Below are 72,089 nucleotides of genomic sequence, written 5' to 3'. Positions count from 1 at the left end.
GACTTGAGACTTGTATATGACGGAAAGTCTTTGGGGAATTAGGAGATGAGCGACTGTTTTTGACGTACTCTTGACCTGAGCCACCTGCTCCTGCTCTTGTAAACAAATTGTCTAAATGGCTATTCCAGTTCAGTCTCTGCTCAATCAATATTAGTGAAGGTAATGCCTTTCAATGACAAGCGCTGAGAGTTGGATTATGTCTTGTTAGAGAAAATGTCTTGCATTTTGTGTTCGAATTCTCTTCTATTTTGCAGCCAGTATAATCGAGTAACAACATCCAGAAAGCCAGGATTTTATCTCCATGACTGACTACTTTAGCCACACTTGATATGCTTTGTCTAACTCGGGGCACAGACTTTTCGCAAGCAGATCAAAATACAGTTGAGAAAATAATTTAGTTACTCTGGAAATAGTTGTATGCAGAGACTTACACTTACCAGGGACGGCAACAATAGCGAGGACAGGGTAATAAATCGGCGCAATTGCCTCGAGTGCATAATAGATCCGCACTGATAATGGTGCCCCGCAGGATTCATGAGACTTCAGGTGAACATTCCCATTCCGCCCCATTCCTGAAAAATCCCAATCTGTTTCCAGCTGCCGATCCACTGGTTCACCGTTCCACCGAACTGTTCCCAGAGTCTGATCCATCCTTGAACTGTCCCTCTCTGCTCTCCCCAGATCCATTCTTCCCCTTTCCGTCTTTCCGGATCCGCGGATCTCTCTCAGTGCCGGAGGATCTGCTCTCACTGACACTGCACCACATCACTGAAGGAAACCCTTATAAATTATTAAAGCGACACAGTCCGATGACACAATGAGACCCCGTGGATGGTGACGTAATTGAAACCAGATGAACTAACAGTTGTAGTTAACCCTTGCACACTCAGTGAAAAGGAGCAGCAGGACATAGTTGAGTGAACAGCGCTTAAACAGTGGGAAGTCTGGAGCAGCTGTGCAACGTATGTGAAATTACAGCAGGGCTTATACGGTCGGACTTTATTCAGACAACTGTAGCTACAGTTAGAATATGACAGACGGGGTATACACAAGTATGTGATTCTCTTTCTTATGTCACACGGACTTACAGCTGTCTACGAGGCACAAGTCAGGAGTGTGTTGGCAGTTGTCCAGATCTGTACAGTTCTGGCAACTTTCAAACAGTTCAACTGAAATACGACGATGTTTAATTTTCACTCCACTTGCCACACTCATCATCAACTCGTCCACCGGCATTGCACCGTGGATGCAATGTATTCCATCCACATAATGCAATGCAAGCACTTGCCCAGATTCCCTGACGCCACTCCCAGAGCCGCGGCCACTTCCACGGCAGGAGAAAGGCAGCGTTACTGTACGAGTTACAGTGTTCTCTTCGTCGAAGGAAACACGCTGACTTCAAATTCGACTAAACTTCGGTGTAACGTAGATTCCCAAGCGCACAAATAAAAAGAAAGTTCAACGCCTCGGTAATTTCATTCCTCCAAAATCTGTTTGCAACTGACACCTCCATGTCAATGAAATATCTCAGTGTATAAATAGCTTCAAATGATATTCACCTTTAAAAGGCTTCAGAAACATCCAACTCAGAACCAGGGGGCGCCTTGAAATAAATATTACCTCAGACGCAATATAATCATCCACATGGCAGAAAAGCCGTTTACACTTTGTGAGTCTGGACCCAGAACACGTTAAATTGTTCTGCGTCTCTTTACCACCACCTTCCAAAGCCGCTGTCGCACAGGACCATCCCAGTCCGGAGTTCATCTGATCAGAAGTGATGTCTGTGCGGAGTTGTACGTTCTTCTGGTGATTGGGTCAATTTGCTCCGGTGCTACAGTTTCCCGCGCATCCCAAAATGGAGAGGAATTGTGAATTTCCTGGTGAATTGGCGACTATAAATTGCACATCGTTTGCAGTCATGTTTTAGAATCGGGGTAGCCGTGGCTTTGTTGAGACCATGGGGAGAATCAAATGGGTCAGTATGCTATGAGTATAATAATGGGCAATTAGCTCTGCGCGGACTTGGTGAGCCGAATGCCCTCTTTCCCGCTGTCTCTTCTAGACTGGCTGGAGGAATCAGGTAAGCTGCTGCTGATCCAGTGGAAATGTCCTGCAATGTTCGCTTTATAACCTCCTGTGGATTGTACTTTATCAGCATGTGTCCAATTGAATTGCCGATTTCTCCAGTATTTCCCCACCGCTGACCAGAGACAACTTGACCAGTGATTCCTCAGCCTTTGCTTCCCCCCCCCTCACTGAAGAACATTATGACCACATCTGACTTCCAGTCGCCTGACCTCACACCTGCAAATGAAGGTCATGGACATCCAACTGTCGGAGGTGCTCTGTTTCCTCTCTTCTCTTTATTCAGAACCAGGAAGTTATTTTATTTCGGTCTGGAATTATCTACTTTTAAAGCTGTCAGGACACAATGCAGGGACACTCTCTATATTTACTACCCTTAACGACTGATCATTTGATCATCTACATACGCTAGGAATTTCACACAATCCCTTCCCCCTCATCATAGAACAATGTGTTAGCCTCCAAAAGCAAATTACTCCATATGACATACCACGTATTTGTGTTAACTGTCGTTCGGGCACTCGTCTCCTTTACCACTGCCCTAACTCCCCGCGTTAACGGAAGCTCACTCAGCCAAATAACTAGACTAAAACCACATGGCAACTCCAGGTGTTGATCAGTTCTGAATCTTACGAGAACACGGCGGGAATCCGTGCCCTCTGGTTGCCAAACGGTGGTTGCTGAGTGTGCTTAAATCCATCCCAATGGATTCCCTTGTGTTGTTATGAAATGGATGGTCTGACCAGTGATTCAACAAAACCTTGTACTGCAGGTATTAGTTCTGAACAGAGTTTTTTTTAATGCGTCCTTCCGTCGCAGTGTCCCCAGACTCTCGTGGTTGCTATTAACAGCAGAGGAGTGTGCGATTCATCACACGTCGAATGTATCGGCATTCCTCATCTACTCTCGCTTCTTTGCGATAATTGAACAGATTATTCCTCGCTCTTCCATTTGCCTTCACCAGCCCTGCTTCCGTCCGCTCGCCATATCCTTGCCGTGTCAGAAGCATCCCCATCTTGCACTGTCTCATCAATAAACGGAGCGTGGCTCTCTGCCTCCATAATTATTTCTCACCTCTTTTTATAATACTGAATGGCCAACAAAAATCAGATTATTTCCACTCGTTTTACAACACACGAAAATCCAGCTCTAACTCACTGCACGCCCTTCCAAAGATTTTTATTTCAACTTCCCTTTCGCTACACACAGTTTTCGTAATATAGTTTACTAATTTTGAAACTAAGCTACATGTTTTTTTCCGGAAAACTGTGTCTGATCTTCAATCATCCCTATCAGTTTTTTTCTCTCTGTTTAAGCTGGGTCGCTTCTCAGTAAGTATTTTTATTATTACCTCTTGCTCCATAAGTCAATCGTCAGTGTTTGCCCAATCACCAACGGTTCATTCCTCAGCCTAGTGTAGCACGCTGCCTTCTCCCGAAACGTATTCTCCAGTTCCAGAGTTTCCTTCTTTACACTGTATGTTCATACAACAATTATTCCTATCCTTGACGTTATCACTTTCCGATGTTCAAGCACCAATTGTTTGCTGTTGTCTGCAGAATAACAGCCACAGAGTTGTAATCCACTATTTACTTTTGGTTTGCCGTTTCCTTCGGTTCTGCGGTGTCTATGACAAAGGTAGACGCAGTTTCAATGCCACACACCCATTCCAGTCCCAACTGTAATATCCCCACCGGAAAAGCTGCCGCAACTCACCTTCCACTTTCCTCATATCGCCATTTGCCTGCAGTTCTCTACGCCAAATGCAGATACGATCCGATAGCGCCAGACCGAGTGCAGAGGAGAGTCGCCAGGATGTTGGTTGGGGTGGATAGTTTCAGTTGAGAAGACAAACTGCAGAAACTAGCTCTGTTCTCTCTGGATAGGAGGGGTTAATAGGGGACATAACTGAGATATATAATGTTAATAGGGCTATAGGGTAGACGGCAGGAAACCTACCACAATATCAGACACAGTGAAAAGAAGAAGACATTGATTGAGAATATGGCGGAAGAGATTTAGAAGGGAGCTGAGGGGACCTTCACCCACAGAGTGGCACCTGGAATTGGTTGATGTTGGGTCGCGAAGACCAGTTGATAAGTCTCCAGATGAGCGCTTGAATCACGTAGAAGTATATGGACCAAGCGCAGGACCATGGGGTTCGTATGGATGGATGCCAACAAATCGTCGTGGCCTGTTTACATGCTGTACATCGCTGTGATTCTACGACTCTCTAATCACCTGCTTAACATTTTACGCCGCTTCCTGCGTTGCCTTGTTTTGCACGTTTCAGCTTTGACTGGCATGAAACCTATTTGGGTGGGTGAAAGTCCGAAAGGTGCAAAGCGCCAAACAGAAGTCGTTTCAAAAGTTTCATGAAACTAAGACAGACTGACACTAAAGCAGGGCAAGATCCTCCATGTACTAATTTCCACAATATCATCAGAAACTACAAAGGATTATGTGACGTGGTATCATAAGATAGCATACGTTACAATTTATAATAAAATATTATGTACTGTTGCATGGAATTTTGTACTCCAATAATTTCGTGGTGCAGAGCATTTACATCTACCCTACTATTACTTCAATTTAGAAGTAATTATTTGGAAGTCTCATCATGGATGCAACTCAACTGATTGCTGTTCTCCGACCGGACACGTTCAGCTGGTGTGTGCCAAAATTGAAAATTTTCCTGTAAGTCCCAATTCTATTAGACAGAAGAGTTAGACGGATGAGACGGATTAGACGCATTGGACGGATTAGACGGATTTCTGTGATTTATACGGGATGGGGGGGGGGTGTAGAAGAGGAGGAGCGGTGGCGTTACTGGTCAGGGATACCATTGCAGCTGCAGAAACGGTGGATAATGTAGCAGGATCCTCACCAGAGTCGGTAAGGGTGGAAGTTAGGAACAAGTAAGTAACAGATACTCTCCTGGACGTATTCTACGGTTCTGTGGCAGCAGCAAGGATATTGCAGAGCAGATAGGGCGGCAGATTTTAAAAAGTTACAAAACAACAGGTTTGTTATCATGGGAGACTACAACTACCCAAATATTGTTTGGCACTTGCTTAGCACTTAAGGTAGACGGGGCAGAGTTTGTTTAGTGTGTCCAGGACGGATTCCTGTCACAGTGTGTTGATAGGCCGACTGGAGGGAATGCCATATCATATCTAGTATTAGGTAATACACCGGGTCAGTTAACAGATCTCTCAGTGGGTGAGCAGTTGGGGGACAGTGACCACCGCTCCCTAACATTTAGCCTTGTCATGGACAAGACGAGGTGCAAAGAGGACAAGTAAATATTTAATTAGGGAATGTCAAATTATGAGGCTATGAGGCTAGAACTTGCGAGTGTGAATTAGGATGACATTTTTGAAGGCAAATGTACTATGGAGATGTGGTTGTTGTTCAGGGATATCTTGCAAGATGTTAGGGATAAATTTGTCATGGTGAGGCAGAGAAAGAATGGCAGGGAGAAGGAACCATGGCTGACAAGTGAGGTGGAACATTTGGTTAGGAGGAAGAACGCAACATACACAAGGTTTAGGCAGCAAGTATCATTTAGGTCTCTTGAGGAATATACGAAGGGGCTGAGGAGAGCAAGAAGGGGACATGAAAAGGCCTTGGCGAGTAGGGTTAAGTAAAATCCCAAGGCATTTTTCACTTACGTGAAGAGCAGAAGGATGACGGGAGTAAGGTCAGGATCGATTCGTGATAAAAGTTGGAAGATGTGCCTGGAAGCCGTGGAGGTGGGTGAGGTCCTCAATGAATACTTCCCTTCGGTATTCACCAAGGACAAGGGCCTTGATATGGCTAAGGACAGTGTTGGTAAGGTTAATGCTCCAGAACATGGTGATAGCAAGAGAGAGGATGCGTTGGAGCTGTTATAAAATATTAGGACAGATAAGTCCCCGGGGCCTGACGGAATATTCGCCAGGCTGCTCCGCGAGGCGTGGGGGGGGGCGAAGGGTCATGGGGAAGATTTCTGAGCTTATGGCTAGGATCTTGTTCTCGTTGTCCACGGGAATGGTACCGGAAGCTTGTAGTGTGGCAAATGTCGCCCCCTTATTCAAAAAGGGTATCAGGGATAGTCCAGGGAATTATAGACCAGCGAGCCTTACGTCTGTGGTGGGCAAACTGTTGGAAAAGATTCTTAGAGATAGGATATATGAGCATTTAGAGGATCATGCTCTGATAAGGGACAGCCAACATGGCTTTGTTCAGGGCAGATCATGTCTCACAAGCCTGATAGTGTTCTTTGAGGAGGTGACCATGAAGATTGATGAGGGTAGTGCAGTAAATGAGGTCTACATTGAGTTTAGTAAGTCATTTGGCAAGGTTTTATATGTTCGGTATTTTTAGGTCAGACGGCATGGGATCCAGGTAATCCTAGGCGTGTGGATTCGGAAATGGCTTGCCTGTAGTAGGCAGAGGGTTGTGGTGGAGGGAGTGCATTCAGTTTGGAGGGCTGTGACTAGCGGTGTCCCACAAGGTCGGTTCTAGAACCTCTGCTTTTCGTGATTTTTATTAATGATTTGGATGAGGGGGTAGAAGGGTGGGTTGGTAAGCTGCAGACGATACAAAGGTTGGTGGTGTAGTGAATGATGTAGAGGATTGTCGAATATTGCAGAGGTACATTGATAGGATGCAGAGCTGCGCTGAGAAGTGGAGGATGGAGTTCAATCTGGAGAAGTGTGACGTGGTACACTTTGGAAGGACAAACTCCAAGGCAGAGTACAAAGTTAATGGCAGGATTCTTGATAGTGTGGAGAAGCAGAGGGATCTGGGGGTCCATGGCCACAGATCGCTGTAAGTTGCCTCACAGGACGATAGAGGAGTTAAGAAAGCTTATGGGATGTTAGCTTTTATAAGTCGATGGATCCTGTTTAAGAGCCGCTAGGTAATGATGCAGCTCTACAAAACTCTGGTTAGACCACACTTAGAATACTGTGTCCAGTTCTGGTCGCCTCATTATAGGAAAGATGTGGAAGCGTTGGAAAGGTGCAGAGGCGATTTACCAGGATGATGCCTGGATTAGAGAGTATGCATTATGAGGAGAGACTAATAGAACTTGGGCTTTACTCTTTGGAGAGAAGGAGGATGAGAGGAGATGATAGAGGTATACAAAATGGTAGGAGGAATAGATAGAGTGGACAGCCAGCGCCCCTTTCACTGGGCACAAAAGGGCATGATTTAAAGTAATGAATGGGAAGTTCAAGGGAGATATCATAGGAAAGTATTTTACCCAGAGAATGATTGGGGTATGGTGTGCGCTGCCTGTTGCGGTGGTGGAGGCAGGTACATTGGTCAGATTCAAGAAATCACTAGATAAACATATGGAGGAATTTAAAATAGAGGGATATGTGGGAGGAAGGAGTTAGATAGTCTTCGGCGAAGTTTAAAGTTCGGCACAACATTGTGGGCCGAAGGGCCTGCATTGTGCTGTACCGTTCTATGTTCTATGAGTCAAACCTCTCGCTTTGTTTTAATCTATTTTCTACCCAAGTCGTCCTTTATAAGACTATGTCTCCTAAACCAATTTGTGCAAGGCCTCTTGTACCATCGATTTTCATGGAAGACTTTTGGTGGTGAAAATATCTGAGATTATCTGAACCTGTTGAAGTTGTCATTGATCTGCAGACTACAGTGTCGGAGAACATCGAAAACGTACATTCTGATTTTTGGTTCACCTTGTTTGGGAAAGTCCGGCAATAAAAAAACAAAAGCACCTGCACTCCACAACCAGCTTCTTAGAAATTTACTATCCATTTCTGGTCAGTGCTGATGAATCAAGCATCAGATATACGTTTTCCTGAAGTTGCCCCCTACACTCTTGTGTCGCTTGAGGTGCAAGTATTTTTCAGCCTTATTTGCATTCAATTCCTCAGCATCAACAGCTTTCGGGGTAGAACCTTCATACAGTTGAAATACTCTGAGAGAAGAAGTTCGCCGTCATTGAATATAGAATACAGAACAGTACATCATAGTCGCAGGTCCTTCGGCCCACGATATTGTGTCGATCAAATTAAACTGGCAATTAAAAGCCTAAGTAAGCTGTCCCCTTCTGCCTACACGCCCACATCTCTCTATTCTCTGTATTTTCATGAGCCTATATAAAAGGCGAACGTATTTTCTTCCAATACCACCCCTGGAAGCGTACTACAAGCACCCACAGTCTTGTGAAAATAACTGGCCCGCATGTCTCCGTTGATTTTACACCCTCACCATAAATGCATGCCCTCTGGTATTTAGATACTTCGCAATGGTAGTGTAAAATATACCAGCTGCCTCCTGTTACGGATTAGGTTACTATTTGGTGAATGTCCCTTTAAGACATGGTACAGGAGTGTGTGTGTGTGTGTGTGTGTGTGTGTGTGTGTGTGTGTGTGTGTGTGTGTGTGTGTGTGGGTGGGTGGGTGGGTGTCTTTATCACAATAAAACAGAGAGTACTTGCTATTGTGGGATTGCACTCTTAACAACATCGCAATCTTCGTATCGTCTGCGAGTTTACAAACCTTAACGGATCCACGTTTTTACCTTTCGATCTTTATCTGTATCTCTATCTCTTCCTCTATCTCTATAGCCGCATAAAGATACTGTATAAGCAATAGGAGCAGCAGGAGTGCATCTGGCCCATCAAGCTTGCTCTGCCATTCAATAAGTTCATAGCTGATCTGTTCGTGGACTGCACCCACATGCCTTTCCCCCATAACCATTTAATTCCCCTGTTATGTAAAAATCTGTCTGTCTGTGCCTTATATCCATTTAATAGGGCAGCCTGTACTATTTCCTTTGGCAGAGAATTCCACAGATTCACGGCTCTCTGGAGAAGAAAAAGTAGTTTCTCCTTATCTCTGTCCTAAATCTATTTCCCTGAATCTTGAAGCTGTGTCTCCTCGTTCTAGTCTCTGCCATTAACGCAAACAACATTCCTGCCTCCACTCATCTATCCCTTTCATTACTATATGTGTTTCTGTATGATCCCCCATCATTCTTCTGAATTACAGCAAGTATAGCCACAGGCAACTCAATCTCTCCTCTACGGCGGGTTGTGGAGCGAGCTGAATTAAATATACCAGAAGCACTCAGCAGGTCCTGCAGCATCTCTGCAGGGGGAAAAGTCAATGGTTCAGATTGTAGAACAGGAAAAGAGAGTAATGTCCGGTAATTGCAACAGAGGAGGCTGGAGGAGGGATGGGAAGAACAAAGTCAATGTCCCCGGTCGGTTGACACATTTGCTTTTTTGCGCTTCCATCTGTTGTTAATAGCCAGGACCTGGGACACGCCCAACAGGTCAGGCTGCATTAGGACAGAAGGGAAAATGAGCTAAAACAACATATCCATGATGGGCAGCAATGTCTCGCAATGAACTGATAGAAAGTGTGATTTACCTACATTTGGAGACTTTGATATCGAGTTTTGAAGGTTGCAAATTTTCCAGACGAGAGAAAAGCTCTTAATCTTTCCCTTTGCATTGGGGTTCATTGTAACAGTGCAGTGGACAACCGACAGAAAGATCGGTGTGGAACGGTGAATTCAAATAGCAAGCGATTAGACACTTCAGGTCATGACTGTGGAATGAATACAGATTATCTGCAGATTTAATCTGCGTTTAGTGTCTCCAATAGACTGAAGGACACATTGCGAACAGAGAAATCACTAGACCAGATTGAAATACGTCCAGGTGAATCGCTTCTTCTCCTGCAAAAGACGTTTGCGTCCCTCGATGTAGCAAAGGACAAAGCGAACGGATAGGTGATGCAAATAATATGGTTGTTGCGGTAGTGCCATGACATTGTGAGTGGAATGACGGCAGGACCGACTTTTTTGAGATTGTTGCAGCAAATTAACAAAGTCCAAGAATACAAAAGGTGGCAAGGTCTAGTGCTAGAGTAGAGGAGTGGACATCTTACAAGAACCATCACCAAGAGACAAATAAGTTAATAATGTGGGAGGGAATGATGGTGGAAAAATCGCAAGTGTAACATATCAAAACAAACACGGGGGAGTATAAAATAAAGAAGGAGCTCAGATAAGTGTAGGGTTCCGGGGGAGTGAGACCGGGGAATTAATAACTGGAAACAGGAACTGACAATCCATGAGTAATCAATACCTCTTATCGGGGGATATTGCCAATTTTCCAAATGATATGGGCTGCTTTGTGGAAGATTTTGTAAAAATGGTGCAGGGAAGGGCATTGGTGCACTTTATTGGTACCATTAGCTTGCGCTCGAGAGTTTTAAAGGAAATGGCTGCAGAGGAAGTGGAGCCATTGTTGATATCTGTTAAAACTCACCGAGTTCCCCGATAAAGAAGGCTGCAAATATGACTGCATTGTTCAAAGAGGGAGAAAATCAAAGAAGAGTTAACTGAAGGTCTGTTAGCTTAGTCTCTACTGTTGGCAAAATACTGCAAACTCTTATTAAGGAAGAATAAACTCGTCATTTAGAGATGTTTAATGCAATAAAGCCAAGTCAATATGGTTTTATGAAAAGTGAATCGTGTTTGACAAATTTCTCAGAGCTCGGGGAATTCATGGAGTCGAACCTGCAGATGTGACAAACTTAGATTTCCAGAAGTCTTTTGACAAAGGCTGGTGTACAAGGTAAAGTCTCCTTGTATCACACGAAGTGAACGTGATTTAAGCTATAGCAGACAGGTAATCACCATAAACTGGCATTTTTAGGCTAGAAAGATTTAACTAATCTCATTCCTCAAGGATGTTCGTCCTTCGCCCTAGTAATATCCTATTTATCTTAATGGCCGAAACGATGGGTGCAGAATGTAAGGCACCAAGTTTATCAATGACTCAGGGGAACGCTGTGACGAGGATATTTATATTCTGCAAACAAGTTTGTGTGAGAAAGCAAAAAAGATGGGGTTTAGTCTTGAGAAAGAGCGAGGTTATGGACTTCGCTGTGATGAATCTGAAGGACGACTATTGTCAACTCGGAGAAAGATTACAGATGACAGGAGCACAAAGGAACCTTTGTGTTCTCGATCATGGATCACAAAAATAGCAGAGGTACAGCAACTGGATAGGAAAGTATCGGTGTAAGCATTGATTTAATGACAGTCATTGCGGCAGGGTTGGTGTTTAGATATCGGGAGATATTTTTGCAACTGATGGGACCACGCCTGCACTATTATGCATCATCCCGCCCCCCCAGCCACCACCCCCCATTTAACACAGAATAAACTAGAAATTGGGGCAGACGAGTAGATATTCAGCAGCCTAATTCCAGGGATGTAAGGGTTGTTCTACCGTGAGCGGTTGAAGAGGAAGGATCGAATTTTTTCGGAGTTTATTCATAAAGGTCTAGTAAAAAAGTATAAGATCTTTCCAAATCATTACACGCTAGGTGTCGAGACTTTCCACAAATGGTAGACTTTCGAACTAGAGAAGAGAACACAGTTACAGGACGAGAGGGCGCTCATCTAAACGGGAAGTCCGTAGTAACTTCTTGGAGAGGGTGGTGTATCATTTGAATTCTCTGTGCTGATCCTGTGCGGACCAGATAATTGGTTGACTTTGAAGAGGAAGGTGATAACATTTTTTAAATATCAGAACAGTGAGGTCAATGGAAAATTGGCAAGAAGAGGAGAGGGGGCCTGAGGCAGATCAATGATGATCATATTAACCGCTGAATAGATTCGTCACACTCGTATTTTCTGAATTTCTTGCACAAGCGTGAATTGAGAGTTATCCTACAAATAGACAACTAAGAATAGAAATGGTCCGATCATTCTCTGCGCTCTGTGACGAGGGATACAACTCAGGTTGGCACTTTGGCCCCAACTGTTCACAACGTACACCAACCCTTCGTCCTAGGAACCAAATGTCACATTGTGGGAATATGAGAACAAGTAAGAATGTAAAACTGTTTTTTTTTTCGGGAGATAAAGGTTTAGTGAATGGAAACAAGAAGACGGTATTAGATAATAGTAAAAACGTGAGGCTGCTACTTTCAATGAGAAAACAGTAAGTTAATTGGCAGGTGAAACATGAAGTGCAAGTGTAGAATAGTTTGTTGGTCGTTGTCCTTCGGTGATTGGAGTGCAAATTCAAGTGTGTCTCAATATATTTGAGAAGGGAATTGACGGGATAACATGGATTATTGTGCACACTTTTGGCTCCATTACTCAAGGAAGGATATGTTTGTCGCAAAAGATTTGAGAATAAGATTCACTAGATTTGTTTGTGGAATGGAGTCTGTTATAGAAGGGCAGACTGGGTGCATGAGGTCCTTATTCCTTGAATCCCTGACAGGGGATACAGGAGAGATGTTTAGGAGTTTAGAATTTATGCTCGGTGTCAAGATAAGTGGAAGGTTATTTAAAATTGAACTGAGAAGAAATTGCCTTACCTACCTCAATAGCCTCTTCGTGTTCGTATATCCATGTGTTTCTTGTATATTTCTTATGTTTCTACCTCCTAATGAATATTGGAACAACGATGGGCTTTACCATTCCTTATGGTTCAATTTTTGCAATAAAAATCTCTCTGCTCAGCATCAGGCGTCAATTCCGATTTGGGGATATTTGAACAGGCCTGAGTCTCCTCACACTGAGCTGTTCTGGTCCAAACTTGCTGTACCAGACATTGCTGTGGGCGGCAATTATTTACTCCATCAGCACCCTGTCTATCAACTACGTGTACTGCAGTCACCCCAAAGTCACTAAAAATGGTTATGAGATGCCCCACACCGGGCTTGAATTGGCTTTCATTTGAACAATGCAGCTGATTTCAATGCAGAGGGATTAGAGTGGGAATAGGACAGGAAATTGAAGTGGCAAAAGCTGAAATCGCGGGGATACGCTTGTTGGTTGGACATCGGTGACTAAAGAGTGGTCAGCTAATGGGGAGGAGACTCTCTCGTGAACACGGGTTTCAGTAGACAGAATTAGAAGAGGTACAAGTTAATCACTGCTTCACTTGGAACTGTTGTGTGGGCCCTGTGAGAATGGACCGATTTGGACCAAGAAACTGTCAAGTTCAAGGGAGGGAGGGAATTGGGGTACTGCGGACAGAAATATGGAAAGAGATATTGGAGGAGGGCTTCAAAGAAATGTATTCTTTGGAACAGCGACAGTGCGGCCGCAGACGGACACAGAATACGTGGCTTTAGGGAACCAGGACCTATGAAAGGAAACACTTCCGGGTAAATGAGATCAATAACTATCCTGGAGAAAAAGACCTTGCATTCTGAGGGCTTGAGTGTCAGGACGGAGTAGGAGGTATGGGGATTTGTCGAAGAGGAGGCGTTCAGCTTCGGTGTCGAAGGGGTCAGTTCGCCAAACAAGACCAACCGTGTTCCAGCAAGTTTGATGACAAGGTTCGTGTTGAATCCATATTTGTGAAGCGCTGCATACTTAGAGAGGAAGCTGTGACTGTGAGTGAAGGGGACAAAATTGAGACGGTCACTGTCACATTCTCTGTTGGCATGACTTAATATAGAGAAGGTAAGAGGTTGGAAGAAGTCCAACAAAAGCATTTGCGTATTCGTCATCAGTAGCGGTGAGAATACTGGCAACCAACAGTGACGGATGATAACTCCACCAGTAACGTCAGAGGACATTGGAATTCATTGTTGAGAAATGAAATTCAACATCAGTTAATGAGAGATTATTTGAAGTCAGAAACGTCGGTGCAGATTCCGCATTGGTAACAATTACAAATTGTCACCACGGTTCTTATAGAGATGTTTAAGCTTCAAATGTATCAAACGAGCTACCGTCTCTGAAGGTAGTGTTGACATCACCAATCGTGCTTGCACAATGAGTCGGCGAGTTCATTGTGGTTCATTCAAAAACTGTCAATAATGTTCGAATAGGTGATAATATTAGAGTGTGGTGTCTGCACTTACATTGAGCAACAGTAGCCACCACTAATGCAGAATACGTTGACCACTTGTGATGGTCACACAATGGATGGTTGGATTCAAGGTCAATCTTCTGCACATTCAAAACTAATATTAGCTGTGCAATGTATGGACCAGGATTTCACTGAATTAATATCAAATAATATGAATATGAAGACAAAGATAGAATCAAGTGAAAAGTCATATCAGGTATTTCAATCAGGAATGCGCCGAACACCTCTGAAAACTTTCGGATTGTCAGCATTCCCAGATGAATTAATGACTGAAATTCAAGTATTCCCCGTGGTGCCGCAGTGGCACTGAACGACAAAGGGCTCCTTGTTTGTCAACTGACTGTAACTAACCCTGTTTACTGTGCAGCCGTTTTTCTGTCGCCGGGGAACAGATCGCCGTATAAGACGGAAGGGAGCTCAAGAGCTCAGACGCGCGCCAGGTGGAGCCACGACTCGGTCACAGTTCACTTTGTCCTCGAGAAATGGCGCTACTAACAATCCGACATGTAAGCAACGTGTTCTATCCGACTCTCGCAGCTTTTGGTGTTGCTGGTAAGTCGCCGTATCCTGTTCTATTGCACTTATGCGCTGTACGAAGGTTCAGGGTCAGATCCCGATATCAGTCATCTCAACGGGTGGTGTGTATCGCTGAATTCCACACCTCCCACTACTCGAGACCTAGCTGTTGCGGAAACACTGCAGACTAACGGTGCTGAGATGCTCAGCTCCGCTCTCTACACCGACGCAGGGCCAGGTACATCCCTTCTCTCCCAAAGGTAACCGCAAATGGTGCTGCTCAAAATCCTCAAAAATTATTCCGCTTCCGCCTGCAGTCGCTGCCCGTTTTAATCTGATGACAACGGACTGCTGCCAGCAAAATGCTTGGAAAGAAATTTTGTGAAGTAACTTGCTTTCAAGGAACAGTTCTAATCGTGTGAACATTGGCGACTTGACCATCTCCCGACGCAGCAGAGACCGACTCCCACGGGCGGTTATAATTCGACAAGGAGTGGAGTTTCAGGCTGAAATCTGCTTCCCTTAATTAGTCTCCCTCTCTCTCTCTCTCTCTCTCTCTCTCTCGTTCTTTCTCTCCTCCTTTCATATTTGTTCTCTTTTACTGGTCATGCTGGACCACTCCGATGTCTTCCCTACTCTCCTGATCTCAACTGTGTCTTACCTTCTTCTGCCAAGGCGGCAGGATCTGAGATTCCGTCCTCAAACCTTTGCTCCGCTCGATATCGTTCCGCCGTCAGGATCTACCTTCCAGGAACATCATTAACCAAATATTTTCTCATCTGCCCAAGAATGTGGATTTTTTTTTTCAGTTTTCTTGCATACCGATCGCTGAAGACAAGGGGGTTTCAGCTTTATTTGAATCACACTGCTATTTTCGCCTTTGTGTTATTCAACTAGTATCTTTGATGATACGTAAAAGTTGGAAAATTTTATTCCACAGAGCTAACATGCGAATCAGAAGCTTAGGCAGAGATATCAATTTAACGTTTCCCCCTACTGCTTCCTCTGGCGGTAATGAGCGCGACCAACAGTGCAGGATGATTTAAGTGTAGAGGATTGGAATAGAAAATGATTTCAGAACTTCTAAGAGGATATATTTATTTATTGGCAGTCGAATCTGAACTTTCTCTATTTTGCTCCTATCTGTTAGCTTCGGTACAAGCGGCACAGAGGGAAAATTCTGTGAATGGAGCAACATTTCCTCAGGTGGTGAAGTGCGGCTCTGTACACCAGCCTCTTTACTGGGACCTTGTGAAGGCGGGGTGGGTGGGAGACGAATCTTTCTGTTTCACCAGGAAACTGGTGACCGACATCGAGCAAGTCGCCTATCGCTTCCCGCCACTGCTGGCTCAAAAATAATGAGAGTAGCGCTGAATAGGATCTCTCAACATCACATCAGCCGGGCCTCCTGCAACCTACTGTCTGCAGCTGTATCACTGCTGAGCGCACAGCGCCTCTGTGGCAGGTGCCAGAAAGGTGCTTCGAGGGCGAGAGCCATTGAAGTCAGAATCAGAATTAGTTTGTTCTCACTGCCTTATATGATATGAATTTGTTTTTTTGCGGAAGAACTACAGTGCAAAGACATAAAATTACAATAAATTGGAAAATAAATAAATCATGCAGAGAAAGGAATAATGAGATATTCTTAACGGAGTCATGGACCGTTCAGAAATCTGATGACTGGAGGGGAAGAAGCAGTTCTTGAATACCTGAGTGTGGGTCTTCAGGCAAGAGCGTGCAGAGGAAAGAGCGTTATGACAGAAGCCGATGATCTCGTCACTTCTGTTTTCTCGGGTTGCGACTGCAATACTGGCAGTGAGCGACAGTGCTCCCCTTCCAGGTTACATTGCTATGTGAAATCGAGAGAACCTCCGTCGCCACCTTCCCAAGTTCAAATTCAAGGAGCCGGCTGGACATAGTTCAACTTCACTAGCTGAGGAATAATATCTTCTATTTGGATAAACTTCTCCGTTAATTGTGCAGATAACAGTCGGAGCGGTACTTCCACAATGAGCTCGGATAACTCATCTTCCCGTCGTTTTTGTCAATCACGTCTTATGTCTTTTTCAACAGCGAACCTGCTGACAATGGTGGTTCTTTTCAGAGGGAATTGCGGCCTTTCCAAATGTATCTCCTTCTACATGGTCGGCATGGCAACGGCAGATCTACTGGTGATGATATTCTGTGTAATCGGGTACCAGATCGTTATGTACCAATTTCCAATTTCCTTCCTGTCCTACACATACGCTTGTAAGGTCAATCTATACTTCAATTCCATCAGCCTGCAAACGTCCGTCTGGTGCACAGTCCTTTTCACAATTGACCGCTTTGTAGCTATCTGTTTTGAGAAGTTTAAAGCAATGTACTGTACTGTGAGGAACGCTGTTGCTGGTATTATAACCGTGCTACTCCTGGTACATTTACAGAACGCCCCGTATCTATTTGAATATAAACCTGCACGTGTAACTGACGGTGTTCAGTGGGGCTGCCAGCCCAGTGCCTGGTTCGGCAGCTCCCCCGTAGGCGTCGCGTGGTCATTTCTGCAGAGCATTTTAACTGTAATAGTCCCTTTTTCTCTGATATCCCTGTTTAACTGCTTGACAGTCAGGCGCATTTTATTGGCCAATAAAGTGCGCCGCCGTATGCGGGTTTACAGCAGTCAGGCGCAGAAGGATCCGGAAATGGAAGCCCGCAGGAAATCCATCATTTTACCTTTCAGCGTCTCGGGAAGTTTTATTCTGTTGTGGCTGCCGGTGACCGTGAGCTTTATGACCACCAGACTCGCAGGAACCGCGCATTACGACGGGAATGACACCGATCCTGCCTATGTCGCCACTGAAGCCGGCTACATGGTGATGTACCTGAGTTCCTGCATCAACACCTGTATTTATGCAGCGACCCAGAAAAAGTTCAGAGGGGAGCTGGGGACGGTGTTAAAATCTCCTTGGACTTTCATTCTACTATTAGTGGAAAAAAAAACAAAGTAAAGCATTTCGTCCTTAATATCGAAAGATAATTTGTAACAGTCGTTAACCACTGGTATTAATCAGCCTGCCTTTGTCATCAGGTCACGGATTCGAGCTGTTTTTTAGACTTTGTGCTGAATACTTATAGAATGCCAAATTAAATGGACTTTGAGTAAAATAACCATCGACTTCATTCCGATGAAGGAGCGTTCTTGAAAGCCATGACATGATCACAAGCTTGGAATCTCAAACTAAACTCAGTTCACTCGGTCATTGTGTTTGAAGGCTGAATTGACACTGTTGTTATCCACAACCATGGTGCAATTAGTTAGAGAGCCGGCGAGATCAAGGTGGAGCAATCACAATGCCTTTTATACTTTCGGCAGCGGTGATTGGCTGCGGTCAGCTCTGTGACAAAGGCACTTTCTCCCAGCTGGTATCCGAGAATCCAAGGATCGTATAGATTTCGGCCCACATCGTCCTTGCCGACCGTGATGCCCACCTATGCTAATCCCATTTGCCTGCAGAGGGTCCGTACCCCGCTCCATCCTTCTTAAGCAAAGATCGATCCAAACCCCTTTAGAAGATTGTAATAGTATCTGCCTCCACCACGTCTTCGTGCAGCTCGTTCCAGATATTTACCATGCTCTGTGCGAAACAATTCCCCTCAGATCTCCTTTAAAATTCTCCCCTCGCACTGTAAACCCGTGGTATATACTTCGCAGCATTACTGGTCTGGGGAAAAACTCAAAGATTTTGATTATCTATCCAGTCCATGCCCCCAAATAATTGTATAAACATTTGCAAGGTCACCTACTGTCTCCTACGTTCCAGCCAATCAAAATTCTCCTTTTAGCTTATTCCCCCCACCCCCTCCAATCCTCCCTTCAAGTCAACATCCTGGTGAATTTATTCTACAATCTGTTTGTTCATAAAACATGTTTCCTTCTGGCAACCAGAACCTCACACAGCATCTAAGATTGGTCTAACCAGTGCTTTGTACAGCTGCAACACTGAGTCCGAATTATTTCACTCATGCACCGGCCTTCGAAAGCAAGTATGGCAAAAGAACCTTGCACTACACTATACGCTTTTTGTGCCGCTTTCAGAGGTCTGTGCCCTAGCATCGGATGGTCCCAATGGAAATCAACGCTCCAAAGGTCGCAGCCATTTACCCTCTGTGCCCTACCGGAATTTGATCTGCCGAAGTGTATTAACTCATATTTGTCTCACATTTTACAAGCAAATGTCCCACCACCAATCCTTGCAGTTCACCACTTATTGCAGAGCGCCAGTCCGAGAAAGAATCCGACACTACTACCCTTTTCCTCCTATCACCAAGCCAATTTTGTATCTAGTTTGCCAACATATCTCGGTTCACTTATGCCTAATCATTTTGACCAACCTACCAAGGGGGGCCTTGTTAAAAGCCTTGTTAAAGTCCATGGCAAGCACGTCTACCGCTCCGCATCGTCAATGTTTCAAGTTTACAACTTTAAAAACTCAATCAGACTTGTGAGACATGATGTTCCTGCACAAGGCCACACTGACTCCTTCTAATCTTTCCCAGCCTTTCCAGTTTAACATAAATTCTGTTGTTCGGAATTCGCTGCCACTAGTGTAACGACAGCTTCCCTAAAACTGATCGTAAGTTTGAAAAACTGAAATGATAACGAGAGTGAATGGTGGAACTGGTGAACAGGAATGCAAACCTCAGATGAGGAGGCACAAGAGGGAACCGAAATGCAGAGGACAAATGCAAAACTGGTGCATGGATGGCGAGCCACACAATTAAATCGAGAACGCTGGGATTATAATTTCTTGCACTTGTCTCCAAATCATCCAATCACCCGGCCAAATCACTCCAATGGTCCAACATTTCTGCGCCCTTCCTCTCATGCGCGCACACATATCTCTCCACGGCCGACGGCCGTGTTTCGGCTTCCTGGGTTGACAGCTCTGCAGGACCATCCGTCAGATCCTTCGTCTGTCCATCCATTTCCGCTTTCCCATCATCTCCTCCGCAGCAAACCGAGATTAGTCTGTATCCCAGCACAAGTTCATGCAGCAGAATATTGTAAGCCAAGTGATGCAAGCACGGTAGTGTAGTGTTAGCATGGCACTATTGCAGCGCCAGCGACCCGGGTTCAACTCCCATCGCTGTCTGTAGGGAGTTTGAACTTTCTCTCCGTATCTGCGTGGGTTACCTCAGGGTGCTGCGGTTTCCTCCCGCAATCCAAAAACGTAAGGATTAGGAAGTTGTGGCCATGCTATGTTGGTGCCGGAAGAATGGCGATTCTTGAGGATTGCCCCCAGAATACTCTACGCAAAAGAAGCATTTCACTCTGTGTTTAGATGTACACGTGACAAATAAAGATATCTTATTTTATCTTAATTGGTAGTGATTCCGGAGAATGAAGCGGAGTAAATTGAAAACAAGGGGCCGCAGATAATAGCTGGTGAACAGCGATCACAGTATTAAAATGTGACGAAATAACAACAAAATGCTGGAGGAACTCAGCAGGCAACTCAGCATCCGTGGAGAAAAGCAGACGGTCAGTATTTCGTGCCGGGTCCCCCAGTCCTGAAGTAGGGTCCCGACCCGAAACTTTGATCGTCTGCTTTTCTCCATGATACTGTCTGGCCTGCAGATTTCCTCCAGCATCTTGTTGTTGTTTCGACCAGATTCCAACATCTGCCTTTTCTGTTTTTCTATTAAGGTATCACGGAGCGCAAAGGTCATAAAATATAGGAGTGGGAAATACCTACAATGGAAGCTGCTCTATAATTACGCAGGATCAGGGCTAATCTTCTCCGACGACGAATTTCGTGCGCTATGCACATCGGATTTGTTTGCCTATCTATCCAAACATGTGTCCAAATGAAAGATTTTAAACACTGAGCCTCCACAGATCTTCAGGTAGAGAGTTTCGACGATTCACTACAATTCCTGAAGTATATTCCCCCGCTAAGTTCGAAATGACCCCGTTAAAATACTCCTCAGTTGCGGTGAACTCCCTCTCTGCATCCAGTCTGTTCGAAGTGTGTAAGTGTCAGGGAGTCCATCTCTGTTTCTTTTGTTCACTCCATAGATCTCTTCAGCTCCGTCTCGGTACATACATTCCACGCCGTCATCCTCCCACAAGTACGTAGCGGCTCCATTCCATTTTCGCAGTTCCTCTGTATCCGTCGTATTTATTTCCATGTTGCGACATTTCTCACACAGGTGACTCTGAAATCGCTTCTTTCATCTGTATCTTCCCCTGACATTGTAGATCTATTCCCTTGGGCATCTCATCTATTTGCTGGACAGGTTCACTGAACGTCTCCACCGGACAGAGCAAGGATAGGTTTGCCTGGTCCTCACGAACCACCCCACCAACGGATCATGCTCTTCAATTTCGACCAGAGCCAGCTACAATATACCAACCGACACACCTTCTTTTTCTCTCTCCTTCCCAATTCTTCAGCAGTTTGAAGGGAACGTTCTCTTCGTGACTCCCTGATCTGCTCTTCCGTTCTCACCACTCAGTCCTCGTCCTACAGCACTTTCAATGGGATTCATAAAGTTTCCGTCCCTTCCAGGTGAAGCAGCGATTCATGTGTACACCTGCTCAATTAGTGTACTTATTTCAGTGTTCAAAGTGTCGTTGCCGCTACATTGGAGAAGCCAGAGGCAGATGAGTGACTGCATGCCCTCAGTTCCGAGTCTCTTGTGCCTGCCACATTAATTCTCCATTCCAGTTCCACTCAGAGCTTTCTGTGTGTGTCCTCATGCAACAATATATAACGAAGCCCAACACAGGCTTCATTGCAAATTTCTTCTGCAGGAATTATTTTAAAGTGCGCTGGCCATCTCACACACCCAAACACGTGGCTATGGTAAGCGAGATCATTGTTCGTGGGCGAAAGGGTTTATAGAGACTGGCAAAGAGTCTGTGCTGCATACAATCGGCACCCACACTTACGTGAAGTTACAAGCATAAGCGGACACAACGTGATCACATGTGCCTCATAGGCATTGGATACAGTTCAAACCTATTTTATATTTATCATCACATGTAAATCATAAAACACGGAACACTACAGCAGAGTACAGGCCCTTCGGCGCACAATGTGGTTCCGACATTTTATCCTGCTATAAGAGCTATCTAACCCTTCCCTCCCACATAGCTCCCCATTTCTGCATCATTAATGTGTCAACCTAAGAGTCTCTTAAATGTCCCTAATGTATCTGTCCCCACAATATCTGCAGGCAGTACGTTCCAGGCACCCACCACTCTCTGTACAAAAATACATACCTATCACATCCCCCTTATATCTCCCTTCAATCACCTTAAAATTATGTCCCCTTGTGTTAGCCATTGTCTCCCTGGGAATAGGTCTCTGACTGTCCACTTGATCTATGCTTCTTATCATCTTGTACAGCTCAATCAAGTCACCTCTCATCCTCCTTCTCTCCAAAGAGACAAGCCCTAGCTCACTCAATCTATCCTCATAAGATGTACTTCCCAATCCAGGCAACATCCTGGTAAAACTCCTCTGCACTATCTCCAAAGATTTCACATCCTTCCTATAATGAGTCGATTAGAAATGAACACAATACTCGAAGTTTGGTCTAACCTGACTTCTATGGAGCTGCAACATGGCCTCACGGCTCTTGAACGCAGTACCCCGACTAATGACAGCCAACATTCCACACGCCTTCTTAACAATCCAATCCACCGGCGCGGAAACTTTGAGGGATCTATGGTCCTGGACCCCAAGATCCCGCTATTCCTCCACACTGCTACAAATCCTGCCATAAACCTTGTGTTCTGCCTTCAAATTTGATCTCCCGAAGTGTATCACTTCACACTTATCGTGGTTGAAGTACATCTACCACTTCTTAGCCCAGCCCTGCATTCCATCAATATCCTCTTGTAATCGACAGCAACCTGCTACACTATCCACAACACCACCAACCTCTGTATCATCAGCAAACATACTGACCCACCTTTCCATATCCTCATCCAATTCATTTATAAAAATCACAAAGAACATGGGTCCCAGACAGAATACGCTCTATATACCACCACCCTCTGCATTCTATGGACGAGACTGTTCTGAATACACACAGCCAAGGCTCCCAGAATGCCATGCCTCCAGACTTTCTGAATAAGGTTTTCATGAGGAACCTTATCAAAGGCCTAACTGAAATCCATGTACACCACATCCTCTCCTCTACCTTCATCAATATGCTTTGTCACATCCCCAAAGAATTCAATCAGCTCGTGAGGAACGACCTACTCTTCACAAAGCCATGCTGACTGTCCCTTACCAGACTATGTTTCTCTAAATGCCCATAAATCCTGTATTTAAGAATCTTCTCCAAAAAATTGCCCACCACTGAAGTAAAACTCACTGGTCTGTTATTCCCAGTGTTACCCCTTCTTCAACAAAGGAACAATATTTGTCACCCTCCAACCATCTGGCACTAGTCCTGTGGTCAGAGAGGATGCAAGGATCGTCGCCAAAGGCGCAGCAATCTCTTCCTTCGCTTCCCGTGATAACCTTGGATATATCCTGTCCGATCCCGTGACTTATCTGTCCAAATGTTTTTCAGCGTATCCTCACGTCCACATGTGCCCGCATATCATCTTGTCGTACGCCATCCTCACAAACGTCGTCTCTCGCTCTCTGGTGAATACTGAAGCAAAGTATTCATTAATGACATCCCCAACGTATTCCAACTCCAGGCATATGTTTCCTCTTTTATCCCTGGTCGGTCTAGTCGACCTCTTATTCTTAACATACGTGCAGAACGCCTTGAGGTTCTCCTTGGTCCTACTCGCCATGGACCTCATACCCCCTTCTCGCTCCCCTAAATCCATTCTTAAGCTCCCTCTTGGCTGTCTTGTAACTCTCCAGAGCTCTGTCTGATCTATGCTTCCTAAACCTCAGGTAAGCTTCTTTCTTCCTCTTGACAAAATATTCTACATCTCTGGTCAACCACGGTTCATTCACTCTACCGTCCTTACCCTGCCTCAATGGGACAAATTTACCAGAGCCCCGTGCAAGTATTCCTTAAACAATCTCCACATTTCCGCTGTGAATTTTCCCTAAAGACGCCCCCCAGTTCCTAATTTGCGGTCCTATGTCAATGCATGATAGCTTCCTAATTCCCCCTCCCCAAGTTAAATGCTTTCCCACACCGTCTGCTCCTTTCCGTCTCAAGGCTATGATAAAGGTCAAGGAGTTATGGTCACTACCTGCAAGAAGCTCTCCCACCGAGAGTTCCGAAACATGATCTGGATCATTGACTAGTACGAGATCAAGAATGGCCTCTCCTCTCGTCAGTCTGTCTACATACTGTGTCAGGTATCCTTCCAGGACACACATAGCAAACTCCGCCCCATCTACCCCTTTACACGAAGGAGGTTTAACTCAATATTTGTGAAGTTGAGATCACCCATGACAACAACCCTGTTATTTTTGGACCTCTCCAAAATCTGCCTCCCGATTTTCCCCTCAGCGTCTCTGCTGCAATAGTGCGGGGGTGCGGTCTTTGTAGAATACTCCAAACAGAGTGATCGCTCCATTCCTGTTTCCGACTTCCACCCACACGCTCCCATTCTACAGCCATCACGTCATAGTTCCACGTTTCCGACTTCCACCCACACGGTCCCATTCTACAGCTTTTACACGGTTCCTGATCATCAAAGCCACTCCCCCACCTCTTTTACCTCCAACCCTGTCCCTTTTGAGACATCTGAACCCCGGAATATCCAGCAGGCAGTCCTGCCCTTCCGACAGCCAAGTCTCTGTAATGGCCATCACGTCATAGTTCCACGTACTTACCCACGCTCTAAGTTTATCACCCTTGTTCCTAATAGTTGTCACATGAATGTAGACACACTTCAGCCATCCAACTGACTGTAATGGTGCCCTTTAAAATGCCTGTCCTGCCTCACAGACTTGGTACACGCTGCATCTACTTCTACACCAAATGCACCAAACCTCTTATCTATCACTCAGGTTCCCACCACCTTACCGAACGATTTTAAACCCTCCCCAACTGCTCTAGCAATCTGGCCGCAAGAATATTGGTCCTCTCCAGTTCAGGTGTAACCTGTCCCTTTTGTACAGGTCGTACCTTCCCCAGAAGAGATCCCAATGATCAACAAATCTGAAACCCTGCCCCCTGCACCAATTCCTAAGCCACACATACATCGTTCATGTCATCCTATTCTTTCCCTCACGAGGTCGTGACACAGGCAGCAATACACAGATTAATACCCTTTAGGTCCTGCTTCTCACCTCCCTACCCAGCTCCCAAGATTCCCTCTTTAGCACTTCATCTATTTTCCTGCCTCCGTTATTGGTACCAATATGTACCACGACCTCTGTCTGTTCACCCTCCTCCTTCAGAATGCTGTGGACCCTACGGTTATGGTTCCCACCCTCACTGACACGGTGCTGTCACCATCAGTTCTGTTGGAAAAGCGCCATGTTCAAACGTGATTCGCTGTGTTAGACTGGGGCCAGTAGACTTCAAGTTATATTGGAATCATATGGTTAAAGATTAAACACGAGACATCATTAGTAAGGAGAAAGCATCACCAGAGATGCCCAAAGTGCAAAACAGATCCAATTATAGAACGGAGTGACGTGTTCACTGAATTACTGTGAGTCACAAAGAAGCTCAGGGCGCCCTGGAGGGATCTTCCCGACAGGAATCGCAAAGCGGGCGCTGACATCACTACCCTGAGGGTATTTTCTGTTGTGGAATGTGAATCAATGAGCTTCTAAGTACAGCTGCACAATGCACCCATTGGAAACCCGGTCGCACTGGACGGAACATCGCCCCTTGTTTGTTAAGTGGCTCGAACTAACCCCAGTTGTTGCACAACCTGTTTCTCCATGACCGAGTATGCAAGTTTTCTATAAAGCGGGAGGCCTTCGAGTTCTCAGTCACACTCTGATGTGATCTGCAAGACGGGAAGAATTCAAACTATCTTAACGGGTCGACAGTCAGAGATATCTTGGTGGCCACCAAATCCCGAAGGGGATTCCCGAGTCACAAGAGTGAGAATCATCGTGAAACGGAAATGGAGAGCAGAAGAATATCCATAATATTACTGTTCAGTGTATCGGGAAGCTTCACGTTACTGTGTCTGACAACGTCTGTCACCCTCCTTGTCGCCGGTTTCACCATGCATTCGGATCGTGACTATTATTCTCCCGCAGATATCCTTGTTAAAACCTGACATCTAATCACGCACCTGAGTTCCTGTACAAACACACGTATAATGCAGTGACCCAAACTAAATTCAAACGGGAGCTGAAGACGTTTGTAATGTCTCCTTGGCGGTTTATTCTGGCATTGACCAAGAAAAATGTAAGTCACACCAAGTCGTCCCGTGCTCCATAGATTTGGGTTCCATTCCTGCCCCCTGTTAGAACAGGCACTGTTCTTTGAGGGATTTGGATTGTTCGTGAGAAAAAGAGTAAGATCAAATTAATGGGTTTAACGTCTCAAGGCGTGCGGATATTACATTACGTTTAACTCATTTAAGGTAAAAAGAAAATGGTTGAATGTGCAGAATTGACAGGAGTTTGTCTCAAAGCCATAAGGTACATCAGCGCCGCTGAGGAACACAGGTGGAAATCGAGACGAGAGATAAACATGCGCTACTGAGCCAGAGCGACCTGTGTTCCACGTTGCTTGCCTGTAAAACAGCGGACACTGACGACCAATGCCACCCCGAGGTAGATTTCACGAAATGTTTCTGGTGAAAACTGAACGAGCGAGGAATCGGGACAATTTTCTCCTTATCCTGAGGGCACTGCAGCCTTTCAGAAAGTACAACGGGATTGAAGATTATGACCAATTCTGTCATGGTAATTTGAGGTAGAAATTCAGGAATAAATTAATGCATCCACTCTATATATCCCGTTTAACTTTAACGTCGGTTAAGGTAACGTCCAGCCTATTCAGTCTTTCCTTATACATCATGCCCTCCAGTCCCGGAAACATCCCTGTGAGTCCTTTCTGTACCCTCTCCAGATTAATCACAACCTTCCTCCAGCGTGTTCCTGGCCATCTGCTGCTCAGGTTTAACACCCAGCGCCAGTGAACAAGGTTGGTGGTTCCAGCAGATTCCCCTGTTCTGCCCAATTTAAAGGAGCGCCCTCTTTTGTTTCCCACTGAAGGAGAGGCCATGTGCAGCGCAGGAACTTTTCCGAACAGCGACAATGTCCCCGTGTCCTCCCGCTGTGGGTGCAGGTTTGGGGACCAAATGAGCTTGTTGGTGCGGTGCGCACAGGATCACTGCTCAGCGATGGTCAGCAAATCACTGAGAGAGGTCAGAGGATGGGGAATGCGGGATGTCCCACATATTCGGTGAAACTACATCCCTGCTCTTCCTGATTTTTACCATCATCAGGGTGCCGGGATCACCACTAGGTCCCCGTCCCGCCGCAACACCGGCCAGGGTATTCGCTTTTAGTTCCCACAACAATTCCTGTCTCATGGATGGTACTGGGGTCAATAAACAGAATCATGGCACTGAAACCCACTTACCCGACTCTCCCTCCCCCACAGGATGACATTCCAGCATCCCGGGTGAGGCAGACCTCGAACATGCCCTTATTCCCCGACCGAGACCAAACATTGAGAAGTGCCCAGGCATCTCCAGTGAGCAGCAGCGGAAGTTGCGGCGTCGTGTCCATTCCCTGGGGTCGGATGCTGTCTAAACATTGCCACGGAAAACACTGGGCAGTCGGATTGCCTTTCACCCGACCCTGCCGGATTCTGAACAATTATCTCAGAATGAATGGTAGGGAGTGTGGAGAGATAGAGGGACATGGGGGTACAAGGGTAGGACACACGTCGTGAATGGTAGAGAGGACAGAAGGACAAAGGAACCTCGGTGTACAAGGGTAGGACACACACCATGAACGGTAGGGAGGATGGGGTGACAGAGAGACCTTGTTCGCAGTCTGTCTCCAGATCATTAGACGGGGACAGATGGACTCATCTGTGGGGGTGTGGTTGGTGGGGAGGTGAAGGGAAATGGTGGTGGTCTCTCTCACCTCCTCGATGTCCAGCACCAGCCGTTCACCTTTTCCATGTTCTCCAGCAGCTCTTCCAGATCCTCATTGGTCTTACCCCGCTACTGGTTCAGCAGAGGCACCTGTAGCTGGGAGCTCGCAGGAAGCTGTGGCGAGAGGGGAAGCTCATTGTGGGAAACAATAGACATCGGATTCCAAGCTCACTCCTCGCCTCCCTTTCTGCCACAACCTACCGTCCTCCCCGCCCCACTCCCACACTCCACGGTCCTCAAAGCACTCTCCTAAACGCCCTCCCCTTATCGACCTTCTGCCACACAATTCCCCCTCAGCGCCCCTCTCTAACACATCGCCCTCCTCACCGCGGCTCCCACACCCATCCCTGCATACGGCCCCTCCACCACACACCGCCCTTATCACCGCCCCTCTCCCACACCGCCTCCCCCTTTCCACCCCTCTCCCAGGCAGAACCCTTTATCGCCCCTCTCCCACACCTCTACCCTCATCGCCCATTTCCCCCTTACCCGAGAGTCGACCCAAATGTGAATCTTGCAGTCAGCTGTCGGTGGACATTCGATGGCAGCTCACGAAATCCGTTCCAAACTGTCTCGGCTCAGAGTCCGATCCAAGCGGAGCAAGGAAGTGAACAATTCGATCCCGACTTCTTCACCCCACACCCCCCACCCCGACAAGGGAAGCGAGGAACGGGACCCCGGCAGAACCCACGCATCGTGTGACGGGCAGGGAGTCCGGGAGGGGCGCTGGCTCCCATGGGGAAGGAATCACCGGAGTGGTTCTCTGCTGAGGTGGGGTGAAACGATATCAATGAACGAAGCCTGGTGCTGGGTGGCTGAAACCCTCCGGAATTCTGGGCACCGGCGAGCTCCCCCTCAGCCGAATCGATCCCCGCACATGGTGGGCAGTGGGTCAGGAAGGCCACCCTGCTGGGAACCGAATTACCGAAACCATTCCGATCGAAAGGCTTTTCCGATGTCTTCTGTGGCGGCGAAGCTTTGGATCCGCGCGGGGACCGGAAACTCCCTCTTCCTAATATCTAGTAGGGGTTGAGGGAAGAAAGGTAGCATTAGTTTCCTTGAAATTTATGGATAGTCGCGAGAAAAAAAACGGAACTGAGAGTTCAGGGTGGTCTTGGAAATAAGGTACAGAGAGGGCTGCAGAACAAAAACCCACGGAAGATTATGACTTCCAGTTCGGAATTTGTACAGAATTTTAATCCACCATCCACCATCAAAAAATAAGGATTTGCTGCGGGCGGGAGGCCGGCAGAAACTCGAGCGAGGGACTGTCCTTGCGGATTCTTGTGTGGCTGCATTAGACGGGGGACTCCTCTCTATCAAACTCCCCAGAAGTTTGACAAGTCCCGGACCGGGCGAAATATGCGACCGATAAAGACCCTTAAATCCGGGAAATTCCCAATCAGCAGATCATTAAAAATACAGGAGATTCCCAAAATCCACGCCCCCAAATCTGGGAGATATTTCCACCAAACTCAAGATCCTTGAAAAACAGGGGATTCCCTGAAGCGAGCGAATTTCCAAAAAATCCAGGGAATTCCCAAAAGCGAGCGAATTTCCAAAATCCAGGGGATTCCCAAACTCCAGGTCCTTAGTCCAGGTGTGTTCCCCAATCCAAGCAGATCTCCCGATCCACAAAATTTCCAGAAGAAAAAAAGAAGATCAGCGGACTTCCCGAAATCCGGTCGGATTTACAACTTTGAGGGGAAACAGATGCCAACCGGGAAAGGTGAGAAGTCGCCGCGGCTGAAGGGAGCTCACGTGATGACGGAAAGTTGCCCCGGTAAAATGCCAGCCACCGGTGCTCCGTCTCCCGTCCTTGCAATCCCGAAAAGGCCGCAGGCCAGGCTCCCGCGCCTAACCCGCCGGAGCGCAGAACCACCTCTTCATCCTCCGGCCGCCATCTGCAGAATGACTCCGGTGCCCCGGCTCCCGCCATGTCACGTGACACGCTGCCGCTGCCGCTGGGAGCATGAGAGCAGGAGAGAGGGGTGTGCAACATCCTGCTGTCCACCCAATTGGTTCTCAAGACCAGCTCCACCGCCAACCCAGCCCGAAATGTTCTGTTATTGTTACATTTCGGGTTTATTTAGTTATTCTGTCGTTGTTATGCATTTCACTATCATCTGTGAATATGTTCAGCTGACCTCTCCCCCCAATTCTCCAGCCACCGTGCACAGTCCCCGAAGCCCGGACCTCATCTCTGACAGCTGTTAGGCGGGCGGCTCACTCACTTTGGATATAATCTGCAGACACCCGAATCAGATTTTGCGGTGTCACGTTTCAGCTGCTGGATTTTGTAGAAAGCGGAAGGAATTTGTGGAATATTTAATTTCCATTCACGAACTGCCCCCAATGTTTGCGATTACGACCAAATCCACCCGCCTTCGTTATATTTAACTTTGAGCGCAGATGTACACATATTAAGCCCAAGCTGTCGGAGGTGACCAGTTTTATGTTTAATTTTCAGTTTTCGCTCTGCAAGTCTGAGTTGCGAAGGGCCGTCCCTACTGGGTTGATGGAGGCGTTTCTTATGACGTCAGAGCCGAAATCAGTAAAGCCTCAATCTTGGATGCAAGGACGCAGGGAGTCAGGAGCAGACTGGGTATAAAGAGAGGGACAGTCTGCATCGCAAAAACAATGCAGGTTGTTGTCTAACCTGAATAAACCTAAATGGCAAAAATATATTTTTTATTCAATAGAGGAAGCGGAGAATATGATTACGGGTCCATGGAAGAGTAAATGATAGGCAACGAAAGAATGTTAATGCACAAAGAAATATCGGTGTCCATGTCCATTGTTTACTGACATTGTCAATAGAGTTGGATTGGACAGAGAAGAAGGCATATGGCATAACGTATAAGTTCAAATCCGAGCGTTGAGCTCAGTCCCCAGGTGGTACCTCACCCCCTGCGGTTCCCACTGACACAGAAGCTCCCTCTCCAGGGACACACGCACTGCTTCATGGGCGGGTGGGATGGGGCCAGAGAATTAACCTCCTGCATTGTTACAACAGTGAGTCGGAGGAACATCACCTCAGTTTCTGGCCAGGCAGGTTACAGGCTGCAGGACTGAATATCGGATTCTCAAATCGTAGGACATTTGCTGTCTCCGAAAATAAAAAAAAACGATACTGTCTGCTGGTCGGGCAGCGTGTGTGGAGGGAGAAACAGGGGGAGCGTTTCATGTCGAAAATAAAAGAAGAGGAAATGCTGGAAAAGGCAAGCAAGGGATGTCATTGCACCATGGCATACATGACAATAAACTAATCTGATTGGACATTAACTCTGTTTACATTCAGAGAGTTATACAGCAAGGAGATAGGCCGCTGGTCCCAACTTGTCCATGCCGACCTGAGCTCTCATTATATTTGCCTGCCTTTGACCGATACCCCTCTAAACCTTTCCTTTCTATGTACCTGTCGAAATGTCTTTTAAACGTTGTGAATTCATCAGACTCTGCGACTTCTCCAGACAGATGTTCTATATACACACTACACTCCGTGTGGAAAACATGCGCCTCAGGTGCCTTTCAAATTTTTACACTTTTACCTTAAACCTCTGCCCTCTAGTTATCTATTCCCTAGCGTGGGGACACTGTGACCCTCCACAATATTTGTGTCCCTCATGCATTTATAAACCTTTATAAGTTCCCCCCTCAGTCTCCTTTGCTCCAGTAAGTTGGTAAATTGGTTTATTGTTATCAGATTATTGAGGTAGAGTGAAAAACTTTGTTTTGCGAGACATCCATGCAGGTTATTTCATCACATCAGGGCACGGAGTGAGTAAAAAGTAAATCAATCACGAAATGCCAATAAACTGTTCCAGCTACAGAGAAAGTGCAGTGCAGGCAGACAATAAGGTGCAAGGCCATAACGAGGTAGATTGCGAGGACAGTTGTCTATTTTCTCGTAGTAGGGAACCGTACAATACTCTTTCAACAGCGGGGTAGAAGGTCTCCTTGAGCCTGGTGCTACGTGGTTTCAGGATTTTGTATATTTTGCCGGACGTAAGGTGGGCGAAGATTTAATCTCTGGTGGGAGTGGTCTGTGATTACATTGGCTGCAATACCGAGGCAGCGAGAAGTGTAGACAGAGTCCATGGAGGGGAGGCTGGTTTCCATGATGTTCTGAGCTGTGTCCACAACTATCTGCAGTTCCTTGCTGTCACGAGCAGAGCAGTTGCAGGACCAAGCCCCGATGTATCCGGGCAGGATGCTTTCCATGGTGTAACTGTAAAGGGGATATGCCTCATTTCTTAGGCCTCCTGAGAAAATAGAGGCGCTGGTGAGCGTTATTGGCCGTGGTTGGAAAATGACTGGCTGTTAGTGATGTTCACTCCTCGGAACTTGAAGCTCACAACCCTCTCGACCTCAGCTTCGTAGATGTAAACAGGATCGTGTGAATAGTCCCAGTCTCTCCAGCCTCTCCTGATAACTCCAGCCCTCCAGTCCCGGCAACATCCCCGTGAATCTTTCCTGCACCGTCTCCAGATTAATTACACCCTTCCTGTGGCTGTGAGACCAGAACTGCACACAACTCTCCAACTGCGGTCTCACTGACGTATTGTACAGCTGTCACATAATGTCACAACTCTTGTAGTCAATGCCCTAACTAATGAAGGCCAGCGTGCCGTACACCTTCACTGCCCTGTCTACCTGTAGCTCTAACGGTGAACGATGTACCTGTACCCCTGGTTCTCCCTGTGTCACAACAAATGGCCATGCCATTCACTGTGTGTGTCCTGTTCTGAATTATCTTCTAGACATGCATCACTTAGCACATGTCCGAGTTAAAGTCCATCTCTCCCCACAAAGTATTCCCGATATCATGAGTGTTTACACAACCGACCGCACCCACTTTTATTTCAGACCAGAACCTTCCCTTAGTTTCTCACTACATTGGCGCGGATCGACCTGATGAGTGGATCCAGAGGTTCCTGCTTCGATTTCAGATTCCCAGCTACTGCAGCACTGTTTCAGTTGCATTTACAGAGGAATAAACTCCGGACATGAAGAAGCTGCTCCGACTGCATCCTGAGCAGGTTTGTCTGCGTGCTTGTTGGGTCACAGGGTGGTGGGAAAACACCATGATGCACGAACACAGTTTATTCCAGATTTAACACTCAGGTCCCCAATCAGTCACACTGCCAAAACTCTGTCATTTCTGGCTCCTACATCACTTTCTATTTCTGAGACACCCTCCGGCCCAGACAACCTTCCCCATATCTGTACCCCCCTGCCACCGACGCCCTTTCCTCTCTCTGTAACCCCTCCCTCCCCGACACACCTCCCCGCCGCTGTGACACCCTCCACCCCCTACACCCCTCCCAGTCTCCGTGACCCCCTCTGGCACCGCCGCCTCTTGCTCTATCTGTCAACGACTCCCGCCCCGACGTCCCTCCCTATCTCAGTGGACCCATCAAGCCCCAGAAGTCACCATATCGCTATGACCACCTCCAGCCTCTGCAACCCTCTCTAACTCGGTAATCCCTCGTGTCCAAAACCCTCACTATTTCTGTTACACCCCCTCAAATTCCATAAATGGCCCTATCTCTGTAGCTCCCTGCAACCCCGATAATAGTCCCCATCTCAGTAACAACTCCGGAACGTACATGTCTCCCTGTCTCTGTGACCATCACTGACGCTACAACCCTCTCCATCTTTCTGACCCCTATGGACTCTGTGCCCCTCCCCGTCTCTCTGATCCCCCCCTGACTCTGACACCCTCCGCCCCCTCCACTCATCCCGGTCTCCGTGACACACTCCCGTCCGTACACTCCTCCCTGTCTCTTCGCTCTCCCTGGTCTCCCTGTTCGCTCTCTCCTTTCAGCTGCTTCTCTCCGCCCTCACCTCTCTCACTCTCTCCCTTGCTTTCACTATTTATCACCTCTCTCTCTCTCCCGTCTCAACCCTGCTCCCTCCACATCTGCCCCTCAGTCCTCACCTCTCTCCCCTCATTGTCTCGTTTACACTCCACTCTCCATCCATCTGTCCATTGCTCAGCTCCTGGTTTTCACACATTCTCCTCCCTCTCTTTCCCGCTTTCCTACCCTGTGACTTCCTGTCCCCTTGACCCTTTCTCCTCTCTCTCATCGTTTTTTCGCTTCTCTGTGCATTACCCTCTGCACCCTCCCTACTTACCCCGCAGCCTCTGCCCACAACCTATTTCCCCTTCCCCGCACCCTCTTCCCAACAATCTATTCCCCTTTAACCGCAAACTATCCCCACCACCTATTACCCCTTTTACTGCATCCTCTCCCCACAACTTACATCCCTCATCGTACCCCACATATACACTCACGTTCAACAACTCCTCTTCCCCCTCTCCCCATCCCCTCTCCATCCCCACAAATTCTTCTATACACTATCCACACACCCTCTCCCCCACCTTTCCCCTTACTCCGCACCCCCTCCCCCACCCATGCACACTCTACCCTCTTTCCCCACACCCTCCCCTTTTCTACACCCTGTTCCCTCCTCTATTCGTATAGATATTGGTTTATTATTGTCACTTGTACCGAGGTACAGTGAAAGACGTCTTACAAACCAATAGTACAGGTCAATTCATTACACAGTGCAGTTACATTGAGTTAGTACAGAGTACATTGATTTAGTACAGGTAAAAACATAACATACAGAGTAAAGTGTGACAACTACAGAGAATTTGCAGTGCAATAAGGTGCAAGCTCACAACAAGGTAGATCGTGAGGTCATAGTCCATCTCGTCGTATAAGGGAACCGTTCAATAGTCTTATCACAGTGGGGTAGAAGCTGTCCCTAAGTCTGGTGGTAAGTTCCCTCAGGCTCCTGTATCTTATACCCGATGGTGAGGAAGTAAAGCGTTAAAAACTGTAACCATACCTATAGATGATAGAATAAATACCTCGCAAGCAAGAGCACGCCGGCTGCTGACTCAACGGATAAGGTGTTAATTGCTGTGTCCAGAACCTTGGTGCGGGCCAATATACGAGAAGATAAGTGTGGTGGGTGTCATAAACAGACTAGAGGAAGCTTGTTTTAAACAATGAAGGTGAGACCTGTCATGGAATCTCTTTGTTATTACTCAATTATGTTGTACAATGGGTGCGACGTCAGTCTTTGGTTCTCTGAGGCCTGAACGAAACTCATGGAGCCGAATTCATTCAGTGTGTGTGACAATATCTGAATACATCACTGCCTGCTGCTTTGGACTGCGGCGGTCTCCGATAAAGACTCTGCATGAGAGTTTGAGGAGAATTCGCCCGCAGTATACTGCTAATAAATGAGTTTTAACAGAATTAATCTGTGGCACTGTATTACTGTGCGGCAGACAGGAGTGGGAACTTAAAATCGGGACAACAATTTGGCGAGCCGGCCAGGAGTCCAAGACGAGGTTTCGGAAGCGGCGTGAGCGATCGACGGGAATAACGGCTACTTGAGACGGAAGGGCCCAAAAGGTAATATTCAGCTTGATCCCTCTCAGGGAGTCGAACACCTGATCGACATCTTCGCTGGTCGAATATCCTCTGACGGATTCCTCGCGAACCTGAGTGCCACAGGCAAGGGGGTTATGGGGTTCGAATCCCCAGTTAGGTTCAGGTTCGGGGTTCGAGTCCCCAGTTAGTTTCGCATTTGCGGTTTGGGGTTCGAGTCCGCAGGTTTGGGTTTTAAGTTTGTGAATTTTAAGGTTTTGGGCTCTAAGTTTTGAGATCGGTTCTCCGGTACTACCACCCTGCCTTAGACAGGTTCTTAAGAGGGGAAATCCCCCACGGGAAGGTCAGGAACCTAAAATGGGTGAAGGAAAGAGACCGATCGTACAGGTAATCGCAGCGATTTGTACTGTATGGTTGGAAAAATCTGGGACAAACTCTCGATGTCTGGATCCAATCCCCCACTATTTATGTAAAGACGATCCGAAAAACGAGAATAACTTCCGTAAATTATCAGCATGCTTCAACAAAAAAAATATGGGAAATGAAATATGGCCACTAAGGGGAACTTGGGATGTGGATAAGTGCCTAAAAGCAGGAAGGGCGATTTGGGAGCGCAATACAGGGGACAAATTGGAAATATTAATGTCAACTTGGATAAAAGCGGCCGAAGACCTATCAAATAGATCTAAATAGAATATTTGGGAACATAATGCACGTAGAAGGGGGATTAATTTGTGTGATGAAAAGGGACATCCTAAGAGCTGGGGAGTTCTGAAGTCTCAGTGCGGAGACCACGATGCTGAGAGGAACAGAAGAGTAGATCAGGAGAATAAGGAAAAACGTAGGAATAAAAAAATAGATAAAAAAGGTAAAAGTGGAGGTACCTCCCGACATGTCTGGCGTGCCCCTGTTGTTCCAAAGTAATGATACGGATGAAATTTGGGCGGCACGGTAGCGTCGCGGTTAGCGCGACCCGATTACAGCGCCAGCGATCAGGGTTCGATTAGCGTCGCTGTCTGTAAGGATTTTGGACGTTCTCCCGTGCCTGCGTGGGTTTCCTCCGGGTGCTCCGGTTTCCTCGCACATTTCAAAGACGTACGGGTAGGTTAATTGGGTTTAGAATGGGCGGTGCGGAATCGTTGGGCCGGAAGGGCCTGTTACCACGCTGCAAATATCAAAAATAAAAAAATTAAAAGTGAGGAGGATTGGATGGTCCGACATACCCCCCTTTAAAATGCCGCCCCATATAACGCGACGAGTCTGCAAACCGTTCCGCTCTCACCACCGATGACTGCGAGCTAAGTTCCGCCCCAAGGACAATTCCATGGCTCAATTGCGTCCCAAACTAGAAATCAGCTTAGACGAAGAGAAAGCCCGCGTACGAACAGCTATAAGGCCACAGACAAGCGACGGGACATTTTGGTAGGGGACAGACCTTTAGTAGATCCTCAGACGGACACCAATTATGACTCCGATTCTACCACTGATAATAACGACCCTAAAGATCCCTGTCCACCACCTACGTTGAATGAGGTAAAGGGTATCCAATGTAACCTAACAGCCCAACAGTCCCAGCGGACGGACCACCTTACGCGCCACCACAGCACCCTCGCTATTACCCAGAACCAGGGGACGCTAACAGCCCGCACCAAAGAGCGCCAGGTCGACAGGATGCTAATTCTGCGGGGCACCTGACCACTGGCAGATGGACTGCCCCCACTACGCTAACATCAGGCTATACCCAAAACAAACGACAACCTTTTTCGACGAGAAACCCGTTTTCCGCCAAACTAGCTGTGGGAAGTAGACATTCCATGTACCCTGGCATCACCGATAAACCAGACGATGAATCTATCATCAATTTCTTAGTTGAGGGAAAACCGATCCCCTTTATGATCGAAACGGGAGCCAATCCCGAGACCCTCGAAGCTACTTATGTCACCCAGCACAATTTTAAACTATACACAGACACGGTTTCATTGAGCGGGTAAGGTTTAGTTCAAGTACCTAATGAATCGTAGAATCAGTCAGGCTTGATGTCCCCTCACTTAGCCTGTCAGTTAATCAGGGACATAAACCATAGGGTGCTGGGATTCCTAGCCCACCAACTTGAGGCACAGGCAGACACAGGCCTTTACGGAGTTCCCCAGATACTGCCAGAAGGGATCTTGACTCATTACCTCACCGCTTTTTCGGTGACAGGCTGCTTACGCTACCATCAGCCCTACCGACTCCCTTCGGATGAGCCAAACTCCGATTCATGGGTCGCGTCGAAAGCTGAGGTAGCGTTCACCACAGTGACCCCAGTCCAAATTCGTGTAAGGCCGGGAACAATTGTCTTCCGTCCCACCGTATTCCCTTCGGAGAGAAGCAGTTGACGTAATAACCCATTTTATAGATTCATTCTGCAAACAGGACATCCTGGTGCCTTGCCAGTCGTCCTGCAACAGTCGGTGGTTGTTTATTCCTCCCATACCATAACGGCACTCCAGACCGCCCATCAGACTCAACACCTTACCCAGATCCGCTTAAACCGATACGAGGTAGCGCTTCTGAATAACCCACTCCTCACTTATGTAAAGAACTTCCTCCAATTCGGCCATCCTCCTCCCTCACAAATTGGCAGTCATTAAATGCTCGGCTCACCTCTCAGACGCCTCCTTGTAACAAAGGGAAATAACAGGCGAGGCATGGAGGCTAAATTGGCAGAACATCAGGGGTCTAAAATCATTTCAACTGCGGAAAAGCAGGCAGTTGCTTGCAAGCCAAAGATAACAACGCAGGGCACCCCAGACATGGTCACTACGCAGCACTTACAGGGGGATGTCCCTGACTCAGAAAAACAAATGTGAAATGCGCACGGGTGGACGCACTCTGCGCCACACGGCCTCTGGACTACTCCAGTCGGTCAAGTATGTATACCTAATACCATGTTACCAATGCCTATTGACTGCCTGCATTCTGACACCCACCTTGGCAAAGAGGGAATGAGTAACATTTTACTACGTACCTGATGGCACCCCAGATTGGAGGAAGCAGCACAAGACAAAATACGATATTGGTTGATATTCCAACAGACCAATGCTGGCAAAGGGGTGAGGTGCACCCCAGGCAAAACCCCCTTGCCAGGTGGTCCTTCTGAATGCATACAACTTGGCGTTATTGAATTGCCGCGTGTACATTGTTATAAGCACTGTCTGATTATTGTTGTTGTATTTAGTAGATGGATTGAAGCTTTTACAACCACCAACAATAAGGCTTCAATGGTGGTGAAGTTATTGCTTTCAGAGATTATAGCAAGGTTTGGGGCACCCCGACAGATAAGTTCAAACAATGGTCCCCACTTCATAAGGAAAATAAATAAGGAGTTGTGCGAGGCACTGCATATCGAACAGCAGTTCTACTGCACCTACCACCCTCAGGTAGCGGGTATAGTAGAACGAGCTAACAGCACCCTGAAGAATAAACTAACTAAATTAGTATCCGAGACGGGTCCAAATTGGCTGAAGTTTCTCTCTTTAGCATTATACCACATGACAATTACCCACCACTCGGCCACCAGGGTGTCGGCTGCCGAAATTGTCTATGGAAGTCCGGAAAGAACCCCATGGGAAGCTGACACCCAGATCCCCACCCACGTTGTCATTAATATCATACGGGATGAACTATTAAGGTATTTCAGACAACTTACGTCCTCTTTAAAGTTTCTTCATTCACAGGTGGAGAGTGCCACAACCACTGGAAGGACAGAATGCGGTACTGCCTGACCGGGTAATCGGAGATTCGGTACCGATACGAGATTGGGAGCGCTATAAACCTGGACCTCGGTAGAAGGGCACCCTCCAGATACTACTCCAAACTCCTACAGCCGTGTAAGTACAGGGCCAGGAAGGCCGGATTCATCTGAGTGACTGTAAACGATGGCCGCTGGAAGAAAGGTGATATTTCTTAGATTCCGAATCCTTACCATTACTAGTACTTTTGCGTGGGCATTAGAGGAAAATTTGTTTTATGAAGTACATATGCAGCTACATGAGAATCGCAATGTTTGCAGAATCAGTGGAAATCCTTTTTGTGGTCACACCAAGCTGGAGCCACAGGGCCCTCTAAAAGGACGAACACTGAGAAACCAAGTGTATTTGGCAGACGGGAACTTACGGGAGTGCGCTTCCGGATAAAAGCTTGCAAAGATAGTTACAGGTCCTAGTAGCACAACCAGCCACCAGTCCTTCTCCCGCTGCTTTACCGGTAAGGGATGGGGTTGTGGGATAGCCATCGTACTGCACACGATATCATGTGACACCATTACTTGTACAGAGAGGAAATGTGGATTTAAGTGTGGAAGGTTTAAGTGTGAATGCGCGGCCACTAGATGTGTTACGTTACTTGCAGGGGAGCGATGGGTTTGTGGGGAAGGGAACGGAACCCATGTGAAATTGTCTAATGTCTTCTTAGTTTGGATAACCAGAGAGAATTACCTAAGAGATTATGGGAGAGATCTTGTTGGAATCTCAGATGCCCGGTCCACAGCAATCGGGTAATGTAACCTGTTACCGGGCTAAGGAAGGGTATATGTTCCTCTTTACTGGTACTTACACTACCGCCACCCCCACTCTTGCCAGATTGGTTTACAATGGGAACGATAGAGCCGGTCACGGTCCCCTGCCCCTGCCACAAGAGGGCTCATGTCTGACGAAGATTTGTGGTGCGGTCAGTTAGTGAGGAGTTCTGTGAGGACTGGAGGAATCCTATTGCGTTCAGATCTCCCTTATCGTCCTAAGGCTATTGATTTCTGAGAACTCTCTCTCTGGGGGGTTCGGCAGGAACTATAGCCGCAAAAATACGGAACTACATTATTTGTGGACTTGCCGCGCTGGGTAACAGTACTCTGCAGGGCCTGGAGGCAGTGAACTGGGAACTGGCGGAGCTTCGACTTTTAGCCCAGCAGACCCGGTATGCTGTGGACTACCAGTTGGCTTAGCAAGGAGGAGTATGTGCCATAGTAGGTAGAAAATGTGTCACCAATGTCAGGGATGAGTCCTATAACATCTCCCATGCCATTCATGACATTCAGAAGCAAGTAGATAGCTTTATGCAGGTATCCACAGGATGGACGGGTTGGTTGGGGTGGCTGGTAGGAGGATCTTTGGCATCATACCTGTTGCATGGAGCAGTGGGGCTAATCCTTATTATAATAGTACGCTTTGTGGTGCTGGCCTGTCTAAATAACTGTTGCAAGGTTGTTATTAATAAACTTCCGGCCCCGTTCTCGGCGCCACTCTAGGTTATCATGTAATGACAAAAAGAAGGGAATGAGGAGGTAGAGGGTTAAAAACTGTAACCATACCTATAGCTGATAGAAAAAATACCTCGCCTTCAACAGCACGCAAGCCGCTGACTCAATGGATAAGATGTTAATTACTCGTCCCGGACCTTGGTGAGTCCCGTTATGCTAGACAATAGGAGTACTGGGTGCAATAAACAACGAGATGGAAGCTTGTCCTAAACAATGAGGGTGATACCTGTCTTTGAAATTCTTGATTATAACTCAATTATGCTGGACAATAGGTGCGATGTCTGTCTCGGGATCTCTGTGGCTTGACCGAAACTCGCAGCGCCGCGTGCATTAAGTGCGCGTGACATATCTGTATAAATTTCTGTCTGCTCCTTTGTACGGAGAGACCTCGGCAAGAGACTCTTAAGGAGTGCTGAAGAGACCTCTTCTTCGCCGTGCACTGCTAACAAACGCGTTTTATCGAAGGGACTTCGTGGCACTGTGTTACTTTACAGTGGACAGAAGTGAGAACTTAATTTCGAGACAACAGTAGAAGATAATTGACTGCCAGTTTTATGCTAAGGGACTTGCCACCTATCAGCCCAGGCCTGAATGTTGTCCAGCATGAAGGTATTGATTGTTTCTTATTTTTGGACGGGACCGAATGGAATTGAACATAGTGGAATCAACAGCGACCATCCCTCTTCTGAACCAATTATGGGAGGAAGGTGATTGATTCACTCAGAAAGATGGTTGGGCACAGGTGACCGCCCTGGGATGTCCCGGGGCTTTGATGGTTGACCTCTGACACCCAGAACTGTGATCTTTTATGCATGATGTGACTTCAACAAGTGGAGAGCTTCACCTTGATCCCCAATGAATCAGTTTCAACGAGGCTGCCTGATGTTAGGCTCAGTCAGAAGCTGCCAAGGTATTAACGGCAATTACTCGCACCTCACTGCTATATCGAACTCTCTTGCCCTAATTTAAGAAATCTCTGAAGAAGTCTGGTGCTGAACGTTCGGCATCGGTTATTGTGTTATTAGTGAAGAAGGGCAGAAACACAGCGATGTCATTAACCGATTGGATTATTACTTTTGGCCACTGCCAGTCCCACCTCAGGTCAGAGCTGGTACCGAGATACTGGCTGAATCCTGGGAACCCATCATTAGGTGATTCCTCCCCGTGTGTCATTCCTGCAAACAGTGCAGCGAGTGGATGAACCCGGACACCCCGCCAGTCACATGGCGAGAGATTGGTCCCTGCCGCTCTCTCCTCCAGACAGTCCCGATGCAGACTGAGCGGGTGAATCAAGGCACTCAGTCTGTCTCACCATAAATACCGAATGTCCGCAATTCACCCCGTCAGAGATAATGAGCTTGTGAACGTTATCTATCGCCGGCAACGGAATGGCAGAGCTGACTTGTTTATCAACGATTTCTCCTTCGTATTGCAGTCAGTATTTTTGCATGTCCCGTCAGAGTCCCGTCTTCAATTGACTGACCTGGAGTGTGTTTTGTTATTTCCAAGTTTAATCAGAATTACAAGAAGCCTTTTAAGTCAATAATTATTGGAAGATGAAGGAGAGCTTGGAGTTGCAAGTTTTGATTTCATTAACTGAGCCCAGGCAAGGCGAGGCATCCAACCAGGAATTTTGCATTCTGAACTTATTTGCAAACTTACTCAGCTAATAAGTAGCTCAACGCTATTCGGTTCGACAATTATTATTTCCATCTCCATTTGTGTTCTGTTTTACTTTTAAAAGCATCAGGTGTTTCCATTCTCATTTACACCAATTCCCCAACAAAAGTAAATCAGTTCAGCATAGACACGTGACGCGAATTGTTGAAGAAACCGTGCAAATCCACGAAACATTGGGATCCGTAACCGATCATAAAAGTCGGTTTCATTTGTTCACCAACCCAGATGCAAACAGCGCAGATTCGGTACAGGCTTGGTTCACCACCTCTGCCAACCCACTCCTGCAGGGCCTCATCACATACACTGTTGCAGTCTCTCGCTGCGGGGAGACGAGCTGCAGCCGGAAACACCGTTCTTCTGTTAACCGATTCTTGTGCAACATAGAACACTTTCAGACGCAATGGTCATCTTTACACTACATTAGAACAATGCTCTGTACTCTGACACATTTGCACAAGACCCAAGTGCGTTTAGTTGGAAAGAACATTCATAAGAAAGACTTAGTTCTTTAACAGATGATATGAGGTGTTTCGAAGCATTTTAGCTCAGCACCAGTTGCAGGGACCCACTCTCACTTCAGTCCGATCTCGGCTGAATAATTCCAGGGTGTTGTCTAATTCCGACCTGTTGGAGGATGGCGACGTCAACTTGGCAGAACACGAATTGTAGTAGAGCAAGGAATATCCGAATACTCAATACTTTGTGGCGTACTTTTAATCAGCTTTTCCATAACGTTACGTCATTTGAAAGACCTGAGTCTTATTGGACAGAACTATGAAAATACGGGGAACTAAAGTAATGTTCTGTCTCTTTTTTATTGATTAGTGGTGAGCTTCATTGCTGACTGTGCACTTTACCCCGGTTCCTTTCCCGGCCAATGCAGCTTGCAATATCTTGATCTCCTTAAGCAGATATGATATGTGTCCCCTCATTTTCTTGAAAATAGGTGTTTTATTTCAGAGCATAATTTATGTCAGTATTAAAATGCAATGGATAAACACGGTCAATGGTCTGTGTGAGTGAGATTCGGCTGTCATTTCAACTGAGATTTCAGCTGTCAGGGTAATTCACTGTAATCCGGTTTATGAATCAGGGAGAGAATTCCCGCTCCCACCTTTTCCCTAGTAGAACGATGAAGGCAAGAGTGCGGATTATTAATTCCTCCCTCTATTTGAACAGGTTTAAAACTGTTTTGTTTAAAAAATAATACTGTGTAATTTCCCTTGAGGCCAAATTTGTTGCAGGGTGACATAAAGATTAAAAATAGTTGACGTCACTCTTTGTTCAGTGGTTTGTGCCTGTTGTGACTGAGGGGATGGTCACAATAATTTTCTCAGTGCACGTTCCCTCTCTTGTATAATAGTTTGTCGAACCACTCACCAACACATATCGGGAGCTGATAAGTTCTGTACAACTGATCAATGGTTCACATGGAAAATGGGATATCCAGCAATTTACTACATAGCGAGCATTTATTATCCAGTACTTGCAGCGGTCGGTATCCCGGGTAAGATATTGGAACTGAATCGAAGGGTCTGGTTCCTTTTTCTTGTTGAACTGTAGAATAGTCGCTTTGATGCCCAACGCAGATGCTGCTTCACCTGATGAGGGTTTCCAGAATGTTCGGGATTAAAAAGCTGATATGTTTGTGTGCAATGTTCTATCTTTTTGATGTTCGGTGCTTATGTCGATTACACTAATTGAGTCAGTGCTGATACTGGTGTTGGTATTGGTTTATTCTTTTCACTCGGACCGAGGTACAGTGATACACTTATCTTGCCAACAGATCGTACAGGCCAATTCATTACACAGTGCAGTTACATTGATATGGTTCCTGCATTTTAGTTTTCTCGCCTTTCCGAATTGCTACTGGTCTATATTGTTGTGCGTCTTAGTGTGCTTCACCAGAGAAACTTGGATATTTACAACAAGCAGACAGTCTTCGCCTTTGTCGTAACTGTTTCAATGAACTTTGCAGTTTGTACCTTAAGGCATATATCTGCCTAAATGCCGATTCAATGGCTAACGTAACGTGAACAATCTCCTCGTTTCCTCTTTTGAGCTTTTTTTCCCCACAGTTTTATTTGAAATTTACGATTCCGGTTGGCAAAAATTCTCCGCTAGAAGTACAGTCTCATTGCATTCATTTTACCACCACCACCAATGTTCCCTTCAGCATTTTGTGCTGTAATGCTGGGCTCAGTCGCCATGACTGACGCGACCAGCCACACACCAGTAAGTATGTCGTGGACATCAGAGACCCGCCGCTCTTACAGTTCGAAAGTTGCGAAGCAACTGTCAACTGGAACCGCCGTTGTTGTCCGGAGCCCAAACTTACTGGAGTTTCACTCTCCGATTCGAAACTAATCTTGACCCATCATAATCTCAGAAGAATGGGAACAACTGAGCACGGCACAGCGGGGTTTCTGCATGTAAATCAAACAAAACTGACCAGATTTTGCGTTTTTGAAACTAACTGGTTTTGTCCATCTTTACAGTTAACTTAATGGCGATTGTGATCCTGTCTCGAGGAAAATGCGGACTGTCCAAATGCATCTCCCGTTACCTGGTGGGCATGGCAACAGCTGATTTACTGGTAGTTCTCTTTGCTGTTGCAGTGGATCAGGTTAATAATATTTATGTTTATGCTATTCCTTTGCTCATTACTCCGATTTGCGCTGTGACACTTGTCCTGAGGCTCGCCACCATGGACTGTTCTGTTTGGATCACAGTGGCTTTCACGTTCGATCGTTGTATCGCAATTTGTGGTCAAAGGCTGCGAGAACGATACTGCACTGAGAGAATAGCGACTGTGGTGATAACAATTATTGCTGTAGGGAGCTGTGCGAAGTGCGTTCCATGTTACTTCGCATTACAGCCTCACATTATTATTGACAACGTACCCTGGCGTTGCGTTGGCAAAGCTGAGTATTCCACTTCTCCCGTGTGGAAAGCATACCAGTTGTTCAACAGTATCATTACACCTTTGCTACCAATCTGTGTAATTGTATTGTTCAATGTTTTAACAGTCAGACATATCATTACGGCTAACAGAGTCCGCCAGGGACTCCGTAACAGCAGCGAGAATCAGAAGGATACAGAGGTGGCGAACCGGAGAAAGTCAATAATTTTGTTGTTCGCTCTGTCAGCCAATTTCATATTGTTGTGGATGCCTTATGTCGTACATTCCACCAACTGGAAGTTTCAAAATTATTTTTACCAAGACAGATATTTGAATACCCCGACATATATCCTGCAGCAGTTTGGGTCTATGTTGCAATTCCTCTGTACCTGCACCAACACATGTGTCTACACGATGTCACAGAGGAAGTTTAGAGAGCAGCTGAAGAATGGAGTGAAACATCTGGTTACATTAAATCGGCGGCCTTGTAGCTAAAACGCATCCAATTACTACTTCTCTTGAGAGCTTAAATAAAACTTCTGAAAGATTCGTACGTGTGGTAAATGGTTCAAAAATCCATGTTGCCAGATGCAATAAATCAATTTTGTATAAATTCAAAAGGACCACCTGGCAAGGGGGTTTTGACTGGGGTGCACCTCACCCATTTCCCAGCATTGGTTTGTTGGCATATCAAACACGATCGTATTTTGCCTTGTGTTGCTTCCTCCAATCTGGGGTGCCATCAGGTACGCAGTAAAATGTTACTCATTCCCCCCTTGCCAAAGTGGGTGTCAGAGTGTAGGCAGTCAATAAGCATTGGCAACAAAGAATCAGGTGTACATACTTGACCGACTGGAGTGATCTAGAGGCCGTGTGGCGCAGAGTGAGTGCATCATTGCGCCTTCCAAATTTGTTTTTCGGAGTCGGGGAGTCCCCCCTGTAAGGGCTGCACAGTGACAATGTCTGGGGTGCCCTGCGTTGTTATCCTTGGCTTGCAAAGAACTGTCTGTTTTTCCGCAGTCGAACCGATTTTTGCCCAATGATGTGCTGCCAATTTAGCATCTGCGTCTGCCCTGTTATTGCCCTGTGTTACTAGGGAGACGTCTGAAAGGTGAGCCGTGCATTTAATGACGGCCAATTTGTTAGGGCGGCGGATGGCCTGGAGGAGGTTCTTTAAATAAGCCACATTCTGTATGGGGCTACCTGTAGAGGTCAAAAATCATCTGCGTGCCCAGAGTTGGCCAAAATTATGGATAACTCGAAAAGCATAGCGGGAATCAGTGAAGATGTTAGCTACTTTATCCTTGGCTAAAATACAAGCTCTGGTCAGGACAAAGAGTTCTGCTTTTTGGGCAGAGACTGGGGGCTGCAAAAATGAAGACTCCACAACCTGAGAGTCGTTGACTATTGCGTAGCCGCAAAGGCGGATTCCCTGTTCGAAGACGTAGGACCTGCCGTCGACATACAGGTTTAAGTCGGCTGACTGGATGGCCTTATCCGAAAGGTCCGGACCAGGTGTAGTCAAAAAGTTGTTAGGCATTAAACAGTCATGTGGTGGATCTGCAAGATCGTTTGGTGGGCCCTGTAAAAAGGTGGCAGGGTTAATGTTGGTGCAGTACGCAAAAGTGAGGAATGGTTATTCAGGAGCGCTACCTCATACCTGTTTATGCGGGCTTGGGTAAGGTGCTGCGACTGGTGAGAGGTTAAGAGTGATGTTACGGTATGGGAGGAATAAATAACTATTGACTGTTGCAGGGATATCTTGGAGGTTGCTGTTACTAGGGAATAGATGGATGGAGGCATTTGAGAGCATGGCGAAAGCCCCCTTGCAACTGGGTCCAGCCGGATGGAATGGTAAGACACTGGTCTTTTCCTATCCCATGGGTCTGAGTAAAGACGGTTGTAGCGCAGTCCTCCATGACATTCACGAAAAGCTGAAATGGGCGATAATATAGAGGGCGTCCCAGGGTCGGGGCGGAGGCAATGGCCTGCTTAAGCTTATCAAAGTCCTCCCTTTGTTTTTTCATAAGTTAGAAAGGTCCCACGTACTCGCTTGAGGTCAGGTATGTGAGGTGCTTAGTAAGGAGGGCTACGTTAGGTAGCCACTGCCTGCAGAAATTTACTAAACCCAAGAATGCGCGCATACCCTTAGGGGTAGCGGGTGATGAGGTGGCAATGATGGGAGCAATACGTTCATGAGTGAGCCTCCGCTCAGTAGCACTTAAGAGGGTACCCAAAAATTTCTCCTGAAGCTGGGTTCGTTTTACTTTCTGTGCAGGTATTACGTATCCCCAAGAGTGGAGAGCGTTAAGTAGTCTATTCGTGTCTGCGATGTTGGCGGGCTCCGAGGGGCTTGGCAATAAAAGGTCATCGACATACTGGACAATGGTGGATTTGTCATAAAGTTGCAAACCTTGGAGTTGTTTATGCAAAACTTGGGAAAAATAGTCGGGGAGTGTATAAAACCTTCCGGGAAGCGCGTCCAGGTGTATTGCTGATCTTGGAATGTGAAAGCAAATAGGTACTGCGAGTCGGGAGATAGGGGAATTGCAAAAAATGCATGCTGCAGATCCACAATAGTAAAAACACAGGAGTCGGCAGGGATGCTACTGAACATGGTGCCTGGATTCGGGACAATGTGATACAAGGCTCCACTATCTCATTGACCTTACGCAGGTCTTGTACAAGGCACCATTCGGTCCGTCCTGGTTTGGGGACGGGTAAAATTGGGGTGTTGAAAGGTGATTGGCAAGGAACCAGGATGCCCTGTTTGCAGAATGAATCTTATGAAATGGGTTGTTCCGTCAACTGCCTCTCTCCGACGGGGGTGCTGTGGGACGGAAGGCAGTTGTGCCCCAGGTCTTACACGGACTTGGACTGTGGTCACTGGAGTGATTCCTACCTCAGACTTCGACGCGGCCCATAAATCGGGGGTTGGCTCATCCGAAGGGAGTCGGTGGGGATGGTGGTGGCATAAACGGCCCGTCACAGAGAAAGGGATGAGGTAATAAGTCAAGGTCCCTTCTGGCAGAGCCTGGGTAACCCCGAAAAGGCTTTTCTCTGCCTGTACCTGAAGACGTTGGGCTGGGAATCACAGCTCCTTCGGTTTATGACCTTCGTTAACTGACAGGGTAATGTGAGGGGACAGCAAGCCTGACTGATTCCACAATTCATTAGGCACAGACTAAAAGTGCTGCCTTCTCCTTACCCATTACTTCCCCTAGAATAGTGACAGTCACCGCGCTACCCAGGAGAAGAGAAGCACACAGCCATTGCAGTTATCTTGAGGCCCCTGTGGGGTCATAAGCTAACGTCACATGCGGGTCAGGGGTATTCAAGGGTGAGTCAAAATCTCTGTTAGTGAAGTCCACCGTCCACCACTGAGGAGGCTGCTGAATCCTGAAGGGTCCTATGGGGCTTAAGGTCGTTAATGGTAATTCCTTCATCCAGGCATTGTATTTTGAGTCGGACCGGAGCGGAGCAGGTCCCTTCCGGCTAAGTTAACCCCTAGGTTTGGGGTTACTGCAAATTGGATCAGGCACTCCCGATCTTCAAATTTCACTGTTAAATGTTCATTTAAGGGATAGGATCTTTCCTGTCCCTCCAGCCCGCTCAATGGAACTGAAGCAGTGGAGAATTTAAAATCATGCTGGGCGATACAAGGAGCTTCGAGGGTCGAGGTATTTGCCTCCGTGTCTATCATAAAGGGGATTGATCTCCCCTCAACTAAGAAACTGACAATGGGTTCATCGTCCGGGCTATCGGTGAGGGCAGGGTACATGGAATGGCTACTGTCCACAGCTAGTCAGGGAGAAAACGGGTTGTTAATTGAGAAAGGTTGTCGTCTACTGGGGGGTTTAGTCTGCTGATGGCGGTAGTGGGGGCAGTCCCACCGCCGATGGTCAGGGGCCCCACAAAGGAAGCATCCTGTCGACTTGGCGCTTGCCAGTGCGGGTTGTTGTGGTCCCCTGGATCCTAGGCTCACACAGGGGCCCGTACGCTGGGGCTCTTAAGTCGTTGGGATACAGTGGTAATCCTTTAGCGGGCCGGTCAGTCCCTCCTGAAATGCAAAATTGCCGTTCCATTTGATAGCCCACATTATTGGGTTAGGGAGGTTGAGGCCGAGGGAGTCTCTGGACCATTTCCTGTTTTAACCTTGAGGCTTTCGAATCGCGCCCGTTACTCCAGAAGTGGACTAGGGCCCTCCTCATGGCTTGTCCTGTGTGGTCAGGCCAGTTTATGTTTTTAGTTGGGATAGCTGACGCCACTCCCTCAGTGATGCATTGTAATAGGAGGCGTCAGCCCCTGCATAGGTACCGTAAAGTGAACAGAAGCGGTTCCAAAAATCCGGGCCGTCCTCACCCTGTTTCGGCCGGCATTCTAAAACCTTAGTTATGTCAATAGGCTGTTGGAGAGTTTTGCGAAGGGTAGTTCTAATGGTGGTTACCTGATACTGAGGTCTGTCTGCTGCCTGAAATGCTATCCAGTCCGCATAGTTTCCCAGGTGTTCTTTCCACCTTTCCGCCTCATTTGCTGTAAGGGCCATGAAACAAAGACTGAAAAGGTCCTTGTGATGGTGGGGGGTGGGGGGGGGTGTGATGTGGCTTGGTATATCTGAATTGTTCCGCTGACATATTCTATGAAATTATCCGGGTTGGTTTTACGGTTGGGTGCCTGATTCATGATTAGGAACTTCTACAGAGGCTTCCAAGGGGTGTAAACTTGGATTGTAGGATGAGCACTCGCTTGAGTTGGATCGGGATTGGGAACGCTCCTGTTGAGGAATTGTTTCTTAACCTTGCCTCCATTAAACCCGTACAACATAGGTGGTGGGTTGAGATCTAAGTAGGATCGCCATAATCAGCGGCAGAATCGGAGTCATAATCGGTTCTGTCTGAGAATCTACTGAAGGACTGTCCCGTACCAAAAAATTCTGTTGCTTCTCTGTGGCCTTCGAGCCGCTCTTATGTGGGCTTTCTCTTCGTCTACACTGATTCCTGGTTCGGGACGCAAAGGGCCATGGAATTGTCCTTGGGGCGGGACTTGTCTAGCAGTCGCTGGTGGTAACGACGGAACGGCTTGCGGACTAGTCTCATTATATGGGGGCGGCAGTGAAAAGGTGGGGGGGGGGGTTGTAGGTAAGGACTGTGGGTCGGACCATCCAATCCTCCTCATTTTCGTCCGTATCATTACTTTCGAACAATAGAGGCACGCCAGACATGTCGGGAGGTACCTCAACTTTATCCTTATTTCTTTTACTTTTATTCCCGCGTTTCTCCCTATTCTCCTCTTCTACCCCTTCTATCTCCCTTCTGTTCCTTTCAGCATCGTGGCCTCCGAACTAAGACCTCAGACCTTCCCAACTCTTAGGATTTCCCTTTCATCGCCACACTAATCCCCTTCTGCGCGCATTATGCTCCCAACTATTCTGTTTAGATGTATTTGCTAGGTCTTCGGCAGCTTTTTCTCCAAGTAGACATTAGTATTTTCCATTTTTTCCCAGGTATTCCGTTCCAAAATCTCCTTTTCTGCCATTAGGCACTTATCTACATCCAAACATCCCCCCAGTGGCCATATCTCCTTTCCCAAATTTTTATTGAGGCATGCCGATAATTTACGGAAGTCACTAGCATTCTTCGGATCGCCTTTACATAACTTAGACAGTGGGGTGTTGGACCCAGACTTATCGAGAGTTTGTCCCATTTTGTATTCTTCCCGATCGTACGGTACAAATCGCTGCGATTATCTATAAGATCGGTCTCTTTCTTTCACCCACTTCAGGTCTCTGACCTTCCCGTCTGGAATTTCCCCTCTTAGGAACTGGTCTAAAGCGGGGTGGTAGGACCGGAGAACCGATCTCAAAAGTTAGAGCTCAAAAACCTTTAATTTCACAAACTTAAAACCCGAGCCTGGGGACCCGAAACTCAAACCTGAACCTAACTGGGAATCGAACCCCGAACACGAACTTAACTGGGGACTCGAACCCCTCTTACCTGTGGCACTCGGACAGGTTCGCGAGAAGTCCGTCAGAGAGTTTTCGATAAGCAAAGGGATCGGTCAGGAGTCCGGCTGCCCGAGAGGGATCAAGGTGAATTTTACCTTGTGTGCCCTTCCGTCTCAGGTAGTCGTGGTCCCTGTCCATCTCGAAACCGCTTCCGAAATCTCGTGTTGGACTCCTGGCTGGCCCGCCAATTGTTGTCCGGTAATTCAATTCTCACTGCTGACCGATGTAAAGTTACACAGTGCCACGAGGTCGATTCGATAAAGCACGTTTATTAGCAATGCACCGCTAAGGAAAAGGCTCTTCAGCTCTCATCAAGAGTCGCTTCCCGAGTTCTCCCGGTACAAAGGGGTAGACAGAGATTTATACGGGTATTGTCACGCGCACTTAATGCATACGGCGCCGCGAGTTTCCGTCAACCCGAGACAGCCATCCACCTATTGTTTATTATAATTGAGTTAAAATAAAGAAATTCGAAGGCAGGTATCACCCCTCATTGTTTATACCAAGCTTCCACCTCGACGTTTATTGCACACAGTATCGCTACAGTCGAGCAGATCGGGACAGATCAAAACCCTGAAAAAAGTATTTAACACTCCATCTAGTGAGTCAGCAGCTTGTATGCTCTTGCTGCAGAGGTACTTTTTATAGGTATAGGTATAGGTATGCTCACAATTCTTAACCCTTTTCTTCCTCAAGGGGACATGCCGTACACATAAACAGAAGCAGATGAACTTTGGCAAAGGAGGCAGCCTAGTATTGGAATTTATAATGAATTAATCAGACCCGTTCACACAGTCAAACCAACTATCACAGCTACTCCTCCTCCTCTTAAAATGACTCCATCAGAGGAATGTTGCATACCTCTCCCCACTCAGTTATTTATCAAGCCTCTCTTTGAGTAATTATTGAGGAGCAGTTGGAGAGATTCTCTCAATGAGACAAAAGCGACCACAGCAGCCCTGTGAGTGTGTTGGACTCGGCTGTGTCTACAGGAATATAATGGGCAGAGAGTGCGAGAGAGTTACTGTTCATATGCAAAGTCGGAAAATCCCCCTAGCACCAGCTCTGTGTCATTGTTGGTCACTGTGCTGTGTCTACTGGAATATAATGGCCAGAGAGTACGACCATCCACAGGATAACCCACCGAGAGCAGCACTGTGTCAAGGCTGGCAGGGCATTATTAACGGGGTGTCTGTATCACTACTGCTCCTGTTCTGTTGTGTTATTTTATGAAGTGGTGGAAGGCTCTCAAGGGACAATTCTAGAACAAAGGACGTTGGCACTAAGTACTGGAGCACTTACGTCGAGGATAAATGGGACAACGGTGGTACAGCAGTGATATCACAGTGGGGTGTGAGGCCTGAGGAAATGAACACCTCTCCCAATCCCAGCTCCTTCTCTCACGTCAGCCAGATTTGCATCTGTTGATTAAATACCCTTGTGGTTTCCATCAGATTATCTCTCTCCCTCTGACATGAAGTGCTCATTGTTCTCAATCTGATAGCTTCCTGTGACAGACACATCAGTAAAGGGCATGACTAAGCAGATGGTTCTGATTATTGGAACATTCATGGGCAGAGGGACATGCCTAAAAGACCAAATCACCTTTTGCTATTCTATGCACCCATGTTATAATCTATTACAGTCCCTCTCATGTGTTTACCCAGCCGCATTTGAAGATATATTGAAGAGAATTCAGAGAAACCATCTCTCCAAGACAATTCCCCCTGCACCAGCACTGGGTCAGTGTTGAACAGTGGGATGTGTACGCAGGAATATCATGGACAGATAGAGGGTGAGAGAGGGACTGTCCACAGGATAAATACCCACTCCACACACACCGGCACTGTGCAGTGTTGGCTACCAGGCTGTGCAGACAATAATAAAATGGACAGAGAGAGTGAAAGAAGGACTGTCCACAGGAGATATCCCCCCACACCAGCACTGAGTCAGTGTTGGCTACCAGCTATGCAGTCAGGAACAAGATGGACAGAGAGGCTGAGAGAGGGACATCCAGCGGATAAATTCCTCCACACCAGCTCAGTGACATGTTGGCAAGTTCGGCTTGAGAGGCTGGATGAACAACTCCTGCACCGACTTTGTTGTTTTCTTTTCGAAAGAGGGAGAAGGATGTTGAAAGGCAAATCTGGAACAGAGGGCTCGGCAGCCAGGGCTGGTGTATTTACATTCAGGAGGATAAAGGAGGCCGGGTGGGACCGCAGTGATATCTCGGAAAGGCTGGAGAAACTGCACATGCTCTCTCATCCCCAGCTCACTCTCTCACCTCAGCCTTGTTTCCATCTGATGCTCAATGTACCCCTGTGACATTTCACCAGATGATCTTATTCGCTATGACATGGGGGGGGGGGGGGGTGTCCATCGTCCTCAGTCTGAAAGCTTCCTGTGACAAACACAACATCAGTGAGAGGTATGTCTGAGCAGTGGGCTCTGACTTTTGGAAATTCATGGGCACTGAACAAAAAAACAAGAAAAAGATCAACCTGCCAACGTATTCCATGAGGGTAATGAATTTATTATGAATTACACAGAATTGTCCACACAGGAAAAACCCATTCAAACCAACCATACCCAGCCCTTGCTTGTGATCACCACCAGCACCTAACACCACCCCTCTTCAACTGACCCCATCCGTTATCTGTTCCTGTTCCCAACATGTATTTACCCAGCTTCCCACTGAACACATTTATTCCGTAATATTTTATTTCTTATAGTGCTGGAGATTCAGAGGTGATAAAATCATGGGGGATATCGATATGGTGAATCCACTCAGGCTTTTTCTCCAGAGTTGGGGTATCAAAAATTAGAGGGCAGAGGTTTAAGGAAAGAGGGGACATACAGTATTTATAAGAAACATGAGGGGCAACTTTTATTTTTACACAATGGGAGGGATCCATGTGGATTGAGCTGGCAGAGGAACTGGATAAGCCAGCGACATTAACAACATTAAAAAAACAGTTGGACAGCTGCATGGATTTGAAAGGTTGAAATAGTTATGGGCCAAACGCTGGCATAGGGACCAGGTTACAGGAATCTTAGGCATCATGAAGGGGGAGAGGGGAGAGAGGTAAGAGCGGAGGAGGGGAGAGGGAGAGGGGAGGGGCGAAGGGGGAGGGGGAAGGGGAAGGGGGCAGAGGGAGGGGGAGGGGAAAAGGGGAAGGAAAGGAGAGGGGAAGATGAGGAAGAAGGATAGGGGAGGGGAGGGGGAGAGGGAGCAGGAGGGAGGGGGACAAGGGAGAGAGGGGAGCGGGAGGAGTTAAAGGATGGGGAGAGGAGTGGGAAGAAAAAAAGAGGGTGGAGGGGATAGCGAGGAGGGGGAGAGCGGCGAGTGGAGCAGGAGAGAGGTAGGGATAGAGGGGGAGTGGGTGAGGGGAGGAGGGTGAGGGGGACCGGGGGAGGGGGATGGACGGGGAGGGGGCGTGGGGAGGGGGAGAGGAGAGGTGGGGAGGAGGGGAGGGGGATGGGTGGAGAGGGGGAAAGGAAGGGTGATGGGTAAGGGGAGAAGGAGAAGAGGGAGAGAGCAGGGGAAAGGGGGTAAGGGGAAGAGGGAGAGGAGTGAGGGAGGGGGTGAGGGGAGTGTGAGGGATTGGGGAGTGGTGTGCGGGAAGTGGGCAGAGGGGAGTGGTGGGAGTGGTGTGGGGTGAAGAGGGGGAAGGGGAGGGGGAGGGGAGGGTGAAGGGGAGAGGGGAAGGGGAAAGAGTAGGGGAGATAGAAGGGGAGAGAGAAGGGGAGAGGGGAAAGGGAAGGGGTGTGGAGGGGCTAAGAGGGGAGGGGATGAAGGAAGGGGAGTGGGGAGGGGAAGAGGAGATGGGGAGAGATGGGGGAGTGGGGAGGGGCGAGAGAGGAGGGGGAGGGGAGAGCGAGAGGGGATTGGTGGGGGGACAGGGGAGGTGGAGAGTGGAGGCGGGAGAGGGTTAGGGGGAGAGAGGGAAGGGCAGAGATGGGGGGAGAGGTGGGTCAGGGGATAGGGAGAGGGGAGGGGATGGGGAGGGGGAGAGTGTAGGGGAGTGTGGAAGGAGGAGAGTGAATGTGGAGAGTGGTGTGGCGGTAAAGGGGTGGGATAGAGGGGATGGGGAGGGAGGGAGTGGCATTGGGGAGGGAGAAATGGGGGAGAAGGGAGGCGGGGGAGTGGGGGAGGTGGTGGGAGGAAGGGGAGGGGGAGGGGAGGTTGGGTGGTGGAGGGGGAGAGGGGGAGAGGGTGGAGAGTGGGGAGAGGTTATTGTGAGGGGAGGTGGAGAGGGGAGGGGGAGTGGTGGTGGTGCTGTGAGGGGGAAGTGCAGAGTGGGGGGAGAGAGGGAAAGGAGGGGGAAGTGGAGGGGAACGAAAGTGAAAGGAAGAGGGAAGGGGAGAGGGAAGTGGTGAGCAGAGGGATGGAGAGGGGTGATAGGGGAATGGGTGAGGGGAGTGGGGATGAGGGAGAGGGGAGGAGGAGAGATGGAGGAGTGGGCATGGGTGAGATACTAGGGGGAGTGGGGAAGGGGATGGAATGGCGGGGGAGGGGAGTGGGAGAGGGGATGTGGAGGCGGGAGAGGGGAGGGATAGAGAGGGATGGGGAGAGAGGTAGAGAGAGAGGTGGGGAAAGAGGGGAGGGGGAGGGGAGAGCGAGAGGATGGAGAGGGGGAGAGTGGAGGGGAGTGGAAAAGGAAGAGTGAAGGAGGAGATAGGAGTGATGGTAGAGTGGAGGGTTTAGAGGTGAGGGGGAGGGAGGGACGGGGAGTGGGGCGGGGTAAATGGGGATGGGGAGGCGGTGGGAGGGAGGGGATTGTAGGGGAGGTGGGGAGCGGGGAGAGGGGAGAGTGGGGTTAGGTGGTGGAGTGGGAGAGTTTGAGAGGGAGAGTGAGGGAGAGGAGAGGGGGAGCGGTGGTGGTGTAGTGAGGGGAGGTGTAGAGTGGGGAGAAAAGGGGAGGGGTAGAGAGAATGGGAGAGGGGAGAGGGAGTGGGAGAGGGAAGGGGAGAGGGAAGTGTGTGGAGTGGGAGAGTGGAGGGGAGAGTGGGGAGTGGTGTGTGGGGGTGTGCAGACTGGCGGAAAATGGGAGGGGAAGGGGGGTGGAGAGGGAAATGGGAGAGGCAAGGGTGGGAGAAGGGAGGGGGAGAGCTGAGCAGGGAGAGTGGAGGGGAGAAGGTAGTGTGTGGAGTTTGGGGGAGGGGGAGGGTGAGTGAAGGAGGCGGAGGGTGAGTGGGAAGAGGGTGTAGGGGAGTGGGACGAGGGAGTAGGGTGGAGTTGGAGTGGGGTGGAGTGGAGAGCGGGAGGAGGGTGGAGTTGGGAGTGGAAGGAGGGGTGATAGGGTAGGGCAGATTGGGTGCAGGGGTGTGCGGGTGAGTGGAGTGGGGGTAGGGGAGAGTGGGTGGTGGGAGACTGTGGTGCGAGTGAGAATGGGGAGGGGAATAGGGGTGAGGAAATTGGGGTGTTTGGGCAGAGGGGATGGGGCAAGTTGGGGAAAGAGGGCGGCGCATCATGTTGGGGGCAGAGGGGGCATAAGGGGAGTGACGGCAGTGGAGCGTAGAGGGGATGGGGAGGTGGGAGCGGGTGCGGCAGGAGGCAGAGAGGGGGGTAGGGGAGAGGGAAGCAGGAGGGGGAGCAGGGTACAGTGGGGAGTGGGTGCCGTGGAGAGTGGGAGCAGGGTGGAGTGGAGAGTGGGAGAGAGGGGAGAGAAGGGCAGGATGGGAGGATGGGTTATGGGGGTGTGGGGAGTGGGGGTTGGGGACAGAGAATGGGGTGGGAGTGGGAGGATGGGTAATTAGGAGGAGGTGGAATGGGGGCAAGGGGTGGGTCGAGTTGGGAGAAATGGTGGGAGGGTCGAGTTGGGGCAGAGGGAGAAGGGCGAGTTGGGGGCCGAGGGGGTAGGGTCGAATAGGGGGCAGGGAGGACTGTCAAGTACGGGGGCAGAGGGGGGCAGTGTCCAGTTGGGGGCAAAGGGGGTAGAGTTGGGGGCAGAGGGGACAGGTCAACGAGGGCAGAGGGGTCAGGGTCTATTTGGGGGCTGTTGCATAAGAGGAGTGGGGGCTGTGGGGTGTAGAGGGGAATGGGAGGGGGTGGGAGAGGGGAGCGGCAGGGGGGAGAGGGGAGTGGGAGGCGGGGGAGAGGGGAGCAGCAGTAGGGGAGGGAGCGCCAGGGATGAGCAGGGGGAGCGGGAGGAGGGGGAGCGGGTTGAAGGGAGGATGGTGGGGTGGGGAGTGGGTGCAGGGTGGAAGGAGTGTGGGAGGACGGTGGAGTGGGAGGAGGGGGGAGGGTAGGGCAGATTGGGGAGGTGTTGTGTGGGTGTAAGGGGAGTGGGGTTGGGGGTACGGTGAATGTGGGAGGGGAGTGGGGGGGAGGGAGAATTGGGGGAAGGGGAATGGGGAACGGGGAGGTGGAATGAGGGCAGGGGGGCAATTTGGCGCAGGTGAGAAGGGGCTTGTTGGGGCAGGGGGTCAGTAGGGGAGTGGGGATTAGGTGGTATAAAGGGGAGCGATAGGAGCGGGGAGAGAAGAGCGGAAGTGGGGAGCGGAGCGAGGGAGAGGGGAGAGGGAGGGACGGGGAGGGCAGCGGGAGGAGAGGGGAGGGCAGTGGGAGGCGGGGGAGAGACGAGAGGGAGACAGGTGGAGAGACGAGCGGGAGGAGCGGGGCGAGGAGAGCGGGAGGAGAGGCGAGAGGGAGGAGCGGGGAGGGAGGAGACGGCATCAGGAGGAAGGGAGAGTGGGAGGGGGGAGTGGAGGAGGGGAGGAGGCTGAGGAGGGGAGGCTGTAGAGTGGAAGCGGGATGAGGAGGCTGGGGATGGGGAGGGGAGGAGAAGGAGGGGGGTTTGGGGAGAGGGTGTGTGTTAGTGGGAGTGGGCGGAGGGTGCAGGGAGAGTGGGTGTAGGAGGTGGGGTGAAGAGGGGAGGGGTGAAGAGGAGGGAGGTGTTGAATGGGGAGTCTTTGAAGGGGGAGTGGTTGAAGGTGTAGGGATTGAAGGGGAGGGGTTGAAGTGGTTGGGGTTGAAGGGTGAGGTTGAAGGGTCGGGTTCAAGCGGGAGGGATTGAAGGGGGTGGCGTTGAAGGGGGTGGCTTTGAAAGGGTTGAGTTTGAAGGGTTTGGGGTTGAATGGGTTGGGTTGAAGGGGGTGGGGTTCCAGGGGTGGGGTTGACGGGGTGGGGTTGAAGGTGGTGGGGTTGTAGGGGAGGGGAGAGTTGAGGGCAGTGGGGTGTAGAGGGGAGTGGGAAGATGTTGATAGTGGGAGGACGGGGGATAGTGAAAGGACGGGGCAGTGGGAAGAGGGGAAGTAGTAGGAGGGGTGATTGGGAGCAGGGGGAGTGATAAGAGGGAGAGTCAGAGGAGGGTGGTCTGAGAGGACTGGGCAGTGGGTGGAGGGTGTAGGAAGAGTGGAGTGGGAGGAGGTGGGGCGATAGGGAAAGGGAGTGGGAGGAATGGTTGGGTGGTTTTTGGGAAGTGGTGGTGGGGTTGGGTAGGGGGAGTGGGGGTAGGGGAGTGGGAGGACAGGGTTTGGGAGGGCTAGGTGAGTAGGAGGAATGAGGGTGAGTGGAAAGGGGCGGGAGTGGGAGGAGGGGTGTGTTGGAAGAGGGGTGGGGAGTGGGAGGAGGGGTTAGTGGGAGGAGGGAGGAGTGGGAGGTGGGAAATAGTGGGAGGAGGGGGAAGTGGGAGGGGGATAGTGGGAGGGGGATAGTGGGAGGAGGGGGAGTGGGGGCTGTGGGAGTGGGGAGTGGTAGGAGAGTGTGGGAGGAGGGGGTTGTGGGGAGAGGGACAGTGGATGGAGTGGGGAATGGGTGCAGGAGGAGTCGGGTGGAAGAGGTGGGGTGATGGGGAAGGGTGGATGGGGAAGGGGATGGTATTTGGGGGAAGTGGGGGTGGGATGAGTGGGGCTGCGGGGTGAAGAGAGGCGGGGAAGAGGAGGGGAAGCGGAGGGGAAGGAGAGGGGAAGGGGAAGGTGGGGAGGGGAGTATGGGGGAAGTCTTGGGGGGTTGAAGTGGAGATGAAGGGCCGAGGGCTGAAGGGGCAGGGGAGGGAGGAAGGGGAGGGGAAGGAGGAGGAGGGAAGGATGGTGAGGAGGGAAGGGTTGGAGGAGGGAAGGATGGAGGGGAGGAGGGAAAGGGTGGGGGAGGAGGGGGTGTGGAGGAGGGAGGGTTCGTGGGGAGGAGGTGGAGGGGAGGGAGGAATGGGATGGAAAGTGGAGGGTAGGGGTGAGAGGGAGGAGGGAAGGGGGCGGAAGGTGTGGGGACGAGGAGGGGTTGAAGCGAGTGGGGGAGGGGATGGAGAGATGGGAGGAAGGAGGGAGGGGTGATGGGGGGGAGGGAGGGAAAGCGAGAGGAGGGATTGAGAGGGAGGAGGGAGTGGGGTGGAGTGAGCGGGATGGAGGAAGGAGGGGGTGGGGAGTTGGAGGATTACGTAGAGGTAGTGGGAGCGTGTTAGGGTGGAGTGGGAGGAGGCTGGAGTGGCTTGTGCGGGTGTGGGCGGAGGGGATAGGGAGGGGGATTGGGGAGGGGAATGGGGCAGGGAGAATGAGGGAGGAGGAATGAGGCGCAGAGGGGGAGGTTCTAGGGGCAGATAAGGGGATGGCCGATTTGGGGGCTGAGGGGAAGGGGATAGCTAGGGCCAGAGGGTGCAAAAGTGGAGTGGAAGTAGGGTGTAGCGGGGAGTGGGAGGAGAGGGGAGAGGGGAGCAGGAGGAGCGGAGAGGAGGGAGAGGGGAGCGGGAGTGGGTCAGGGAGGAGGGGGGATTGGGAGGTGGGATGCGAGTGTGAGGGGGAGTTGGGGGAGTGGGAGGAGGGGAGTGGGGAGGATGGAGAGGGGAGCGAAAGGATCAGGAAGAGGGGAGCAGGAGGAGCGGAGAGCGTAGAGGGCAACTGTAGTGGGGTTAGTTGGAGTAAGGGGTAGAGGGAAAAGGGGAGCGACTAGGAGGGTGGAGTAGGAGGGGGAGTAGGAGGGGGAGTGGGAGTGGGAGTGGGAGGAGTAGGGGAGTGGGAGGAGTGGGAGAGGTGAGACGGAGAGGTACGAGAGAGGAGGACGAGGTGGGGTGAGTGGGAGGAGGGGGAGTGGGGGTGGGTGTAGCTGGGGTGAAGGGGAATGGGGCAAGGGGGAGTGGTCATATTGGGGAGGGTTTGAAGGAGGGAGGGACGAGTTGCGGGCAGAGGCGGTGATGAGCGAGTTGGGGCAGAGGGGGTGAGAAGTTACTTGGGGGCAGAGGGGGTGAGGGCGAGTTGGGGGCAGTGGAGCATAGAGTGGAGTGGGAGGAGGAGGGAGTGGGAGGACGGGTGGTGTGGGAGGATGGTGTGGGAGGATGGGGATGGGGAAGTGGGGATGTGGAATATGGGAAGGGGGATTAGGGCAGGGGATTGGGAAGGGGGATGGGGAAGTGGTATTGGGGGATGTGTGTAGGGGCTGTAGGGGTTGGGGGAGTGGGTGGAGGGGGTTGGGGTAGGAGAGTGGGAAGTGGGAGGAGCGGGTAGGCAGAGTGGGAGGAGGGTGTAGGGGAGGGTGTTTGTGTTGGGGAGTGGGAGCAGCTAGGAAGAAGGAGGTAGCAGGGGTGGGAGGAGGTGAGGGAGGGGAGAAGGTGGGAGTAGTTAGGGGAAGTGGGAGAAGATGGGAGGCGGGAAAGGGGAGGGGAGGGGGATATTGCGGGGTGGGGAGAGGGATATGGGGAAGGGTGCGGGGTTGACGTTGGGATGAAGGGGCGAGGGAGAAAGAGTGTGAAGGAGAGCAGGGGAGGGAGGAATGGGAGAGGAGGAGGGAAAGGAAGAAGAGGAGAGAGAGGAGGGAGGGCAAGGGGGAGGAGGGGAGGGCGAGGGGTCTGTGGGCAGGAGGGGATTGGAGTGGGGCAGGGGGGAGGGGAGGGGAAGAGGGGAAGGGGAGGGTAGGAAGGAGGGGGTGGGAGTGGGAGGCGGGAGGAAGGGGGAAATGGGAAGGGGAGCGAGGAGTGGGAGTTTGGGATTGGAGAGTTAGAGGAGGATAGGAGAGGAGGGGGAGGGTGAGGGACGATGTGAGGGGTTAGTAGGGGAGTATGGGAGGGGAGAAGGGGTGGGCGTGGGGAATGGGAGGCGGAAGGGGGATGGGGAGATGGGAAGGTGGAAGAAGTCGGAGGGGGAGGGGGAAGTGGACAAGGTGATGGGGAGGAGGGAGTGGGGTAGGAGGAGGAGGGGAAGGGTGGAGGGGGGACGGGGAAGGGAGGAGGGAGTGGGAGGTGTGGGTGGAGAGGTGGAGTGGGTGGAGGGGTGGGGGAGGATGTGGAGAGGTGAGGGGGATGGGAAGGGGAGGTTGAGAATGAGGAGGAGGGGGAATGTGGAGTAGGGGAGGGGAAGAGGGATGGGGAGAGGTGAGACGGGGAGGTACGAGAGAGGGGGAAGGGGTGAGAGTTGGGGGAAGGGGTGAGAGGGGGAGGAATTGTGTGGGGTCCAGGGAGTGCGTGGGGGTGAGAGAGGGAGTGGGTGAGAGGGGGCAGTGGGTGAGAGGGGTGTGGCGGAAGGGGTGAGGGGGTGTGGGTGAGAGCGGGGAGGGAGAGTTGCGGTAGGAGTTGTGGGCGTGGGCGTTGTGGGGAGTGGGAGGAAGGGTTAGGGAGAGTGTGGGTGGAGGGAGTTGGGAGGGGGTAGGGAGTAGGGAGTGAGTGGTGAGTTTGTAGGGGTGAGGGGGTAGGTGGTGACGGGATAGGGGAGAAGTGGTAGGGGAGTGGAGGATTGGATGGGGTAGTGGGGTTTTGGGAAGGGGAGCAGATGGGGTTGGGGAGTAGGGGAGGGTAGGGGATTTGGGTGGAGTATGGGGTGTGGGGGAGATGGGAGTGTGGTTAAGGGGGAGTGGGGGTGTAGGGAAGGGGGAGGGGTGGTACGGCGAGTAGGAGGAGGGAGAGTGGGAGGAGGGGGTAGGGGTGTGATTTGGTGGAGTGGAAGAGAGAGGGCGTAGGGGTAGTGGGGGAGGGTGGGAGTGGGAATTGGGGTGAGTAGGGGTAGGGAAGAGGGAGGATGGGGAGTGGGAGGAGTGGAAAAGCGGTGTGGGCGATGGGGTGAAGGGAGAGTGGGAGGCAGAGGGGGTGGGCGGAGGGGACTGATCGGGAGAAGGGGAGATGGGAGGGAGTCGGATGGGGGACGCCACCAGCGGACGGTGAGTTGGGGGAAGACACCGCGGACGTGTCCCTAGCATTAGGGAGTTCGATGCTGATCCCACCGCGTGGGTGAGGTGACCGGTGATCTTCACACCCTCATCCTCACCGCGGCCGCCGCTCCCTCACTCTCCGACCGTTTAACCGTTCTCCTCACTGACAGAGGCAGGGACACTCACAGACAAGAGGAAGGGATGCTCTCTGACAGATGCAGAGGCACTCACATGCAGATGCAGGGACACACACACAGAGGCAGGGACACTCACAGACAGCAGGGACACTCACAGATAGAGGCAGGGACACACAGACAGAGGCAGATACATTCAGAGACAGAGGCAGCGACACTCACGGTCAGAGGCAGAACGCTCACGGTCAGAGGCAGGAATTGTCAAGCAGTGAGGTTGGTGCTGTCACGGGAAACACCACAATTCTGTTTTGCCCAATTTCTCTGGATGGAGGGCGGTTACATTTCTGGTAAAACTAATAGAGAGGGAGCAGTGAGGGAAAGACTCTGAGCTGTCCTCCGTTTTCAGAACACCGTGTTTCACCCGCAGATGGAGCCCTCACCGGTATCTCTGTTTCCCATGTTTCTGCCCTTACCCCAGCTTACCCGGCCAGGACAGGGATCACGTTCCCTTGGTCGTTGCCTTTCACCCCACCAGCCTTCATATCCAGCACGTCATCCTTCGACATTTCTGCTTTCCGCAAGGATCACTCTCTCCCTGAATCCCTGGTTCGCTCATCCCTCCCCGCCCATCACTCCTCCTCCACATGAACTTTAACCTTGAAACTGCAGGAAATGTAACACCCGTTCCCACATCTGTTCCCACAATCCAGGGACCCTCCACAGAAGAACATAGATCCAGTGTTCCCCGGATTCCACAGCCTATCTACAGAACTACAAGGTTTCCTCCCTGCAATCTGTCCAGTAAATCTTTTCAGCGACCTCTCCAAAGCCAAGTCAGCTTCCCGTTCCACTGATGCTGACTGTACCGACTTCTTTTTCTGTTTGTGATTAAAATTTTCAGAATCTGGAGTTTTGTCAGGTGAGAGAGAGGAATGCAATCCACATAAAACTTTGGTTCGGTCAACCTGGAATATTGTGTTGCCAATATTCCACTTGTGACAGAACCAACGTTTTATGTTTGTGCTGTAAAGCTATCGGGCAGATGTAAGCTTTGGCACAGTTCGAAGCGTTGAACTGTGGGAATAACACTCCACCCCCCACCCCCACCCACCCCTGCCCCCCGTGCTGCATGGAGAGTGCAGTCAGTAAGGAAGGAGGTTACAGCCACAGAGTGAGGACAACGTGACCCAGAGCGTGTGGAAAATCGCTGACAATGAGCCATTTGTATCTCTCCCAGTTCACAGTTGCCCCATTGTCCCGCGATCTCACAATCTCAGTGTTAAGTGGAACTCTGGTCTCTATCTGTATCTCCGACACCCTCCATACTCTCTCACCATCTCTCTGTGTGAGTAAAGTTGCCCAGTACGTCTCCTTTCAACTTAGCCCTCTCACCTCAAATGCATGCTTTCTCGTAATAGACATCTTGACCCTGTGGAAACAACAAAGGCTGTCTGCTCTACCTATGTCTCTCATTATCTTATAACCTTCTATCAGGCCTCACCTTAACCTTGCGCCGCTCCAGAGATAACAATCAAAGTCTGTCGCCTCTATCCGGGTAGCACATGCCCCCCCCAATCGAGGCGGAAGACTGGTAAACCTCTTCTGCAACCTCTCCAAAACCTCCTCATCCTTCCTATAATGTGGTGACCACAACTGAATGCTCTTCTCCAGATGCGGCCAAAGCCGAGTTTTATAAATCTGCAACATAACTTCCTGACCCTTGCACTCAGTGCCTCGAAGAATAAATGCATGCATGCCACGTGCCTTCTTTACCAACCTATAAATCCGTGCAGAAGCTTTCAGGGGGCTCTGGTTTGGAGCTGAAGATTGTTCTGTACATCAACACTGTTACTCTGCCATTAACTGTGTACTGTCCCTTTACATTTGATCGCCAACGAGCAACACCTCACACTTGGGCGGATAAAATTCCACTTGCAATTTCTCCACCCATATTTGCAACAGATCTCTGTGCCGTTGTATAATTTGGCTGACTTCTGCATAGTGGACAACGCCACCAATCTCTGTATCGTCTGTAAACTTACGAATATATCCATCCACGGTTTCATGCAAGTCATTTATATGTGTGACAAACATCAGAAAACGCAGTACACAACCCTGTAGAACAACACAAGTCACGGACCTCCAGCCAAAATAGATCCGATCGACCAGCACTGATCCTTGAGGAACACCAGTGATACGGTCCTCCATCCAGAATAATGCCATCCACCACTACCTTCTGCCTTCCATGGATGAGCCAATTCTGAATACAAACGGCCAGGTCACGGTGTATCCGATCCATTTTCATCCTGTGGAAGCGCCTGCCTTGCCAAACGCCTCACTAAAATCCAATTCTACAGCATCCACTCTCTACCTTCGTCATCACCTCGAAATACTCAATCAAGTTAGGAAGACATGATTTACCCCACACAAAGCCATGCTGACTGTCCCTAATCAGGCCATGATTTTCCAAATGCTCACATATCCTATCCGCAATAATCATCTCCAATAGCATCCCTACTATTGACCAAAGATTCACCAGTCTATAGTTTCCATGATTTTTCGTCCTTCCCTCTGAATAATGGAAGAAAATCAGCCTCTCGTCAGTCCTCCGTAAGTTCCCTTTTGGCAAGATAGGATAAGAATATCATGGTCAGGGGCTCCGAAATCTCACCTCTTCCCTCTCTCATTAACCAGGGGTAGATCCCATCAGGCTCTGGGGAAGTATCTACCTTAACGTTCTTCAAAAGACGCAACGCCACCTCTTTCTTTATCGCAAAATGTCCCAGCATATAAGTACGGTCCACACCCACCTCAGTATCTTTCACATCCTGCTATTTGGTAAACACTGACGCAAAGTACGCATTTAGGTCCTCGTCTTCATCCTCCGCCTCCCAACACGTGCTGCCTCCTTTATCTTTTAGCTGTCCTACCGTCTCCCCAGTTATCCTCTTGCTCTTGATGTATGTATAGAATGCCTTGGGATTCTCTTTAATCCTCCTTTCCAAGGACTTGCCAAAGTGTTTATAATTTCATGAGACCCAGGGCAAATTCAGTCTCACCTGATCATAAACGCCTTCTTGTGAGTAACGTTCCACTCTATACCCATTGCTCCAATTTATTGTGCAGTTATCTCCATCAAGGCCTTCTACTTTATAAGAGACTTACACGAGGACGTACATTAATTTGTTCCGTGAAGCAAAGACACACATATCGGGGAAACACCTCCAGACACTTTTCTCTGCAAAGATGCATTTAACCAGTGTCTGCTGATGCAAGATGTTCCGGGAAGTGACCACAGTCACCCTGCCATGAACTCCGCAATCAGTTTCCATTGTTAAAGCACCAGCTGATACAAACACAAACTCTCCATCCTTTCCAAGAGAATATCCATCAAAGGTGTCGATTCATGTGTTTGACAGGGTGGACACAGAAACCCAACTTCCAGCGGCTGCGCAAAAACACAAATACCTGTTATTTTATCTGACAGACACACGATATACCGTCACACTGTTCTCCCCGTTACATGTGAAAATACAGGATTTGTCTGACTGGCGATGCAAGAATCTTTCCTCTTAGAAATTTAAGTGAATTTATTCCAGCGATAAAGAAAAAATATCCAGCACGACTCAGAGAAAATGCAATGTCATCGGGTAAATGTGAAAAAGCTGGAATCTGAATCAGAAACGAAAACAGTGGTGAAAATTCGCAGCAGATCAGGCAGCATCTGTGGAGAGAGAAACGGAATTATTTTTATCAGTTGGAAAACCATTCATCAGATCACGGACATTCATTCGTTGAACCAGATTCCCGTATTTACCCAACCTAATTAAGCTGCCTGAAGTGCGAATGCACAAACAAGTTTCCAACGTGCAGAGCCGTCCTCATCTGTAAACACCTTCAAAGATAATAATTAATTCAAAGGATATTTAATCTTTGTTAGAAATCTAAATGAGCTCCTTGACCAAAGTGTGGAAATATATACAAGAATGAAGAGGTGTGGAAAGGATTGCGGCGCCTTGACGCAAACAATTGGGCCGAATTTCTTGTCTCTGGTGCGAGGTATTGAGGTCGACGTGATAAATGATTCCCCCACCCCCAAAATGTTAGTTTGTAATGTCCTAGTGTGCGAGCGATCACTTTTGCACGTCACGGATACATTTCTGATGCTGGCCCTTCTCACCTTCTCACTATATACGTCTGCAAGTTCTGCAAAACATGACCATTCCCAGATGAGACCAGGAATATCTTTGCCAACGATTGCATCCTTCAGTTGTATTACGGAACACGAGTTTCCTCAATGGATAAGCATTAGCCAGCATTTTTGTTGTGTACGCCTTCCATGGAAATCCGATATATTGCGGATCATCTTACCTTACTCTAACTTTCTTTCGCATTAAATTTATACAGTAGGATATTCACTCCTGTTCCAGGGATTGAGAATCGGTGATTTGTAATGTAAATCTGCCAATGTAAGAATCAAATCGCAGGCACCCATTTCGCTGGTCCTGACGCCCAAATGAATCCAGAATTTTACCAATGCTACATCCACAACACCGGCACTTGATTCACGAGCTCAAGTGCAATACTGAACAAAAGTAATCTCGCTGCCTTTGTGGGCACGAGCAGGTTATTGATTTATTGCATCTGGCAACATGGATTTTTGAAAATTTTACCAAACATACGAAACTTTCAGAAGTTTTATTTAAGCTCTCAACAGATGTTGCAATTGGATGGGTTTCACCTACAAAGCCGCCCATTTAATGCAACCAGATGTTTCACTCCATTCTTCAGCTGCTCTGTGAATTTCCTCTGTGACAGTGTGTAGACACACGTGTTGGTGCAGGTACAGAGGAATTGCAACATAGAGCCAAACTGTTGCAGGATATATATCGGGGTATTCAAATATCTGTCTTGGTAAAAATAATTTTGAAACGTCCAGTTGGTGGAATGTACGACATAAGGCATCCACAACAATATGAAATTGGCTGACAGAGCGAACAACAAAATCATTGACTTTCTCCGGTTCTTCGCCTCTGTATCCTTCTGATTCTCGCTGCTGTTCCGGAGTCCCTGGCGGACTCTGTTAGCCGCAATGATATGTCTGACTGTTAAAACATTGAACAATACAATTGAACAGATTAGCAGCAAAGGTGTAATGATACTGTTGAACAACTGGTATGCTTTCCACACGGAAGTGGCATACTTAGCTTTGCCAACGCAACGCCAGGGTACGTTGTCAATAATAACGTGAGGCTGTAATATGATGTAGTATGGAACGCACTTCGCACAGCTCCCTACAGCAGTAATTGTTATCACCACAGCCGCTGTTCTCTCAGTAAAGTTTCTTCTCGCACCTTTTGACTACAAATTGCGATACAACGATCGAACGTGAAAGCCACTGTGAGCCAACCAGAACAGTCCATGGTGGCGAGCCTCAGGACAAGTGTCACAGCGCAAATGGGAGTAATGAGCAAAGGACAGGCATAAACATAAATATTATTGACCTGATCCACTGCAACAGCAATGACAACATACAGTAAATCATCTGTTGCCATTCCCGCCAGGTAACAGGAGAAGTATTTGGACAGTCCTCAGTTTCCTCGAGACAGGATCATGATCGCCACTAAATTAACTGCAAGGACGGAAAAAAAGAGTTAGTTTCAAGAGCGCAAAATCTGATCCGTTTTGTTTGATTTACATGCAGAAAACCCCGCTGTGCCGAGTTTAGTTGTTCTCGTTCTTCTAAGATTATGCCGGGTCAGGATTCTTTTCGAATCGGAGAGTGAAAATCCAGTACGTTTGGGCTCCGGACGACAACGGCCGACCCTAGTGACAGCTGCGCCGCCAATTGTCAACTGTAAGAGCGGCGGGTCTCTGATGTCCACGACATACTTACTGGTGTGTGGCTGATCGCGTCAGTCATCGCGACTGAATCCAGCATTGCTGCACAAAATGCCGAAGGGAACATTGGCGGTGGTGGTCGCAACCGAGACACAAACCGGTACTGACCCTGTGGTCCTTCGCCCCCACCTGCCTATAGTGCGTTGGGTCAAATCCCCCGACTCCACAAACAAAGAGGGCAGAGCCCAGAAGTCCTCGATAATGAAATGGAAGGGGTACATCGCAGACCCGGCAGAACCCGGTCCGGAAGGTGTCAGCCACCTCCATGAACAGGTTATGTCCTTCCCCAATCCCAGGACCCACCCCTCGACATACCCGAGTCAAGACCTCTCCCGTATCCTGGGGCCAACCCTTCGACTCCCTCGAACCCGAAAAAAAACTGCACGCCTGGTTCACAGACGGCTCCAGCCGCTGGAAAAACGGGAAACAACATTGGAAAGCGGCGGCACTTCATCCCGCCACGGGGAAAACATTAACAAAGGAGGGAGCGGGACGGTCCAGTCAATTGGCTGAGCTAGCGGCGGTCACACTCACTTTTACGGACACCACCGGGCCAGTCCACATCGATACAGACTCCTGCGCAGTAGCCAATAGTATGACAGTGTGGATGGCACGGTGGCACGAGACGGGGTGGGAAACTCACGGGCGCTCCCTCTGGGGACAGGAACACTGGAGCTGCATCTGGGACCAAGCCGCCCAGAGACAGATATCAGTCCACCACGTGGATGCCGATACCCACAAGAATACTCAGGAGGCTATATATAATGCCGCTGTGGACCATGCTGCCCAGATATGCTGCGCCAATGTCTCCCGGAGGAACCTGACCTCAGCGCCCGAGCCGCATGGGCGCACCGCAAGAGCGCTCACCTAAGGGTTGATGGTACACGGCGCTGGGCAGAACAGTTCGGGGTTGCTCTTAGGGTGGATCAGTGCAAAACCACTGTCGCAAATTGCCCCATCCGCCAGCAGGTAAAACCACGAGTCTGGCCAGTGGGGACACCGGGTCACATTCGCCGCGGCACGGAAGCGGGTCGTGTGTAGCAAATAGACTAATATCGGACCGCTCCCACGCCACATTAAAAATCAGTACGCCCTGACGATTGTGGAAAAATCCTCGGGTGTCCTGGTTGCGGTACCCTGTGAGAGGGCCAACCAGAATAGCACAATCAAAGGATTGCAGTACCTCTCCTCCATCTATGGAGTCCCATGGGATGTGCAATCCTATCAGGCCTCACACTTCGCGGGGTCTAAGGTACAAAACTGGGCGGTGGAGGCGGAGATCTCGTGGTTGTTTCATATCCCCTTCCATCCCCAGGCATCGGGCTTAATAGAAAGAATGAATGGCCTGCTGAAAGAAACCATACTCAGGCTGACACCCTCCCGCACACTGCAGGGGTGGTCGGGCGTCCTGCAGCAGGCCGTCGATCAGCTCAACACACGGTGCACTGGCCAAAGAGGTCACCATTATTCCTCCACCTAGCCCACTCACAACCACCCGACTTGCGAGACCCCGAAACACCCGAGACTGAGATCTCCTGGAGGCTCTGGGTCCGTCAGCCACAAGATCGCCCTCAGAAGGGGGAAGTCGTTGCGCGCGGTCCCGGGGGCACTTGTTGGGTTGCGATCCCGGGTCAAACTAACCTCTCCTGCCTTCATGCACAAAACCTGACCCGACGAGAATGAGTTTGTCCCTCCCTTCCACCTTACAGGACGATGGCGCTACTCCTCCTCCTCACTGCGACAATCGGCATCGGGAGCCTTCGAACACCTTCCTCCGCGTGGCGTACGACTTTCAATTAATCAGACTGCTAGATCTGCCTCCGAACCCCAGCACACGCCGGTGAAGATCTCCCACTTAGAACGATTGTCTTTGGTGATCTCCAAATGAACTGCCTGCACAGACTTGTTGCGCCTATCGGGTTCGGTCTATCGGTTTGGGGTGGGGGCGCGGGCGGTTGTCCACCACCACTACCCTCTCCGATACAGAATATTACTTCCAGTGATTCCCGATGGGGTGTGTGCTTCAGGAGCTGGTATTTCCCTTCTTACAATTTGACCTCAACCCGAGGCCCTACCCTCAGAGTCACACCGCAGCCATCCAGTCGGCCGAGAGAATGTTGGTGCAGACTCCAAAACGACCACACTTCCACCTTTCCAGTCGGGTACAGTGACTGCGAGACCAACTGGTACCCAGGGGCCAGAGTGACCACCGCCAGCGGCGCTGCTAAGCTGGGAGCTCCCTGGACCTTGAATAGCACCCACTGGGTCTGCTGGCACCGTGCCTACACGTGGCTCTCCACGAGCTGGTACAGTTGCTGCATCCCAGCGTTTATGGTGCCCAATATCCACGCACTCGACGACTTCGGGGAGCACCCAACATACAGCGGCCACCGGCGCAGAAGGGCCATCACAGCGGCGGAAAGGTTCTAGATCATTGCCTTTTCCATGTATGGCACATACATAGAAGTCATAAGGATAACCAGCGTCGTCCAGACAGTGTCTGACGAAACCAACATGCACTGCAACGTACCAGGTATGCCCTGACTCAGACGACAGCAGAGCTGGATGCCGTCAGGCTGATGGCCCTTCAGAACAGGATGACCCTGGACTACTTACTCGCTGCAGCAGGTGGAATCTGTGCAGTGGTTGGGAAGGAGGGCCACAGCTTTATCCAAGATGCATCCAGCAACATCACCGACCTAGCTGCTCACATTAGGGACTCGGTAACTAAAATTCAAAAGGCAAGGGACCAGCTCCTCCAGCGTGACACCTCATGGGGAAACTGGTGGCAATTTGGGTGTCTAGTAGGATGGTGGGCAACTATCGTCCACTGGGCCACCACCCTCATTTTAGTTGTAATAGCGGTCTGCATTTTGTGCTGTGTATGCCAACTGATTAGAACCACTTCTGCCTTCCATTAAGTACCGCACATTGACGCGTATTTCTGTTAGCTTACTAAAAGCTATCCCCATGATTGGCAAGTGCTATAGCTTCCGAGAAGTGGAATGTAGTATGAAAGTCCAGGGGTCAGATGACATAGACAATTTACTGGCCCCATGATAGGATGATAGCATTGCCTATCAGGGCGGAAGCTACACAACTGTCAACCAAGGGTCCGGCTCCGCCCCACTCATTAAAGAGCACACCTGAGGATTGACTCGTAACCCACCTTTGTTCTTGACCCTGAATCATTGGCTTGTTTCACCTGAGCGGCCTCAACCCCGCTACAGACCCATAGAAGATGGTACACGTGGGCTCTCTTTTTCTTTTCCGATTGCTGCTGGGGTGTAGTCTACAGGTGAGCGGCTGCACTTCCACAGGGGTCTAGGAGTGTCCTGAGTATCTTCCCAGTAGCGTAGAGCCGTTGTTTGACCCGATTCAGGGGGTACAGGCAACGTTTTTGTTCGTTCCTCAATCGTTTATACTGTTTCGTTGTGTGATTGTGTGTGTATGTGTGTGTGTGTGTGTGTGTGTGTGTGTGTGTGTGTGTTTGTGAGAGAGAGCGTGTGTACACTTCACCCCTGTTGCGACTCCCCGCACGTTTCGCGATCACCGTAGTGCGAGTGTGCGAGGGTGCATTTGTTCCTTCACATTCTGTTCCCGCGTCGGTCTTTGTGAATAAAATGCTCCTTGTAAAATACAGGGTGTCCAGACACATTTATCTTTAAGATACCAAAAGAACCTTTCTCAGGACAAGGGGTAAACGCAAAGGGACGGTCAGATCCATGATTAGACAGGAGCAGGGTCACAGGCAGAGAACCGTGTACTCCTGCAGCAATGAGTTCGGATGTTGATGACACTTTCTTGTGAATGCTGTTGATATGATGTTATGTGCCTGTGATACAGCTGCAATAACATTTTTCATTGCATTTGCGCACTTCTGCATATGACAACAAACCTGGAGCTGAGTTTGAAACTTAATTTGAGCACCTGGAACAGTACGATACAGGGAGAGTGCGGGAAATGGTTTGGCAGAGGCCGGCATGAGCAGATGCAGGAACACGCACAGACCAGAGGCAGCGTCGCTCACAGACCAGAGGCAGCGTCGCTCACAGACCAGAGGCAGCGTCGCTCACAGACAAAATCAACGTCGCTCACTGACAGAGGCAGGATAACTCAGTGACAGAAGCAAGGTCCCTCAGAGAGAGAG

Source organism: Pristis pectinata, unplaced genomic scaffold (assembly GCF_009764475.1).
Source record: "Pristis pectinata isolate sPriPec2 unplaced genomic scaffold, sPriPec2.1.pri scaffold_63_arrow_ctg1, whole genome shotgun sequence".
Classification (NCBI taxonomy): domain Eukaryota; kingdom Metazoa; phylum Chordata; class Chondrichthyes; order Rhinopristiformes; family Pristidae; genus Pristis; species Pristis pectinata.
Note: the sequence above shows the minus strand (reverse complement) of the source record.